At 41.6% G+C, this 72089-nt stretch overlaps 1 protein-coding gene across 1 annotated transcript; it reads right to left on the bottom strand.

The window, feature by feature from the left end:
* Nucleotides 1-38521: 38521 nt before the first annotated feature.
* On the bottom strand, nucleotides 38522-71451 carry MYLK4 (myosin light chain kinase family member 4; the record flags this gene model as incomplete). The annotated part of the gene is made up of 14 exons (XM_084221969.1): nucleotides 38522-43673; nucleotides 45957-46032; nucleotides 47513-47585; nucleotides 47918-48070; nucleotides 48603-48731; nucleotides 49470-49540; nucleotides 51822-51963; nucleotides 53066-53175; nucleotides 54205-54298; nucleotides 55150-55255; nucleotides 57991-58010; nucleotides 58883-59351; nucleotides 59798-59864; nucleotides 70807-71451. 13 exons carry the CDS (start codon nucleotides 71449-71451, stop codon nucleotides 45985-45987), a joined length of 2127 nt encoding a protein of 708 aa, XP_084078095.1. The 3' UTR covers nucleotides 38522-43673; nucleotides 45957-45984.
* Between the last annotated feature and the right edge of the window lie 638 nt (nucleotides 71452-72089).

Below are 72089 nucleotides of genomic sequence, written 5' to 3'. Positions count from 1 at the left end.
CTTTTATTTTCAAGAAATGTCTTTTTTCAGTCCCTGAATTTCCGTATTCTGGTGGCACAATAGATGCTCTTACAGTTTGCTACTGCACAATCAGAAAGGTTTTCAGCTATCCTTCAGCTTTGCACTGCAGAATATAAAGTCCATTTATGATCCTTGACTTTTCCATCACCTAACTCCTTGGCAAGCATTCCACATTTTCTTGAAAGCTATTTCCTTTCTTAAGTAGTCAACCTAAATTTAGTAAAAGCTGGGATGGTGATGACCTTTACTCCTATTTATCCACAATTAGGTAATGCCACTGCCACTCAGGGCTCCTTCACCAAGCTATTTGTCTTTGTGTCACTGTGTTACACTCTAGGAATGAACTGATGCCTGCCTGGCTAGCCAGATCTCATTTGGAAGGACAGACCTATCAGACCTTTTAACACCAACATTATTCAACCCTGAGTCACACAAGTTGGTTATCAGGAAGAAGTCTTACAACATTTTAACCTCATAACATATGAGCACAGTCTGATTTTGAGGTGATACAACCTTTTTCCCACCCAACTCATTCCTCAACTTATAAAACCAGATCCCAGAAATTGGCACTGCAGTGCTCAATCAAAAGGCAGAAAGATTTTTCTGTAACTATTGCTATAATTACATCATAACAGACACACCAAGTGCAGGGTAGGGGAAGAAAAGAAAACAAAAAAGAAAATAAAAATGAGACCAAAATATGAGCAAGTTCATTATCTTATAATGTATATGGATTTCTTATGTAATTCCTCTCCTTTCCTTAAGCAACGGGAATTTTTACCACAATCCTTTATTCTCCTGATTTGGGGGCTAATGGGAATAAGCATTTTTAAAGTAGACATCATCTTTCCTTCTCTCTGTCTGACAGACCTACCTACTGTTTTGTGTTGGTGGCAAAGCCCAACCATCTCCATAGGGCAGCTGGAGGCAGAGACACTTATTTTAAAGCCTCAGCCCTTTCCTGACCTGAATTCCTAAACCTCAGTGGCTTCACTTCAACCCACACATAGCCTGACACATAACTCATGCTAGTATTGTGTATCCATTGCTGTAGGACCCACACAAAGGAGTTTTTCTTCCTCAGACCTGAGACTCCTGTTTGGCATCTCCCCTAAGGCAGCCTCACCAGGATGGCAGCAGAAAAAGTCACTGATGAAGAACTAGCTGAAAAGAAGGGAAAACCACAAGGAAGCACATAGACACACACATGAAACACCCATCCCCAGGACAGGATGGGCAGAGACACTGCAGACTCAGCCCTTCCTGAAGAGAAAGGTCACCAGTGAAAGCTGAAAGGGGAAAGAGATGAAGAAGTATAAAGGGACCTTTCTTTCCTGAAATGGGCTCTTTTTTTCCCATAGGACTCCATCTTTCAGTATGTGCAGGCTTAAAACCTTTTGACTCTGATGCAGATTACCTCAAGAGGACTTCAGGACTCAACTCCTCAATCTGAGAGAAGTAATTTAAGGGAGAACTTGTAAGCTACACTCAGATAAAGTGTACACACACGATGAACATGCACATATTACCCCAACATTATGGATGGCAGCTGCCAAATTTACACCTTGTAGGACTGTTGTACTCTGCATCTGTGATTTTCAGTGCTTTAGTAATACAAGGTGGCTGAAATTCACCAATTATTTGACTGGCAATTCTCAGAAAGTATTTCTGCCGTCACTAAAGATGATAGTCTTTGTGAGTTCTCTAGAGCAAGAAATAAATATTTGAACATGATGGCATTTCTAGGATTTTTCACTCCAGTATCATCATATAGAGCATATCAAATGGCAGACAATAGATGTGGGGTTTATGTAAAAGGAGTCTGTAACCAGTTGATCTTGGTGCCTAGGAAGACCACAGAAACATTGCAGGAGCCTTTTCCTGTGAGGAACAGAGAAAAGAGCTCCCATTTAGATTTTATGGCTTAAAATACAGAACAGAGAAGTAGCGATATTTGTTGTAGCGATGTTTTAGGGGAGTTGCTATGTTTTCTCTTCAGCTGAGACATAGCTTTTAGTCCACCTACACACATGCACACAATCCTTCCCTTTTAGGAAGGAATGCAGGTTCTGAATTAATTCAAATGTAAGTTTCATTTATCCTTCAGGACATGAAAGCAGTAAAATAAGTTACACTTATGCTTCGTTCCCAAAGCCAAATAAAGCCAGGGAAGCCTTTAACTCCTATCAGCAGGCTTTGCTCTTCTTTTCCCTGATATTTCTGGCCAACAGGGGCTATACTCAGTAAGGCCTTCAGGGACCCTGGTCTTCCCCAGAGTCCCTGACACATAGAATCACAGCATCAGAATGTAGCAAGTAAAACAGGTGGAAAATTGGCTTAAAAAAAAAAAAAAAAAAGGTGGAGGAGGATTATTGCAACAGTGGAAGATGACTGGTTGATGAAAATGGAAAGTCTTAGGGAGAAGCCAAGGTGGGAAAACCCCCAAACACTGAGACTTTCTTCTGTGACAGTCATATTAACAAGCAACAGTTATGTGCCCACACTAACCACTCCGAGTGTCAAATATTTACAGCTGAGTAACTTTCACTTGGCTGGAGCAGAGGCACAAGCAAATCAACAGCAGCTGCTGCTGCCTGGTGCCCCATTGCATTTACCCCAGGAAAACTGTGACTGCCTCTCTCCCAAGAGCCCAGCAGCCAAAGCTGGACACAGAGCTGGGCAGGGGAACCACAGGCACCTCAAACCCACTTGTCCCAAACACTGCTTGGCTCCCCCTTCCCCTCAGCTGCTGTTTGAAGGGCTCCAGCTCCCCAGGAGGCCCTAAGACCCCTTATGTTAGGTCAGGACAAAAGCCAAAATAAAACAGCCTCTGAGAACAAGGCCTGACTGCAGGAGGAATGGAAATAATTCCTTGTAAAGTGGTGTCTCTAATAGGGGGGTTGCTGAGAAATAACATTTCTGGGTGTATTTTTATTTGATTCCTGGAGCTAGGCTCCCCCTGGGAACTACAGCTATTGCCCTCACACTTGGAGCATCCAACTTTGAATCTCTTACTAGTGTAAAGCTCACCATAAATTGTTTAAGCACAGCAGATTTCTTGAGAGCCTTATGCACTTGTTTGAACTGCATTTCCAAAAGCAGTCAATACCCAAGCCTTCATGCAATCCCACCTTACTAAAGTGCCTCGAACCTTATGGACCTAAAGAAGAGAAACATTCACACAATACTCCCACAGGCTATTGCGGAGTAGAATAGAGAAACACAGGGAGATGAGGACAAAATCCAGAGACAGGACAGTGGAGGCAAGTTTCACCACATAAGAGCATGAAATAGCAACATCACTCAGAAAGAAATGTTGATGGTGCCTACCTCAGGAGAAGGCTCCAAACTGAAGGGCCAAGAAAAGTTAAGGCACCTCCAGCACCCAGGAGAAAGGAGCAGGGCTGAAGGCTGATCCCATTCCATCCCAGATCCTGCTAGCCAGGGACAGGGGGCAGGAGGAAGAGGCAATGAACTTTGTTTGAAAGGGCCATGCTGTTCCCACACACTGGATTGGGAGCACTGGTTCTTAATATACTGTTCTGGACTTCATTTCTGCCAAAGCCTGGGCTTTTCCCAGGTGACTTTCGGGCACTTAGGTAGCCTTTTGGATCCATCATGACAAGGTTTGCCAAAGATTGCATAGGAAGGCTACAGCAGTCCAAGGTCTTGAACCTTGGGTCTCATGTAGTCCATATGGAGGTGATAATCACCATATCTTTCTTCCTCTCCAACAGGTTCTTTTTAAGAATTACCATCATTAAAAGAGAGAAGAGTTACGTCCCATTATAAAGTACATGACCAATCGTATAGCCCAAATTTAATGCATAGCAGCCACTCGCATCAGCCTGCCAGCAAGCTTGTGTGACAAAGAATTATTCACAAGATGGCAACGGGCCCGAGCTGGCAAATGCCTTTGAAATCAGAAGCTGTAATTACATATGCCTTGGTTTGGGATAATTAGCTAAATATGGGTCTCTTCTTGGAGAGAGGTACTTTCCAGCCAACAGTGTGTTTGACTTCAACAACAACTACGAAACACAGTGGAGCCCAGGAAAATTATGGTCCCTCCCTCTTCCCGGGTCGAGCTTTTCCAGCTTCGTCCCTCATCCTGAACGTCCCAGCAGGACAGCAGCGTGTCTGTCTGACTCCATACACACATTGCCATCCTGTGGCCAAGTCCTGCCAGCACAAGCCACTGTCAGCAGGAGGCAAGTGAAACTCCTGGGAGCCCAAGGCTGCTGCTTCTAGAAAAGGAAGGTGCCACATGGCATAAGAAGCATAGGCCTTTACAGGTCTTACATAGATTTAAGGCAGCAAAAGCAAATCCAGCCACTTTTTTTAACCTCGAAGTTCAAGGTGCAGTTGGATTTATGATTCAGGGGACTATTGAAAAACATCTGAATAACCACAGAAACTGAGAATCATTTAGGCTGGAAAAGACCTCCAAGATCATTGAGTCCAACAACAGAACACCACCCTGTGAATGAGACAGCACTAAGTGCCATGTCCAGGCATTTCTTGGACACCTCCAAGGATGGTGACTCCACCACCTCCTCGGATAGCCCATTCTGATGCTTAAGAAGCCTTTGCATGAAGGAATTCTTCCTGATGTCCAGCCTGAACCTCCCTTGCTACAGCTTGAATCTCTGTCCTCTCATCCTGTCACTAGCTGACTGGGAGAAGAGACCAGCCCCTCCATGCTACAACCTTCTTTCAGATAGCTGAAGACAATAAGAATAAGAATAAGAATAAGAATAAGAATAAGAATAAGAATAAGAATAAGAATAAGAATAAGAATAAGAATAAGAATGTTGAGATGCAGGTAATGAGAATAGGAGCTTGAGGGAGAGGGAGAGGGAACATCAGGCTCCCAAATCTTCAGCAAAACACAGAAGTAGACCATGCTGGATTGAGCCCACATGGAACATCAGGGAATAAAAACCAACAGGGAAATGTAAACACAAAGGAAAAGCCTCGGCATGACAGATGACCAAAAAACCTCTGGAAATGTGACCCCCCCACCACCCCCAAGAGGCAGTTGGAAGGAGGGCATGACTTGATTAGGGTGAGTGATAGGAGAAAGAAAGCAGAAGCTGGTTGGGAGCCTGAGGGTCGCTGGTCCTTTTCAGAAAGTTACCCTGGGTGTTGCATCCAGCCTGCCATGGCCAGGGCGGGGGAGACATCCAATTTTAGTAAGGCTTGTGTTTTGGTTGTCTAATTCTTTTGGCCTGCATGGAGGAGGCAATATTCCCCTTGCAACTGCTTAGGAAGGCAAAAGGAAAATGTTGATTAGCACTTAGCAGAGGAAGTGGCTTATTTGGCCTGATTATAATCATGGGAACTTTGTTGCCTCTGCGCCAGTGACCACATTGGTAGCGTTAACTGGAAAGCTAAGCAACTGGTAAGGAAACTGCTGAATCGAGCTTAGTCTGATACTGCTTGTGTAATTTGCCTTGAGAGGACATACAAGGAACATCAACTTACTTTATACATCGTGGCTTTCCCCTGAAAAAAAAGCCATTTTACAGCTTCTTATTGGGTCAAAATGTGCCTCTCTTTCCCCTGGGTGGCTGCTTGGACAGTGATAAGGTTTCAGCAGGATTGTATGAGAGCAAAATGTGGTCCTGGGATGTGCTATCACCACTAAATATCCTGAACTAGACAATTTTATCTAGAGACACATTTCTGGGCAAGGGATTGGGCTGTGTGTCTGTGTCCATCTGTGTGTGTTTAAAAAAAAAATTACAGTGCTATTGACATTCATTTCATGCAGGATCCCACAGACCAGGAGAAAATGATGAAATGGTATTTTCATAATTGACATATTTTATAGTTGTATTATTAAATGCTGGAATGCCAAAGTGAGAATATTCTGTTAAATTAACAGCTCCAGTCAATGTACTTATCCATTAATAGCATTCTCCTCAGCATGGGCTGGAAACCCTTCAGCATGGGCAGCTAGAGCTTCCCCAGGGTCTGCTTACATGCCGACGTAGAACAGCCCAAGGACTGGTTTAGGTCATGCTTTACACTTCTTTTCACTGGTGCATTTTAGTGGAGAATACCAAAGCTCATTAAAGCACCATGTGGGAAAATGATTTTGTTTGGAAGATGCAAATAGAAAAGAATAATTAAAAGGTAACAGAATACTGGTCCACTTAGTGCTGAAAGAGACACCCTGGGCTTAGGAGCACCAAATAAAATTACCCTGAAAAATATCCACATAATCCTCCCGTCTTCTCTTTCTTCTTAGATAAGAGTGGGGCAGAATATTACAGGGATTTAAGGCATCATTTGTTTACATGGCCATATTTTAATCATCCTCAAGAAGCTAAGGTTACACAACCCCAGCCTTCAAACGATCCCCTACCTTGCTGTTTATAGGAAGTAGGGCCTGACATTCATAATGTCCCCGGGCTGCTCCAAGGGGACAGGAGAAGAGGACTGGGGAGGGGGAGGAGGAGGAGGAGGGAGGAAGAGAGGAGGGGAAGGTCAGCTCTCTTTTTCAGCATTTCTGAGCTTGCTGGCAGCTTTCAGCGTGTGGGTGGTAGGTGTATCGGCTGACATGGGGAAGTGTAAGCGTGAAGCTGGCCACCCAAGACCTCAGGGTCACTGCTGACACTCCAGATCTCCGAGCTGGGGAAGGCACCTGCTCCCTTGCCAAAACAAACCATCTCCTGCTATGGGCATACTTGAAAAGACCTGCTTTTGTCAGCCCAGGGGGAAGAGGGAAAGGGAGGGGGAGAAGGGGGAGGAATTAGAGGGATGTGGGGGCTTTTGGTTTTACTTAAACAGTCTCAAATATCCAGTTTACAATGCAGCGATGTTCTTCAGAATTTATTAAAGGGTGGGGAGGTTGGGGGGGAGAAAGGAGCTGAGGAGACTTGACTCCAGATCTGGTGAGCATTAATATGCATCGTGCTAGAATTTCATGAGGCAAGCGAGTTTTGTAGCCCTTGCTCTGGTGGTCCTCTGCTGACAGGATTTCAAGCCGCTATTTGTTATCTTTAGGCCTGATAAGTACATCTGGTTTTGATTCAGGTGGCCGCGAGCTTGTCTCAGAGTTGAAAAGGGTGCTTTGCTCAAATTGAATTTTCTCACAAATTTCAAACTGGGATGAGAACCAGAAGAAGCTGGGCCCTGTCACACAAAACTCCCGTTTTGCTCGCTTGGCCCTTGGGCTCGTAAAAACCTGGCACAAATCAGTTTCACCTGTTTGGCTAAGTGAGTACATGCTAAAAGTAATAAAGCTATTAGTGCAATCAGATATTTCTCTGCATGTGTTCTGATGTGAAAAGGAAAAAAAAAAAAGAGAAAGAAAGTGGGGAGGTGAACTCTTCTCAACCCTGCTTGTCACATATCTCCTGTGTCCCTGTAAATTAGTTGCAGAGAGGCTGCTGCCTGTTCTCCACACCCTTCTGCCTGGGCATAGCACAGGCTGGCAAGAAGACCTGGCTGCAAAGAGCTGCTCCACTCCATCACCCTCCCTAGAAAAGCACTTGAAGTCACTGTCTGAGGGAAAGAGGAACCAGACTACTTTTGTTCTTTTCATACTTTCCAGCTCTCTTTGCAGCAATACCAGGCTTGCCCACTTCTAGGCAGCAAATCCCAGCCGGCTCTTCAGCACCTGGGGCATCTTGAGTCCTCCTGCCCCTCCTGTCACTTCCAGGAGGAAGACAGGACGTGGGTGATTAGCTCCTGGGATGTGTTTGAAACAACACACACTTCTGACACCGTTTCCCAGTGCAGTGTATCATCACGTCCTCACACAGTGTTTTTTGTGACTTATAGGAAAGACTCTGGTAAACCTAAAGAAGAAAAAATTTCAGAGGCTTCTGGCCCCTCACACAGACCAGTGACATCTTAAATTAACCACGCTCTGGCAACACACTTTATTACCCATAAATTTGTGGCATTCCAGTGCTGTCTGCTGCTCACCTGAGATGCTCTGTTAAACACTGTGTTAAACACTTCTGCTGAGCAGAAGACACCATAAAACCACACTCTGTGACTCTTCACCTTGCCTTTGTCTATGGTCCACACGAGGAACCTTTAGGACAAAGCATGGAACACTTTTTTTTGTTTCTACTATCTATTTTCCAGGTCCCCCTTTCCCATTTCCATTGTACTGTGCTTTGTCAATCATTTTTCCTTCCAGTGGCATCCCTTATATCTCATTTTATAAGAAGTTTCACCTGCCATGAAGATTAACAAATTACATTTTCACTCATATTTGTCATGCCATCTAAATGTAGATAGCCTTCCCTTAACAAAATTAATCAATCGTCTTTGAATAAAATAATAATCCTCACAGACATATCTTTAAATTTCATCAAAGCAACTCCCTAACCTAGGCCTGAAAAAATTAATAAAAGAATGATACTGTTGGCATTTCTCATAAGTATTTCTCCATATTTTCCAAAACTATAATGATATAAAAATATAAAACATCTGTATATTTTCTCGCAGAGAAGGGTGTCTTACTTGTGGAAAAAAAATTACTGAATTTCCCTTAGAATGTTTTATATGTTAGCATGCTGAAAAAGAAAGCTGAATGTTCCCTCTCCTAAACCTATAACACAAGAGAACTGTCTGCTTTCTGATATGAAGGGTCAAGAAAAAGCTCATGGCTATGACTCCCCATTTCCTCCAATATTTGATAGATAATTTTTAACGCACTAATTCATGTATTCTTTGGGGTTCCCAAAAGAGACACCCTGTTTGCAGGCTCCATCTGTGTACTGGGGTCTGAGAGGAATTCACTTTGGAAGTGCTGTGTAACGTGGATATCACACCTTGCCAGTCTGACTGCTCCTGGAGCGAGCATTTCCCACTGCTCCCAGCTGCATGAGTGACCTCCCAACAAAGGATGCTGGCATGAACACTGGCCATAAATCAGAGGAGCTAAATGCTAGAGCCAGAGTCTTTCTGTCCATCCAAACCAATTATTTTTGGGAGCTATTTCTGTGAGTGTCACATTCTCAGGCAAGCCAAGGGAGACAGAAAGCCATGGAGAATTTTTGCTTCTCTTTCAGTCACTTCTAGGCCCCTTGGGTGCTTCTGAAGAACCTTTTGTCATGGTCTGCATGGATTTATGGGGTTCCCTACACAGCTCTTGACAAATGGAGACTCTGACATCTTGTGGGATCCTCAGCCTCCTACAAGCAATTTCCTACGGATAGGAGTAAGGCCTGGGCTCCCATCTGTAGGATGGCAAGAATCATGACAGCATTCTTTGTGAGTGATAGTACAAAACTGACTGCTGATCTCCACACTCGCTGCTCTGAACACCTCCTCCCAGCTGTTCCTCAGACTTCCAGTCCAACTTTCCCAAAGTCTTTGCAAATGCAGCTTCTTATCTTTCACCCACTTCTGACATCCTGCCTTGCCTTTGCACCCGACCTATCGAGATTCTCCTCATTCTTGCAGTGTTTCTCTAGGCTGCGAATCACAGAAAAGAATGGGAGAAATCAAAAAAGAAAACAGTCCTAAGTTGTACTGGTGGGATGCTCCCCTCCACCCACCATGGGCCTGTTTAGGTGGCTGTGCACACTGCAAGGCTGTTTCTAAGCTGACCAAGTTCACACAGGGCAGCAAAGCCAGCTCCCCACAAGGTCACCGTCAAATTAGCATTGGCAGTGTTTCTTGGCCCCTCTGCATCATCTGTAGGGAATAGTCAGAGCAAAGGAAAAGTCATCCAGTTTGGTGATTTTTGCCTTGCAGGTCATGGGTACGAGTGTCCCTAGCTGAAGAGCAGCAGGGGGAAGAGCAGAGCATCGGTCACCGTGGGCAGGCTGAGGAGACAAGGAAAGGATGAAGCCCTGCAGGCAAGTCAGTGTCCGTGCACTGCGGGAGCCGGGGATCACGGCAGCAGAGTAACACGGGGTGGTTCATTCAGCCTTTGTGCCGCAGCTGACACAACTCCACCAGCCACAGTCTGTCACCTGCCTTCTCTCATTCTAACGCTCACATCCGTTCAGAACAATTTTTCCTAATTCCTTTCTGTTTTCTCAGCTAACTTATAAGAAGGCAGAATTCATTTAAAAACCAAAATCTCAGTACTTCGCTGTTTTTTCAGTAAGCTGTTTTACAGTGATGTATGCTTTTCCTCTTTACCTTTCTCATCTTTCTTTCCAGCAAATATTTTCCAACAGCCACAGTCTAAAAACAAAGGCAAAATAATTAAAGTACCAAGGAAAAATCCCCAGCTCAACTTATTTAAACTAGTTGAAATAGATCACATCCACAGATAGGACCTATAAGCAGTAAGAACATAAAAACTTCAGAAGAAACACATTTTAAAAACTAAAGAATTGAACAAAACAGGTTGGAATAAAGTCTTTTTTAGAGGTTCTGTTTTCTAGGTTTTCTCTCTACAAAATATTGTGCTGTTATCTTTTGCTCTTTATTTATCACACAAGTTTTGTTTGTGTAATTCTGTCCATTTTGAATATATATATTATTTTATATATATTACTTTTTATTTTGTACACATTTTTTGTTCAATAAAATCAAAACAGGAAAAGAAAAAGATCTGTTTTAATACATCAGAAAGATAATGGAAATGGCAGGATACATGATAAGTGCAGAAAGAGTGAAAAATATATTTGCTTATTCTATGGAGGAATCCATGTCAGTAGTATTACACAGATGTTTTTTGAATAGTTTTAATTCCACAAAGTGGAAAAAACTTCCTTTTTTTAGAAAAATTCCTTCTCTGCTCCCCCCCCCCCCGAAATCCACAGAATTTAAACCTCCACAGTGAGTTTACTCCATTTTTTTAATAGAACTTTAAGGGTAAACACAAACATAATTACTTTTTGAAACAGGATTGGTGTTCAAGTGATTTATAATATTTAAAATGTGTGAAGAAAATCAGAAGTGAGTTTTGGGAAGAAATTACCTATTTGTACAATACTAGATAGGTACAATGTCAGAATATGATTGTTTGTTTACCATACAACTCTTTCTGTAGAAAAATAGCAATGAATAGTTTTATATTTCTAAGTTAGACAACACTGCTACAACAAAAAGCACTTATTCAAAAGTCAGCAAATTTTAAGGTGTAACAGAGAAGAAAAAGGTGGAAGGAAATGAATTTTGGACTGCATATTGTTTGGTTTCTTCAAGAATGGTGCAATCTTGTGGTCTGAGAAATTTCACGATCTTTCAGCTGATTTAATTTCCTATTTCATTTTCTTAGACCTCAAATAACCACAGACTGTGATTCAGTATGTATTTTGTTTATGGATTATGGTAGAAAATATCATCCTGTCATTTCTAGGGACTTTTATTAGTATAGATCTCTTTTTCATCCAAACCAGCTGATCTTCACAAATGTTTGATTTTTGCCATTGACTTGGATAAGATGCACAGCCAATTAGCAGCCTTGGTCCCCTAGTTGTCTGCTCAGAAGCAGCTAACTTTGCTGGAGAGCTCTGTGAAAGAATTGTTCAGACTATCCAGGTATTTAACTGTTCCATAGGAATACAGTAAATCAGAAATGTTTGTGCGAGATACTGAGCTATTTATCACCAATACTCATAAAGGGGAGCAGCCTTATTAACCTGGGAAACATAGGTGAGAGTAAAACCAGAGTATCCCAATGTCTCCTATGTTCTTTGTGAAAGGCATGGAAAAGATGTGCTACAGGTACACAAATTTTATCCAGTTCCTAACACTGACCCCTGCTTTAGTCCATTCTTGCTGCTACTTTGACTTAAAATATATATATGTGTGCATTTTTCTCCCTACACAGTCTTTTGCACGCCCTCTATTCCAGCTGTGCTGAAGTATTCCATGAAAGCCCCAACCAAAACCAGGCTTCCTCTTTGAGGACTCCCAGCTTACCTGAAGTAAGCTCCTGGGTATTGGTGAGAGATTTTTTTCAACACTTGGGAATGTGCATCATTCAGAGAAACCATCAAGGAACACCTGCATATTTACCCTGTAAGCTACATCTGAAAGTTCCACTGGTCAGCCTTGGGATTCTAATTCATGTAGGGCTGGCATGCCTGTTGCAAATGAGAAGAGAATAACTTCAGAATGTTTTTGTCATCCTGTGTGCCGGGGGAGGGGCGGTTGTCTTTGCACAAGCAAACCTCTCCTTTGGTGCAACTTCTAGAGGGGCACTGAAAGGCAAAGTGGGGCTGGTGAGGGTTTACCTCCAAATACCATGCTGTAAAGGGTTCAGCAGCTGCTCAGCAGCTCCTCCATCTGCCAGGCAGAGGGTGAATGGAGAATTCAGCCTCCCCCAGTCTGAGAGCCCCATCTCTGCTTTGTGAATCAGGGCACAAGAAAATTTACAAATCCCAGATTTAAGCCAGCCAGAACACCGCTGCCGTTGTAGCCTGACCTTGTATGTCACAGGACAACCTGACTCAGCAGTGCTCCTACAATGAAACAACTTCTCTTTTTCATTATACCTAGGACACTCCTCCCTCCCCTCCAGAAGAAAGTTAAGCACATTGAAAAGGCTGTTGCTCTCACAAGACCTTACACTGAGGGCACAAAGTGCAGTACAGGCTGGAGAGAGTTATAGATGGAGAAGTTTCTTACCATTCATGTTTTCAAACAAAAAATATTTGCTGATGCTTTTTTTAATGGCACTCAGCTCTTTACACTGTCATTTTTGTAATGTCAAAATGCTACAAAAATCAAGCATAGAGAGACCAACAGTGAAAATAGTCTGTGACATATATACTTTGAAGCAACAAAGAGCCACTTGAAGTTAGTGGCCTGAGTATGCCCAGAGACAAAGCAACTGAGGGTTTAAAGTTGAAAATTTAGGTCCTAAGAAAGTTTGGTAAATTTTAAATTCAAACCAGTTCCAACCAGGTTCCAACTAACCAGTCTACAAAAACCTGACTGTCATCTGGGGGCAGCCAGAAGAGGAGTAGTGGAATGAGTATGAACTGTGCACTATAAACCTGTCTGGGTATTTCTGGCACTATTGTTAATTAAAGTTATATTAAAATGAAACACTTCACCATTTAGCTTTCTGTCTGCCTGGCAGGTTTTGCACAATAAACCCAGTTGGAGAAAATTGGCCCATTTAAATTGGTCATTGGATATGGCATTTCTGCACCATCAAGAAAATTGCTGCACATTTTTTTATTTGTTTCCCTTGCATATAATTTTTAAGCAGCCTTATAAAAATGTTTTCCTTGTTTCACTCTCCACTGAATTAAGAATGCAGATGAATAGCTGCCAGTTGGCCTGTGTGATAGTCATTCCAGCAGGCAGCAGTGAGAAAGTATGAAGTGGTTTTTGGAAGAACTACCTTTTTTTTTGCAAAATGCACTAGACTTTGCATAGCTTGAAAGAGATGCCTCTTATTCCCTGCAGACCACTTCCTCCAGCTTGGGAAGAAGAATTTCCTAACTGATGAGCATAAAGGATAAACAGAGTAACATCTTGCATGTACTGCTTGTGATCTGCTCTGCAAGTAAACAAAATTTTCCTATTTTGTTGAAATTTAAGTGACTTATGTTCTCCAAAAATCTTAGCTGTGCATTAAGACAGAAGTCTCTTGTTGCTGCAGGCATGTATGGTATTTCATTTTCTCCCCATCCCCTCCAAACTCTGCCTGCCTCACACTTGCATACACATATCCATTAAGAAAATTATGATTGCCATGTGGCTGCTTGGTTGTAGTACTTTCTTAGGGGACTTGGGGGAGTCACAGTTTCCTGGCTGGAAGACTTCGTCATGCTGACACACACAAAATAGTATGAGATGTATGGAAAGTAAGAATAACCAAAACACTTTGTGCTGCCAGTTTATCAGATAAAATCTGCACGAAAAGGTACCAGTGCTTCTGTTCTGTCACTGAAAGAGAAAGAAGGGAATTAAATTTCCACTGGAGCTGCACTCCCTGCTGATGTCTCTAGAGCTGTAGAAAGTGAACAGATAAGGAGACAGCTATTTTATCGTATTTTATTAAAACTAAATAGTTTTCAAAATGCAAAGTTAAAAAAAATAAAGTTTTGTCAGATGAAACAGAAAAATAAAAACACAAAAGGATGACCAGAAGTGACTGGAAGCAGGACAGTGACACAGTGTGACTGAAGGCACCGCCTTTAGAAGGGGGGTTCCAGGAGCCCCCTGCCCCACTCCACCCACCCCCTGCCTGTGGGGCACAGAAGCTCCCTGGGGCCCCAGGGCCACCAAACAATTGCTGGCTTGTTGCAGGGAATTGCTGCTCAGGCTGCCAGGCCCAGCTGGATCAACACTCCCCGCTCCCAGACTGGCCTGGGGAGCTCCTCCACTGGGTAACACCAGGCAAACCTACAGGAAACATGAATAAATGAAGGGTTTTAGGAAAAAAAAAAAAAAAAAAAAAAAAAAAAAGCCTCACAACTAGCTTTTCACTGTGGTGCTCACTCAATTCTTTCAGCTCTGAGACAGCCCAAATCTCAATCCTGACCCCAGCAGAAAAGCAGGGACCTCAAATTGATTTTTAGGAGACACCACCACCTAGGAATATCTCCCTGCTCTGCCCAGCTCCTTCCCCAGTGAGGTGGATGCATTGGTGGGCAGCATGCCAGGCTGGGCACAGTGCCCACAGAGGACACCTCTGTCCCTGGGCTCTGCTGCAGCACATCAGGGCTTTGCTCAGGAGCTCCTGGCCTGTGGAACGGGCACCATCTATTTGATCCACATTTCATGAACCTCCACATGGGAATTGCAAGAGGTTCCACAGAAATACCAGAGAAACCTGGAAAAAAACACCTTTTTATAACAATCTTCTCTTGCTTCTGCTTTTGAGGGTTAGGTTTCTTTCAGTGTGCTCTGGACTGTGTCATCTGGCAAAAGCTGGCTTTATCTAGATCTAATTGTTTTCTCAATTAAGCCCAGAGAGAGAGATTTTGCCTCTTGGATTACCAGGCTCATTTTAAGAAGATAATTTAGTGGCTTAATTTAGTGACATTAAAATTAAATTTTAACTTCAGTTTTTGCCCTCATGCTGAGTTGTGTAATGAATAAGTTGCCTCCTGGGAGGAGTAAATTTCTCTCCTGTTTTTCCTTAGTGGAAAAGACACTAGGGAGAAGGGAAGTAAGAGGTGAGTTGAAAAAAATTAATCTTTTCATCTTTGGACTCTAATTCACAGAATTAAGACTAGGCTAAGAAAAATACAGGGTAATCTTGACACCCCAGCATGTAATCAAGCGCAAGATCTTCCTGCTACCACCAGGCTCCTAGTGCCCAAAGAAAGCTGTGAGGAATGAAACAAACTCTTACCAGTTTGGGAAACACAGCAGCCTGGAGCCCTTCTAGTGTTAAATGAGGTAGGCTGAGGCATAGGCAGCACATTCCCCTTTCCTGGCTTCACCTTTGGAGCTGATGAGGCTGTGAAGGTCCAAGAGGAGAGGCAGATCTGATTGCTCCCTGTCACACCAATGGCCTCCAAACACAGGAGAATGACATCAGTTAGCTGCCTTGGGCTATTCAGCTTTACCTCTTTCTTCTTTAGGTCCTGTCACCTGCTCTCCTCCACACTCTCCTCCATCCCTTTCAGTGTTCTCAGAATTGCCAGCTTCCCAGCAAGCCTCCACACAGCAGCCAGCAGAGAAGTCCTGCCCCCAGTATCCCTACCACTGCAGAGAAATCCCATGGGCAACCGGGCAGCCTCGGACAAATTCTGCTCCTCCATTTGAAGTTAATGATTTCACTCTGCACAAAGTTTCCAGTCTCAAGATGCTGCTAAGCATCCAAATCTTATGTTAATCTCTGCTGTGGGGAATGAGTTTTAATGTTTCTGAAATTCAGGGTCCGGGTGAGGCAGGCAGAGATCTGGGGGAGCAAGCCAAGAGAGCAGGAGAGCCATCTGCTTTTCACAGAGAGTTTTAAGGGGACTTATCCTGTTATAAGTTACTTTTCTGGATCTAATTTAGAGCCCATTCCTTGTGCTTTTCACAGAAAAATCTGTTGACTGCAGCTGAAGTCAATATGAAATTTGTTTCACAAGAATGTTAGGAACATTGAATAGGGCCTTTTGTTTCCATATTAATTTTTATTTTTCAAGACATACAGTGATACTTTATAAGCAAATGACAATTCATCTTTAGAAAAAGCTGGTGAAGGATCGAAGTGCCAAAAAAATTTGTTGAAATCTCTTAAAGAATGGCAATTGCCTTAATAAAACTAACACCTGAAATTAAGTCATGTATTTCTATTAGCATTGCTACCAAAGGATTAGTAAACATGTGAGAGACAATTATTCTATGAAGCACACATTGTTCTCCAAGTTTGTAAATAGAAGATTGGAGCAATTATGATAGATTGGGCGATGATAATTTTTTAAAAGTAATTCAGAAAGTTTAGGTGATTGTCTTCTTTCCTTAGCTGAATATTTACATATATTTTAAAAATAATAAGACTACTCTCAATGCTTGCCTTACAGAACTACTTTTGTCTTCCTAAAAAACTTTGTCTTCCTAAAAACTTTGCCTTTAAAATATGTTCCTTATCACATACCCATTTATTCCTCACTCTCAGTCATACACAAATGTTCCTTTTCACACCTCATGTCTCCCACAAGCAACCCCTCACTTGTAACTCAGACATTGATATAGAGAACAACAGAGCAATGACAAAGCAGGTTTTTCTTGATGTCAAGAGCAAAAAGCACTTTAAAAATTCCATCTGAGGAATATAATAAATTCAGTCATTTATATGTTCTAATATTTTAGAAATAAAGACAATTACTATATTCCCATTTAAACATAATCCTTATTTCACATCTGAGTACTAACTGAGATTTTTAGTATTTTCTAGTTGAATAATTCAAAAATTAAATCTTTCAGGTCCAAATCTATTTTTTTTTTTACTCAGATGAAAAGGTAACTGCCTCAAGAATAATCTTTAAGACTTTCCCTCATATTTCTGCATCTCATCCTTGTCCGGTCCTAGTTAGGACCAACTGTACTTTTTCCCTAGGCATGCTTCTAGAAATGATACCCATAAACACAAAAGTTACACTTTAAAAATGAGAGTCTAATGATCTTTGCTAATTTAAGGCTTCACTGCTAGGCTGAGCCCTTTTCATGTTGAGTGCTGCGCAGAAAAAAAGCAGGCAAAAATTTCCTGTCCGGTGTGAGTCTTCAAAGGAGCCCCAAAATGATTCTGTCCCATAAGTGCGGCTGTCGAATCAGTAGTGGTGGGTTGAGAGGTGCAGTGAGGCCTCTGAAATGCTTTTCAAATATTTTTACAAGAAATGGAGAGATTATGTCCTTGAGAATTCCATGTGCCTTGCGGAGGGCTCATAAATAAACAGCTTTCAGGATAATGTTTCACACTTCAGCAAACTCGAGAAAGGAGAATATGTTACTCCAATGATTTCTAAGGAAAAGTGTTCCTCACAGAGTCCTTTAAAATGCAGCAGTGCTTTCTGTCAAGCTTTGCCTCCATATGACTGTGTTTCTTTTGCTGTGGATTAATTATGTGTATTTTTCAGTCTCTTCAGCCACTCTAGACACATATGTACCTATGGTTTTATTACTGAGTTTTCAGTGCTTGCTGGTTTCACCCTCAATCTTCTCCCAAAGTGTCTCTCAAAACTCTCAACACTCCTTTTCTGGTTTTTGCTTGGTTTGGGGATTTTTTGGCTTTTTGGCTTTGTGTTTTTTTAAAACATTTATGTTTCTCTTACGTTTGAATTTGCAGCTCCATCAGTGGCAAAATATGCACCATAGTCACAGATCACGTATACATCTGTTCCCACTGGGTATGAGCAAGAATATTCCAATGAAATAGGTGCCTTCTCATTAACTTACACTTTAAGCAGCATTTACAAGGAGCACCACAGAAAATCCCTACCACAGAATGCCTGCTTGGTTTTGTCCCAACTATCTGATTTATCCAGTAACAAGATAAAAAGAGTTTAAGTCTCACCTTACTCTATAATTTGAGAAACTTCTGTGCTGGGCATGATGCTCTCTTTCAGTGCAGTGGGGGCTCTTCTTAGGGCTCTCAGCTATGACTTCTGGGTGACTTCTATCAACTTTATCAGACTCTAAATCAGGTTGAAATTATGAGTCCCATTTTTCTTTGCTGCATACTGCTGCTCCTAAGTGGGATTTCCTGACAGCTTCTCAGCTCCTCGTTCAGGCTACCTGTGAAATACACAAAAGCATGCAGTAGGGATCAGCTGGCCTCTCTTTTCCCTTCAGATGAAAATTAGCAAAAAATATGAACATTTCTGACTTAAACCAAATGCTTCATCTATGAAGGAGAAAAGCCCATTACAAATAAATGTGACAACATGTGACCATACCCTGTTTTGTCTTAGTCTTTCTCTTTTGCTGCTTCCAGTTTTACTGCCTAGAATTTAAAATCTATTCAAACTGTGCTATACTATTCCTGTGCCTGTGTCATAGGGTGATAAATGCATATTACAAGCAGTTGCTTACTTCTTTACATTAAGGTATAAATTTTTGATTCATACTTATGTTCGTGCAGATATAGCAATCCTAATTAACATGGAATGATAAAGCTATTTCGTTTTTCAGATCATTGGTAAAAATACAATACTTCTTTCATCATTTTCACCTTAACCTGAAAATATTTTTTTTCACCCTATCAAGATAAAAAATTATTGTGAAACAAATATTTTATTCAAGGAATTTTTTTCCTGGATTGCCTTGTGCCAATTGAAATTTAATTTCAGTAAAATGTATCTTGAAATAGTTTTATTTTTGAAAAAAAAATGGAGCTGTTTTAGTTCGAGAGTGCCAATTCAGTGTTGTAAAGTTCATTTATATTCTATAGAGGGTTTTGGATTTTTCCCAGTCAAGATCCTTCACCAATATCAGGAAACAGACCAAACACCAAGGAACTTGAACACAGAAGTACTTTTAAGTTGTGATTAAACCATCCTGCAAGATTTTTTGCACAACTCCTGCCTCTATAACTTTTAGTGCTTGTGAGTTGGATGAGGAATATTAGAAGAAAGAAAAAATTCTTTGAAATGAAGAACAAAATTACAAAACCACTGGCATCTCAGAGGGACAAAGTGGGGCATTATAGGGATGATACCAATGGCAGTGAATTTTAAAAGAGAAATGGTGATTTTAGTAGCCTGTCAGCTTGCCTGGCTGTTTTCTAAATGACACCTATATCCATGAGTCATTTTGCAGAGCCGATAAGGTTGCTTGCAAGCACCAAGCCTGCAGCAAAATTTGGAAAACCTCCCTGAAGCTCCGTTTCTCCCTCAACCTGCGGGCGCGGCGCATGGGCAGCAGCGGGGCGCGGGGACTGCCGCGGTGGCAGATGTGGCCCTCGTTTGTCCCCAGGTACGGGGAAGGCCTGCCGGAGCTGCGGTGGCCTCGGCTGGCTGGCTGACCTCCCCCTGACTCGGGGCAGGCAGAAACAGAAAGATTTTGTGCTCTGGCGGAGCTGGGCCTTCCCGTGACCCAGGCGAAACCCTCCAGCCGCTTTCCCACAACGCCGCGCCGAAGCCTGGCTGCAGCTCTCCGTTTATTTTTTCAGGTGAGTAGAGGCTGTATCAAGTACTGGTTTCTCAGTTGCTTTTAATTAGGCTTCTGGAAGCTGCTCTTTCATCTCAGGCGAAGCCTGCGTCACTTCGCTCCAGCTATTTTCGGTCCTAAAGCCGCGGGTTTGCTTTCATGCGGCTAATTGAAGGCACACGGGAAAGCAGAAAAGGGCTAATCCCAATGATTTGAGATATTTTATGGTTAGGGTGAAACCACACGTGTTTTAGCTGCAGAGAACCACTCTCTAAATTTTAACCTCCCAACTGCTTCCCCGAGGGCAAGGAGGTGGCTCCCAGGAGACACCGGCTGTAATGACACAGGATCCCCAGCGGGTCCCACAGGCTGTAAGGGCAGGTTCACCAGGTGATGGAGACCTGATGGGCCATAAGAGACTGCCTTTGATTTTAGACTCCTGCCCCTCCGGTCATCTCCTCATCTCCCAGTCCAACAAATTGCCAACCAAACTTCCAAGGCACAGAGGAGTTCGAGGCATGTGACTGCCATTAACATTGGCTAGAGGCCTACAATGGGAGTGAGTTTGAAAATGAAGCAATAAATGACATTTCATGAGCTCACAGGGGAAATTCATAATTACTGTCTAGGATTGTTCACTACAATGACTGTGCCTGGGCATACATCACTCTGTCCTGCTCTAATCTGCTGGATGACTACATCACCTTAAGGTGGCAGAAGGACACCAGGACTCCATAGCTGCTCTGTGTTGTGGTGTGCTGCTGCGTGTGTTGCTGTTTGTGTTGTGTGCTGCTGGTGTTCCCCCACTCCTGCCTGCCTGTGCCCTCATCCCTACTGCAGCTGCCAGGGACTGCTCTGCTGCTGCAGTGCTGCATGTAGACCACCTTATGGACAGCTATCAGAGCAAGATGTCTTAAAATCTCTGTGTTTCTCAACACATGAAGAAATCACTGTAATGACAGCTTTGGAGCGGTGCTTATAGACACATACACTTTAGAGGCAACTGGGTGAGAGCTGGTGCAAATTGAGTGAAAATGCCTGTACTGGTAAGTGCTTTTATCTGCTGTGAACCCAGCCCACGGTGTGATATACCAGAAATACCTTCTCAGCCACTGTTTGCAACAAGGGTCTTTGACCCCATGATAAAGTCACTCGTTTTCTCAGTAGTGCCACTGAAGTGCATGAGGGATTTTGTCAGGTGTTTCTCCTCATGCAATATCAGTGTCTGACACATAACACCTTATTGAACTTTGAGGTAGATAACCAAGAGCAATCCTCTTGTATATATGTGTACATATATATACACACATATACACATTTGTACACACACCAGTTTGCAATCATCTCTTTTCCTGAATGTGTGTTTGTGCAGCAGTTGAATGAATAGCACAATCAGAGTTAGGAGCAGAAATCCTTTCACTCCAATACATGGCCGTGCAATTAATTACCAAACCCACAAAAGGTTGAAGAAGCAGCCCACTTCTACCCTGGCTGTTCCATAGGCCTTTGATAGCTTTTGTCTTTCATATTCTTGAATTTTCTTTGCCTGGCTCGTCCATTCAGCGCTCAATACATCAAGCAGTGAAGAAACATGATGAACCAGAGAGATCAAGAATACCACTGGTATCCTGGGCTGTTCAAAGGACTACAGGTCTGGCCACTTTTCTTCTTCTGGCAATTCAGAAACCTGAAAGGAATTAATTTAAAAAGAAAAAAAAAGTTTCTGTTTCTTGCCCCTTAAGTTATCCAGATGAATGTACAAAGCTTTGCTGCTTGTTTAATTTATCTGTGCACTCCCCACATATCATAGGACAGCTCTTCCTCTGGAGAACATGGGTGTCACCTCTTGACTGATGGTGCTGTGTGCCAGTATCTGGTGCAAATACAGTTGTCTGCTCAGACACTGGTGGTGGGAATGCCCGTGGAGTGATGGGTGTGCTCTGGGCTGATGTAACCACCACAACCCCAAAGGAGGCAAATGGGTGGATGGTGCAGGGTAGAAAGACAGCAAGGAGGCAGAGATCAGAGTAATAGATGGCAGCAAACACAGACCTCTATTTTTGGTCTTTTCTTTCTTCTTCTGGACTATAGTTTGGGTAAAAAAATGCATTTCTGGGGAAAAAAATATAATGTGCTTATGGAAAGATTTTGAATTCATGAAGAAGTTTGCTCTGGTAGTTTTATAAAGCAATAAGTTTGGGAAGGCAAACTTCTCTGTTTGAAGGCTGAAGTGACACCATGACTTTTCACTCTGAAATGACATTTTTCACTTCACAGGCAATCTACGGCTTCTAAAGCATTTTAAAGGGATTAAGTAATTTGAAACAGAAAATAAATAATTCCTGTCTTACATTTCAAGAAAATCTGAAAAATTCTGCTTTGGTTTTAACCAAATGTTTTTCCTCTGATAATTCTGTTCAGCGACCGAACTGAAAACCCACTATTCATTCAGTTGCTACACAGGTAATTGCAGTTTGAAAATGTGAAAGGTTACATAAATTATGCTCAGCAGTCCTTCTACTTAATTATTTGCTGGCTATTTTCTCATAGCTTCAAAGCACAAGTGGCTCTCTAAGCAAGATTTGAACGATGTGAAGGTAGAGAGCTAGCTTACAGTGGTTATGGCTTCATATTTTGCATATGGAGCCACTATTCCAACTAATAGATCACCACCGAGAGAAGCCATTTAAAATATCTTTATGGCCTATATCCTGACAGGGAAGGAGTTGTAAAAAGGTCATAAACTGTGCCAAGAACCATAAAATGAAGTTGGTGTTCTGCATTACAAGAAATGCAAGATAAGGTACTTGCACGTTCCAGGCATGGTGGGTGGGTGGGCAGGGGGCCTAACAATATCCAGATGGAGCAGGGACTGCAGCAAGGCTCTGCAGGGCCGACCCTTCTCATCTGCCATTCCTTACCCACGTCACTGCTTCCTCTCCCCTGAGTTTCAGCCTTTGCCCCTGCTGGGCTCGCTGCCTCGTGTCCCTCGACCTCCTCTCCGGTGCCCGTGCCTCTCCTCTGCCATGCCCAGCTAGCCAGAAGGGTGTGCCCTCCAGGGCCTCGCTCCTCTGGCTGTGCCCTGCTGCAAAAGACATCACAGTCTCAGTCAGCCTTGTCAGAGGAGGTTCCTGCTGTTCAGGGGGTCCTTCAGGGATGGGATATGGGCAGAGGAAGATAAATGGATCATCTTGTTCTGCAGCAGTTTCCAGTGTCCAGTCTTGTCCCCTGACAGCAGTGGGGTCGGGGATTCAGTAACTCTGTCTAAATCTTTTGCCCACATCCTCTCCCACTTTCCCCAAGGAGCCTTTTGTGAAGAGTGCGGTGGCTGGGGGCTGGATGGGGCTTGTCTGCTGTCCACAGATTTCCAGGCAGGACACACTTATGTCCCTGTAGGATTTAGCTCTTATGCATGCTGTCTTGTGAATTCCTGCTTTGAATCTTGCCCTCTCTCCTTCAAACTGAATCTCAGTTTTGAGTTTCTGAGCTGACTAATATTTGGATGTTTAGAGAAAGTTTCAGTGCCCTTAAAATTATTTTTTATTTCCCCGAAGGAATATTCTTTTTCCTGTCTTCTTAACTAAATCGATGAAAAAAAAAAACAACCTGCAAAGAAACAGATCCCTATTTATGCTATGCCTGTTTCATCTTATGCTTTTTTATATATATATTTATATATGTGTGTGTGTGTGTGAATGATATCCGTAGATCAACCATATGCAGAGTAAGTTGGGTTCCAGCTTCTTTTGAGGTATCACAACTATGGAAAAGACTATTATTGCAAATAAGAAATAACCAAATGCTTGGGTACTAATTCAGTCTTTGGCAAAAGCGTCCCATTGCCTTCACTGGGAATTTCCATACATGAGAACAGAGTGGATGCTATATTCCAGTTTTCATAACCTTTGTACATGCTCATGGTCACTCATGGAGCTGCTTAGTCACACTGGCATGAATGTGGTGGGGACTGCCCGCCTATCTTGCTGTAGGTGGCACAGTCCACAAAGACCTTTAACTCAGAAAGAACATTTCCATGACTGGGGACACTCAGGGCTTCCCTGAGAAATTTGGACTTCTATAGATAGCTACAGCAGAGCTCTGATCACAGCCGTGTTTGCATAACTCCTGCCACTAAAATTCACTGAATCCAAAGCTGTCAGCATTATGCAGGCGTAGCACATGTTAACCCTCTGCTGCAAACAGAGACTCACAGACCCACTGGTGCTAAATAATCACTCCCTTTCAGTCTCTTCCCTTGCACCACTCCTTGCCAGACTCCAGTAGAGATGCCTTAGCCAGCACTGAACTCGGCAGGAGAGCAGGAGCCTCAATACCAACATTTATTTCTGACAGACCTCAGCCAATGCACCTCTCTTTTTCCATCAGGAGGCAAAAACATACTTTACTGCTTCTGGTTCTGCTCCCTGCTATGCTGCCTTATGAGCTCTTTGTCTGGCCTGTATGTTATGTAGCTATCATCCTTAGGTAATGGCTCTAATGAAACCAGGGTCAGACTAAGCTAATCCAGGGATTTAGGTTCGTTATGCTACGGGAGCGCCTGGAGCCTCTCCTTTCACTTGCAGCAGAGATGGCCAGAAAATTCCCTCACTCCAGTAAAGGTGGGCATCGTAGCCAGAACAACAGACTTTCTCCAAATGCACACCAAGCATTGCCAACTTCACTTGTGAAGGGGATCTTGGCCAATCCAACTGGATTGGTGCCTACGGAAAACACAGGCAGGGAAGGTGATGCCCCTTCACCAACCTCCCCCAGGGGCTGGAAGGTTAAAGCGCTCACTGAGGAGACCTGGGAGACCCTGGTTCAGATCCTTCCTCTGTCTGCAGTAATTTGAACCTGCATAAATAGCCAGTGTGCCAGAAGGAGTGTGAGTGATAGTGTCACAGGCCACACACAAAGCCTCCCCTTGGGATGAATGATGCAGATCTCCGTATTCCCACAAAAATGCTCTGACCTCTAGACTTCACCTTCTCCAGTCTGGTGAAGAGTTATTACCAACAAAGCAAAACAACTTCGCTGGTGGGAAAGTCTGGGCCTGGGACACCGTGTACAGCCTGCTCATGACTCAAATACACCTTCACGGGAGGTACATTCAGATCCCCTCAAACAGAAGCAAGAATTAAGCTAAGATTTGACACACCCCAGAGTACTCCTCCTGATGACATCTATACCTCCAGACCACGGCTTGGGCACTCATCACAACTTCTTTTGTCAAGGATGCCCCTGGAAGCCGTGTAACAAATGCCCTGGTTTACCAGCCATTGACTCCCCAACAAGCAGGCAGGTACAGCCACCCTTACAGCTGTAAGAAAATCCTGGCTTAGGCAGCTGTGGTCACACCTGCAAATCTCAAACATGAGGAACATGCTTGTCTAGACTGCATGAAATGTAAATTTTACTGTCCTGAACACCATGGCAAGGAAATCTTTTGGAGGATCCTTTGGGTGTACCAAGACCACAAAAGGACACACAATTTCTGGAAGGTCCTCTTGTAGGAGAGGAAGAAGTAGAAAGGTGGAGCATGGTGGAGAATGACCTGTGGTCGTGACCTAAGGAACCTCTTCTGGTTCCTACATCACCAACAGAATTTCCACCTTCAGTCAAAGAGACCAAACTGCTCCTTCAGTTATCTTTGGAATTGGAGGATGTAACAGAAAACAGTGTGCAGAATTTGGTTTTCAGAATTGGTTCTATTAATAGTGTCTCTGAAAACAGCAAGAGCTTACTTTGATTTTTTTAGATCTAAAGGTGAAACTAAAACAAATTAACTTCCTATTTGTTCATCAATACACTTAATTCCACATTTATTTCAGCTTTCAGTGTACAGAGCCATATCTTACTTTTCAGAGTATAATTGTGTTGTCCAAATCATTAGAAATGTGCCTTTTCTTTTACTGTCACCCCAGTGCATTAAGTAACAGTTTTCAGGCAGAGAGCGTGCCATAAAATATAGCATTCTGTTCTGCTAAATATTTTGGTGATTATCTCAGATCTAAAAGCAGCTTTGGCTTCCAGCTTTGGTTATAGACTGCTCTCTGTTTCCTCTGTGTTGTAGAAACAACATTTGCCCTGTTCCCTTGATAAATATGAGTTTCTGTAGCTTTGTCCCACTGCATTTTAACCTTTTGCAGGTTACAGAGTTAGCAGAAATGACCAAGAAAGGAACATTTCTTAAGAGCTTCTTATGTGATAGACTTGGAAAATAACCCTTCACATGTTGCCAAGATTGGAAGGTAAAGAGAGAAAGGGCATGCTTTGGGCAAGCTCCTTCAGAAGGATGGGAATATATTGTGGTAAACTGTCATTTTAATCTGAGGTATTTTAGGCCAGACAGCTACAGCTGCTGTCAAAGAGAAAAGCTCCTCATTTCTGCTGGTCTTGCAACTTTGGAAAACATGTATTTTCTGCTGCCAGTAAAGCCAAGGGTTCTTCCAGAGGGCACTGTTGATCCAGAGGGCAAAGCTATATATAATATTTTTTGGTGTGTCGTGATATGTTGGTCCTAAGGGAACTCAAGCATCCAGGAAAGACTGAAGTTAGAAACGTGGGTGGAAGCTTTGCAGCCCACAGATATTTGTAAGTCCAAACGACATCCTGAGGAAGTGAGTCTGGAAAGGGGCTTTCTCATGCTGTTCTCTTTCCCAGCTATTAACAGCACTATGTACTTCGCAGTACCATTCATGCACCAGAAATGCAATCACTTATCAGAGATGAAGGCTATTTAATCTGTTAAGGAATGCAGCCTTTGGATTAATGCACAGCATGCTGCTGATACTCCCTCTCCAAACATAATGTATTGCTGCCATAAATGGTGAAATTGGACAAGACAGATTGAGACTTGCAGCGTAACTCCTGCCAGACCCCAGGGTTTGGGGTTTGTGTAGCCACCCACACTGAAAAGAGCATCCTTGGCCCCTCAGATGTTCTAGGTACAGCTGGAGCAGTCAAAACTGAAAAGAAATAGTCTGTTTGCAAGAGGTACTGATGAAATCTGGTGTTTAGAATGAGATATGCAAGTGTGTAAGGAATATGCTTTTGTGGTGTCCTGTGCGTGCCCCTTGTGCACTTATCATCACAGTTTTGGCACAAGCCTATGCTACTAGAAATTGGGCTGCCCAAAACACATGTTAATAAGCTGGCTGGAGGAGCAGTCATGTGGCTGTTTGGTAGAAGTTTCTTTGGGATTCTCTTTCTTTAGTCAACACCAGTCTGTCCAAATGGCAACATCTCTTTCATTGTTCCAGATATCCTAGAAGTGGGACCATTTACAGTTTTTGTATGTTAGTGTCTCATGTCTCTGCCCGCCAGGGAGATGAATGAATAATTGAAAGCAACAAAATGAAGGAAAAGGCAAAAATAGCATTGGCAGCAGAACGAGTGGTGAAACACACTCATACCCTTTTTAAAGTCACTGTGTTGAGAGGGGTCTGCAGATATGCAGTTCCAGTCTGCAGAGGAGTGGACCTGTGAGACTCTGAGACCATGAGAAAAACATGGCTAGCACACATTCTACCTGGAAGACTTGGAATTATCTCAGATTAAGAGATTCAGAGCCAGTAAACCTGGTGAACTGGGGGCAGGTTAGCATAAAAGTGTTGGGTGTGAGCACCTTACCAACAACTGTGGTTAGGTACTCAGACATCCACAAAGCTGAGTCTTTTTGGAGCCTAGATAACACCTGTCATAGTTCACTCCTGACAGCCTCATTAGAAAGGGAAACGACTTAAGAAAATTGGGAAATAAACTATCCCTCCTTCATTTTGGAGACCTCCAGAACAGAGATGAAACCTCTTGGAAGGGCAGATGCTTATAATGCTATGTGCATTTTATTAAGATTTTTTCAGTGCTTACATTTTTCATAACAGGATTGCATCTTCAAAGAAAGGATCATCAACTATCTGCAAATGACTTAGCAACCTGGAAAAAATTAGCACTTCAGAAACTCTTGCAGGAGTAGCACAGATTTTCTGACATCACAAAGAGGAACTCTGTATCAGAACAACATCTTGTCATTACAGATGCTGTGCGACAAGTGGCTCACTTGGCTGCTGCAGATTTCAAAATGTCCGGACCATTTATTGTGTGTTTTTTAAAGGTTATCCAGCTGGTGCATTAACCCTTTACATTCCTTTAGCTGCACTATTCTCCTTCCTATTGTGGTCACTCTCCGTCCTCCTGTTATGCTATGGTAGCATCTGCTGGTGGGAAAGTCTCTACTGCAGTAAATGATTCTCAAATACCAAGCAACCACTGAGCAACATCTAGAGTCAGTTTAGCAAGCTACTTTAAAAAATAGTTCTACTAAATGCTTTTAGGTAGTGTAGATTTCAAACAAAAAATTAGTTCAGATCATACAAATAAACAACTGGGTAGGAAGGTCAGTATGTTCCAGAAGAGGAACAAAATTTATTTCCCCAGCCTCAGAGTTACAATAATATTCAGGGTTCCAAAGATTTTTCTTATCAAATATTAAAACTCTCCTCTCTACAAAGCAGGATAGGCCTTTAGGCCTTTTTTTTTTTTCCCCTTTAAATAATAGAGACCTGGGAAGAAAAGACATTGGCATGTTAGTGCTGGAGTTGGGTGGTCAGGAAATTTTTATTGGGACTCGTGATTTTCTATTTCTTACAAATGTGCCTTTCTAGAAGGTGATGCTCACAGAAACCCCTTCGTGGGTATAAGTGTGTCAGTATGAAATCCAGATTTCTTACATCTAAAATTCAGAGATATGTATGACTAAAGACATGAAGGGCTGTGATCAGGTCAGATACCTTTGCAATCATGAATACACCAAACTGTGTAAAAATAGAGGGACCATGAATCTCCCTTCACCAGACCTCATGCCAAGGAGTACACTAAGGAACACACCTGTAAGAAGTGATTTCTGGTCATTATGCAAAACCTCTCCATCAGGCATGGTGTGGCTCAGCTGAGACCAATTTCTCCAACTTGTCTTTGCTCAGGCTTTTCTGGCAGCCAAACTGATGTGACATCAAAGGACCTTTTCACACACCAGCACCTGCAGCTCTGAATGCAATGGGGATTATTTCTTTTCTTCCCCCTTGGATCAGACCCTCAGTGCCTCTGGTGCATCCCAAAGTCCCCAGGGGATTATTTCCCACTGCCTCCTACAAGCTTTAAATGAGGGGGAAAAAGAAGGAAAGCATTTTTCTATGTTGCAGGAATAACAAAGGGAGCAGCTCTCACATGTGCCCAAGGGCTCCTATTGTAAAGAAGATTTGGTGCTATCTCCCAGCCACAGGTGTGGGTGGGTCTGTAGCAGAGAGGTGGGGCAGGGAGAACTCAACAAACTCATCTGACTTCCTTTAGTTCAAACATTTCTTGTCAGGACTTACTGAGGGAAAATAAGTATTAAAAGAGCAAAAGCAGGAAAGGGCCATTTGGCTTATCTTGTTCACTTCCTGAAATCCAAACAAACTTTCAGAAAAATCCATATCACACCCTATCCATTCACCCTGTTTCCCTGCACTGAGGATGGGAGAGTCTAGACAAATCTGGGCTTTGGAAAAACTTTGGAACTTTTTGGAAAATAGGCTCCAAATGTTTTGTTAAAGGCTGCGAACGTGTTGGAAAACACTTGCTGGGGGGTTGAGGGAGGTTTTTTTGGATTATTTGTTTGTTTTCACTCCGAGCACCATTGCCAAGAGCACAGGAGAGAGAGCCTGGGAGGTCTGAGCTGACAAGTGATTACTCACACGAGGCAGCCTCAGTGACTTCCCTGGGACACCGTTTGCCAGCAGTGACTCAGACAGTATCACCAAAAGTCAGGAGCCAGCCCCAGCTGTTCGTGGTGGCTCTGCTGGCTCCTCCATGCCAGGTGCTTTGCAAGAGCTCCTGAACTCTCACTCCAAGTTCAGGAGCGTGGTGTTCCAGTGTTTACCCACCTGGCTGTGCCCCGTGGCTCCTCCTTTACTGTCAAGTTCATCTGTGTGGCTTTGCTTTTTGGCAGGAGATGTCTGGTCCCTGGGTTGTGGAGCAGCAGCTCCTGTGTCTGGCTTGGACTGCCTGGAAGCCAGGTCTGCAGGCACACAGGTGCTTCATTTTAAATGAGATGCCTCAAAGCCTGTGTGAACCTGAGATTTTCTCTCCAGGGACCCAGGGTGCATTTTAATTAGAGGATGGCAGTTTCTAGACCAGTGAAAGTCCTTCTTTATAATCCAGACTTAAACAACCACAACATGAAAAAAAAAAGAAAATTTTAAAAAGGAGCCATGTCAGAGTTACCCACAGCAATACTGGAGAGGTGAATTTCCTCAGAGTGTATGCCAAGCTCCTCTCCCTGCTCACTCCTCTGGCCTTCTGCTGTGGTTGCCAGCTAATAAATATATTTTCCTGTTCTTGAATCCCTCCCTTCACAAATATTCTGTTCTTTCTCATGTCCTGAGGGAAGAAATGCTCCAGAATGAGCCAGTCTTGTTGGGTCTTCTGGAACACTTGTGGCTGCTAACTTTATGCCATGAAATAGAAGCAATCAGGGGAGTCCCTTTAGTGCATTGACAGCTCATGTAGGTAAGTGATGAAAGCTGGGAGCCTTCATCACAGATCTGACTTTTTAATGTCTTAAGTCTTTCTTGTAAGAACCAGGCAATGATGATGTTCAATCCTAGCTGGTTTAGGTGCTTGATCTAATCAGTCTCTTTGGTTGAACACAACAAAAATGAATAGGAGCATTTCAGAACGCTTTGTTTTATTTTTGTTTCATTTTAAACATTTGCAAATCCTGATGCTCTAGGACATTTTTGACCAGCACCATAAGGTAATTCACGACTTGAGAAAAACCGTCAGAAAAATCTCATGAGACAATATATCTGATTTAAGGATTTAAGGGGAAGCGTCACCAAAAGGCAAAATGAAGGAAGTTTTGAGCCCTTTCCAGTTAATATGAAAATCAACAATACACCACATTGTGAGACCCTGAAGTATCCCAACTCCTTCTTTTACATTATTTAGCCAAGCCTAGATGGCTTTGTGGAAAAGTTAGCTTACATGTTCCCCTGGAATACAGGCTGGGCTTTGGGAAAGTGTGGGAAACACATGTAAATGTTTTTCACACACCAGCATATTTTACATTTGGAAGTGGAAGAAGAGAGAGTGAAACCACGGTGGGTGAATAGGTTTTGCTGGATCTGTGCTTCTCAGATATCCAAAACCAAGACATCCTGGGGAACTTGCAAGGAATCTCCTTCTCCAATGAAACAAGGCCTAATATCTAGTTTGGCCATACAAAGTAACAAGTTTGGCTAATTGCCCAATAGTTTTGATTAAACTGTTAATAAATTAAGCCTAAAGAGCAGCCAAAAATCACATCTTGCTGCTGAAATTCATATTTGATTGAAAAATCCTGTGGTTTGAAAGAGAAAGGAATGTTGTGCCAATTCAATGTTGTTCTTTGGACTGACACTTAATTGTCTCTTCAGGTGAGAGTTTTCTGTCACCTGCCCCTCATTAGGGCAGAGTGGAAGGGGACACAGACCTCCCTGTCCTCCCCCCAGCCCCTCACCTGGCTCATGCCCTGCCACTCTTCTCATTAGCAAGCTACAACCCCGAGTGGACCATGCCTCTTTTCAGACAGAGGAAGACAAATCCAAGGCTCTCAGCCAGTTTCTAGGGATTAACAGGCATAAATAGCCCTGGAAATGCCTGAAGCTCGACTGACTCCTAAAAAGGAACGAAAAAATGCAATCAAAGTCCCAACCCACCCTGTAAATTGCAGCACTAGCACAGAACTTACTTAAAGTTTCAAATTTGTGGTCCTGATGTTTAGAAAGAGGTCTTCCACTGAGCAAAAAATATAGGAGATGTTTTTCACATCTTGTAATATATTCTTGACAGGAACAGAGATAGGATTATAGAACAGAGCAGTCCAATACAAACTGTGGTCTCCAAAAAATCGAATCCCCAAACCTTGCACTGTGGGCCTTTCCTCTTTCCCGGCCAAAAATCCCTTTAGATGGATTAGCTTCTGAACGCCCTTCATCTGGTAACAGAGATTTGGTCAGGTAGAGCTCACGGAATGCCACAGAGACAGAGGTGCCTTTTGACAGTTTAAATAAGAGAGGGCTGGGGGAAAAGGGGAAAACCCAGTTTATGCAAGTTGGCAGAGGCAGCCTGCCTGCTTCTGTAGACCACCACTTTTCACCTCTGAGCCAATCCTCTTGCACAACTATGAGCATCCAAAAAAGGTCAGGCTGGCAGAGCTTTAACTTTGGGACAAAGGGACACACTGGCGTTATGTTTTGCTGTTTTCTTTGGTTTCTTTGTTGAGAGGGTGGGTTATTTTCTTCCTCCTAGTCTGAGCTCCAGTGATTCATCCATCTCCAAATGTTGACATTTTAACCTGATACAAATCCCCCTGCCTAGCTTTCTGTCTTTTCCATTTTCAGTTCAGATTTCCCTTGTGGACTTGCAGTTCACTCTCAGATCATTAATATCCTTTGCTGGCAAATCCCTCTCTATGTACAGAGCAGGAGTTCTTGCTGCCAGCTGATCTTCCTTCACCTTTTACTTCCAATGAGGAATGTAACCTCAGCTGCCTTTCGACATTTCCGGCTTTTATTTTTCTACCTATCATTCCTAGTTGCATAATGGCCACTTTACCTCAGTTATCAAGGTTCTTTATTGCTGCTCACTCATTGCTGATGCTTGTCTGTAACCTCACTTTTCTAGAGGGTTTGCAGACAGGAGGCAAGACAGACTCAGGCCGCTGAGCACAGGCTTTTCTGAGGATCCAGGATGTGGCATAAGCCAAGAAAGCTCCCCCTCCTTCTGAAGAAATATGGACGGGGGGAAAAAGGAAAAAAAATGAAGCAGCAAGCAACTCTCAAGACCAATTTAAGCAGAATGAATAGGTCTTTGTTCTCTAGGGCAGGGTTTGCATTTATATTTGCTGTGTTAGCCACGGTTGTGATTTAATTGCACATCTTAATGACTTTTGGTGTTTCCCTTAAAGACCCAGAAGCTGGAATCAAGGGACTCCATAAGGCCCTTTGCATTCATTCAGAGCAGAAGGTAAACCTTACTTTTACAACAAAGAGGAAGAAAATTCTCCCCACAAGGCTCCAAAACCCAAAGGAAAATAAAAGGAAATTGACATTTGTTGTTTTTAAGAAGTCTCAGGATCTTTAAGCCACTCTCAGGATTTTGGAAGGCGTGAAGCTTTGATGCTCAAAATTGACAATGCTGCCTTTATATTGAGTGTGCCACCATGCACAAATTTGCTCAAGAAATTAGGAGTAAAGACTCTTTCCATATGCTACACCAGCCCTTTCAACTTGTTCCTTGTTCTCTTGATGCAAGTGGCAGCGAGGAGGAAAAACCACTGTCCATCCCACCTTTGCTGCCTTTGGCAACTTTGCCAGTCAGACTTGTATGACTTCTCACTGCCTACAAGAGAGCTGGTGTAAGCACACGCTGTGCAGTGTGAGCTGTTTCAGCATTCAAATGGGAAGACACAAACACAGGGTTGGGGTCCACAGAAGAATCAGGCCAATGGATGATTGTTCACTGCCCCTGGGTGAGATCCTTCCCTGCAAACCAGTGCAGACAAAGGCCTTGACCCTGTTGAGGCAAATCACCAGTAATTGCTGCTGTAATTTCAGTGGTGATCACTGTGGCAGGGAGCAGAGTGTAAGTGGATCACCTATGCCCCCCACCTTCTGCATCTAGTTTGGCACACTTGTAACTATCTCCATCCTTTTGCTGTCCTTTACCCATTAATCTTCGACCAGATTCACCCCTGACCCACGGGGTTGCTGGGGCTCACATTCACCTTTTTCAAGGAAGCTGGACTCATTCCCTGTCCATGCTACAGATTTGTGCTGGTCTCTGCCAGGATGAGCTGGGTTGGCAGCGACCTACTGCCCAAGATCAGGTTCTGCTCGGAAAAGGCTGGGAAATGCTCACGGCAGGGGTGAAGCGGCACACCTGGATGGCAGGGTTTGTGACAGTGCGGATGTGTTGTGGTCAGCATCAAGGAATGTGGCATGTTGAGACAGGCCACCAAGTGTGTGACCAAGTCTGCAAGAGGAGTGGACTCAGGTCAAGAACTTTGCACGTCTGCTCTTCAGCTGCCTTTGGCTTGTTTGTGTACTTGGATTGGAAACTGTATAGGCAAAGGATTCTGTCCTAGCTATGGCTTGGAAGACCAGAATGAATGACAACAGATGAATTTTGTCTCAGTTCTTTTATGATCTTACTTCTAAAAAATTCCACTAAATCCTCAGGGCAAATATGCTACTGGGGGTGGTTCTTTGCTCATACCCCCATCAGCATTATGTGCTAAAGTCAGATGACTTTAACTGGCACTGAGGTGACAGTTCCTGCTTGGCTATGCTGCATTACAGTGCCTACAGAATAAAAATGGGTTTGGAAAACCAGCACACACATAAAAAAGAGACTTGTGAGAACATATTTTATGTTCTGTCATGAAAGACATGAAGAGGTAACAGTACATTTTGTAAAGAGAAGGTGGAGTGAGGGCTTGGACAGTCAGTCTAGAAGTACAAAGGTGAGGAGGCATTTGCTAGCAGGGATTTGTTCAGTCTGCCACATGTAAAGCAAGAACCAATGGCTAGAAGGTGAAAGAAATCAGACAAGAAGTTTTTTTGGTGTTTTTTTTTAACGTGCCATAGTGCAAGAAGACATTGATTGGAGGAGGTTTTATGTCACTGAAGATCAGTTGAAGCCATCACAAAGGTCTCTGACCATGCAATTTGTGGTTCTAATTAATTAATAATCGTTCTGCTTCCATATGAATAAAGAAATGATAAAATTTTGGAACTTGGGACCTCCATTTTTGCTTTTTCAAGACAGAAATAAGATTTCTGTGTACAAGCCAATAAAGAAATGAGTATTTTAGTACACAAAGAACTAACCTAATAGTTGCCTAATTCTCTCACACCCTATTCAAGTCAGCAGAGAAGCACCCAGGGTCTCACTTGATGTGTTCAGCCCCTTTCTTACAGGATCTCTTTCTCAACACACCAACCATATCCTATGTAAATTTCTATTTATAGCAGAAGTGTGCAAGTTTCTTTATGTTTCTCTACTCCTGTCAGCTGATTTACAGGCAAATCCTGAACCACATCAATTTTCCATTTGTGTTCTGCAGGAGACCTGAAGCACTGCTATTGCCAAGGGGAGAATGATGTAAAATGGCAGTAAGGAAGGAGCACTCCCAGCTGCGCTGTGCGTTTGCCCGCAGTTGCCACGGCCAGCCTCACACGGTGCAAACTCTCCAGCCTTTTTCTGATACCCTACCTCAGGCACTTCCCTCATCCTTCTACTCAAGGGCAGGCTAAGGATGGGGAGAGGTTAAAAGCTGTGTTTCGTGCAGTTTTCCCCTGCAAATAAATAGCGGTTTATTAGTCAGAGGTGTTTTAAAGGTCACCCGCCTCCACAGGCATTGGCTGGCACGGCGGTCCCTCGGTGCGATTTGGGAGAACCCCTGTGCTGCATGAGGCAGCCGGCAGTTCAGCCTTCCCAAAGCATCCCTCCGCAGACGAGGCAGGGGCCGCTGTCGCAGCTCCCGCACAGCAATGCTGGCCTCTGGTGGCCGCGCCGGCCCTTGGCAGCGCCGTGTCACCAGCCCCGCTCCGCCACCGCCCTGCGCACGGCTGCGGGGGAACAGGCGCCGGAGCCGCGCAGCATCCCTCGAAATGCTCCCCGTGATGGGGACAGCGCCTTCCCACTGGTACCGGTTCCCCCCGGTGGTACTGGGGGACTGACTGACTGACTGACAGACAGCTTTGCTCCAGCTCAGGAAGGCGTCCACCATCAGGACACAACTTGCTGGTGTTGCAGCAGTCTCTACTTGTCGCCCTGATTTTTTAAGATGCTCCAAGCCTTCTGATGTTGACATTCTTGTAGAGAACTTTCTCACACACTTTCTGTAAATGACACATTGTTTTGCATTCCTTTATGGAGGAGGAGAAATTTGATGGACTGTTGGTTTGTCCAGCGTCATTTGAGAGGTGGCACTGTCACCCTCCAATCCACTGTCACTTGGGAAACTATAAATGTTGGAGTCAGAAAATAAACTTCCCTTTTTGCTCTTCACCTTGAGAGCAGCGTTGTGCACCTGTGCTCTTTCATGTTCCATAGCGACAGCTATTGCCTTTTGCTCTGACTGCAAATGCCTGTGAGACTAAGTCTAACATTTCAGGCCATCTGAATAGTTCTGGGACAGCATTTTCACTGGGGCAAAGATGAAAAAAAATCAACAAATTCCTACTATTAGAAAGCTTCTTCCAGTCCATGGAACCTGGGCATCAGCCGGGATTAAGAGCAGAGTAGATGAATGCTCCTTGCAATGGGTATTTCTTAAGTCTGCACAAGTGAACCATAACAAAAAAATAAAGCTAAAAGCAAAATGAAGAAACTTAGCAAATGTCAGTGCCAGTTAAATATCTCCTTTCAGCAATCTGGTGGTTTGGCTTCCCCAGTGTTATCCATGACATGAGCTTTGTCAATGAGGGATTAAAAACCCATTATGGACTGCCTGACAAAGCAGAGGGGTGCAAGCAGCAGGTGACACAGCAATGCAGCAGGAATGCTCAGTTGACATAATGGGGCCACCACATTTTTACGAGGCAAGACCCTGCCACCTGTCTCTAAATTATCCCCGACCTCTGAGACCACACAGATCGAAAAGAGGTGAAGACATTCAAAGTTCAGAGCAGGGGTGTCTCGGTACCCCCTCCATGAAATTATTCCTGTTATGGGAGGAGCGAGGTCACCCTGAAAGTTGTTTGCCCTGATCTGTTTACAGCAGTCAGATGTCACACCTACAAAACACACGGAGATAAACAAAGATCAGAGCTCATGGAACAGTGACTGGGCACCTAAAGCAAAGAGAGGACGTGCATGTGGATCAGCTGGTGAGGAGTGGACACACAAATATAACTTTCACCCTCCCTTCCTCATCTCTGCCACAGTCACAGCTCTGTGTCCCCCAGAGGGGACAGTATGTTGAGCCACAGAGACAGCCTGATGTCTGTGGTGGCAGGGCAGATGCTGACATCTGTACTGTGCAGCCACTGAAGATGGGCACAAGCTGGAAGCCTGGGGGTGGACACAGCCCACCCAGCACAGGAGAGGTGCTGCTGGGGGTGGTGGCCCTGCTGTTGCACCCAGAAGAGCCTGCACTCCAAGTACAAGATGGCTCTGCTCCTGGATGGATTCCTACTTGCATGCAAGAGATGTGAGTCACCAGATGAAGTGATTTCCCCCTGCCCACTTCTTTTTGGATGAGGAGGTTTCGAGAGAGGTATTTTGAAATATCCAGTCCCTTTTCCAAAAGGTTTCATTAAAACAGCCCATAAAGTTTCTCTGGAAAGTTTAGGAGGCCTTTAAAGAAAAAAAATTAAAATTAAAATTCAGTTTTATTGAATGAATGGGCAGCACTGAAAATATTCAGAAAATTAAAATTAATTTGAAAATAATTAAAAATAAGAGAAGCTTAGTGTATGTTTCCAAGTTCTGGGTAATATTAAAATAGCATTAAAAAACTGCAAAGGAAATTTACTGTGAGCAGGTGTTTGAAATAATTGGGGGAGAAAAAGAGTTGACTATTAATTAATGAAGAATTATGAATGTCCCTTGTTGGATTTTTTTCCTGTAGTCAACATATTTTTAACCACATGAACTTAGGGAACACATTTTTAAAGTGTGGAGCTGCTTTACAGACACATACAGGGAGCTGAGCTCCATTTATTTTATTTTTGCCAGCGGCATGCATTTAGCTGTTGAGAGGACCAAGGTACAACAGCAAAGTCTTCCCCAACAGTTTTAAGGCACAGATGTTAATATTTTCTGGACAAAAACGCCTACACCAGGGTCAAAAGCACTGAAAACTAAAACACAGCAACACGTTTCAAGAAAGGCCCATGAAGAGCAAAGGTGTAAGGCCTGCTCATGCACAGGAGCTCACCCTGGGTTGTCACCCCAGAAGACTTCCAGACACCTACTGAACTCCCCAGGGTCCTTTGTGGACCGATGCTGGAGCACAGGTTTTGCCTGGGCTCCTGTTGAAATGGCTTGTGGTCTTGGGGCTGCCTTGGGTAGCTGTAAAGGGGCAGCAGCTGCACGTCCTGTGCTGGGCTGCTGTAAAATTGTTCTCTTGTTGAGTCCTTCAGCCCCCAGGTGCTGCCAGCCGGATTGCGATGCTTTGTTCCACACCAGCCAGGAGCATCCCTGGGGAATGAATGCAACCCTTTGGTTGATTTAACTTGCAGCTTCATCAGGAGGGTGTACACTTAAATCTTGTACCCAGAAACCTCAGGCTTATCAAATACAGGCTGGTGGTAAATGACAACCTTCCAGTGCAAGAAGCCAAAGTTATTTCTCAAGCACGGCGCATGTCTCAAGTGCTGCAACCAGAGCTGTGGGTAAACCGGCCAGAAAAATTTCTACTTACTGAATACAGGCCAGTGTCCATCAGAAGTTGCTTCCTGATTTCTTACCCTGTAACCTTTTTCTCAATTTTTACTCTCACTCTTTATTTTTTCACTAGCTAGCCCACTTGAAGTTTGATTCAACTCTGCAGGAAACAATAATTCTGATTCCAGACTGTTTTGGTAGTCGATGAACTCCTAGATGGAGTAAGGTTAAAGTGCAGCTCCCAGACGGCAACACTGAAGAGGCCAGTGGTGCAAGTGTGACAAATTAGGGAGAAAAGTATACCAGGTCTCTTGAGTGACCAAACACCAGAAATTTCAGTAATTTCTAATTTCCTCCTCAGTAACCTGGTCTTAAGGACTTCCAGCAAGACTGCAGTCAAAAGCACCTCAAGTCCCAGTTACTTGCAGAGAGCTGAGGTTTTCTTACAAGGAGTGAGTACAAACTGTGAGCCTGAGTCAACCTTTGACATTTGTTTCTATGGAAATTACTTTTCATGTATCTAGAGAAAGCAGTTGGGGAAAAGGCCACACTTCTTTCTGTCACTATTATAAATGACAGGCACATTAAATACAGCAAACAAAAACCCTGGAGTAAACAAAATCAGCATTTATTCCTTATTCATCATCTTTTTACAAGATTGCTTCATGGTTTTCACAAAAGAACACATACCAGAGATACATGAGTTAATCTACAAAACCAGATATGCAAACCAAAGTGATAAGGTACATGAAAATCCACATGCTTCATGATTTAGTTGCCACATGCCTGTCCTCTAAATTCAAGGGAAGTTGCCGTGGGGTACACAAACATTAGTTCTGCCACACCAAAATAAGATCACCAACTCTACAGACACAGCTAAACACGTATTTACAAAGCACCATCTCTACCAGTCTTCATCTAAGTTTGAAACAGGTAGTTAGTTGTTCAGCTACCAAGCCTTCATGGAAGGTGAAACAGTCTAGCATTCCTAAACAGATTCATGCAGTGTTTACTTTTATTCACAGGAGACACAAGAACAAATACGTTTCAGTGATAAAAGTAGTATGTGAAGACGCATCATCCTCCTGGAAGGAGTTTGGAGCATTGGTGCTCATTCATCCATTCATCACTACTCTGGGTGCAAAACTGCATCTGTTACCACGTATCAGAAGTCCAAAAGCTAAGAACTGCCCTGCTCACTGGATCCAGAGGAATGGAATCCAATGTTTCCAGGTTTGCATCAGTGGAGAAGAGCGGACAAACACCTTAGTTTCTCACAGCTCCTGGTGGGGGCCATTTTGCTGAAAGAGGCTGTCAGTGATTTATAGTGTCAGCATTAAACTGAAAATGCTAAAATAACTTGACTTTTACTGCAGCAATTTAACCACTGCAGAAAATCTGTTTCTTGATTGAGATTCCTTCGCTGCTAAAATGATTAAGATTCCTTTCATTTTTACTGATCAGGACTGGTGCAAAGTAGATATTTTTGGTAGGAAGGCGGGGTGGTTAAACTGGGCTCTTCTACTACTCACACCACAAAAGGTGAATCTAGCACTTCCCTTATTTATTTCTGTGAGCTACCCTGTTATTCCTGGTTAGAATCAAGAACTTAGTTTGGCTTGAACTTTATTCAGCTTCTGACATTAGAGGTAATATAAAAACAAAATTAAAAAGCAGCTGCTCTTGTAATGTCCAGAATGGATCGTCCAGGTTGCCAACTACTTATGCTGTGAGTGTACCCAGAGGAGTGACTGGCTGCAGGTGTTCACAAACATGGACATGATAGCATGGAGATCTTTCTGCAGAAGAGGTTTTTACCCATTTCATAATCTTCAGGATGTACAACACATAAAAGCAGTTGAAAAACCATTGGTGTCCTATCTTGTGCCAAGTATATTTGCTTCTAATCTTGATGTCAGTCTTAGACTTCACCAGTATATTGGGCATACAGTATACCTGCTGCATCTATAGGAGTGGGAATGACAGTTTCCTGATTCTTATGAGTGCCAGGTGATACTTGTCATGTTCCCAGGATTTTATTTTTTAATTTTTACATGTCAGGAAGAATGCACAAGACAAGCACTGCCTCTGGGCACTTCATCCCTCCCACTGCAACTGATGTTTGTATACGACTCTTGAGGTACCTGCAGTCATCCCTGTCTGACCATGAATATACAGCAAAATGGAATAAAAGCAGCTAGAACAGTGCCTTTCACACCCAAACCTACTCACAAGCACAGCAATTCACAGTTTCTAAATGCAATCACATAAGCCAATATGTAGCAATAATTATAAGCAAACTCACACAGTGTAGGTAACTTATTACACCTTAGTAGCCTTAGCATTATTTTGACCTAGAAAAAAATAAATTATGATGTGTTAAAACAATTATTTAACACAGCAGGACTTAGCTATTAGTCATTACAGAGCATACTTAAATCATAAAATCATAGAATCATAGAATAGTTTGAGTTGGACTGGACCTTTAAAGGCCATCTAGTCCAACCTTCCTGCAATGAGAAATGAGGTCTCCCACTTGATCCAGTTGCTTACAAGTCTCCCCAGAATGTTTCCAGAGGTAGGGCAAAGTAAAACAGAATGCAAATCAAACTTGCATATGTGAGCACACACACAAAACAGCATGCTGCTCAACGTGAAATGAGACACAATTAGGAAGCCACTAAAATAATCTGTCTCAAGCTATTATTTACTAAAATTACAACAGCCAGGAAAGATCCCAGAATCAAAGAATTACATAATTTTTAGGGTTGAAAGGGACCTCTGGAGATCATCCAGTCCAACCCCCCTTGCCAACAGATGACACAGGAACACATCAAGGGGGGTTTGGAGCACCTCCAGAGAGGGAGACTCCATGATGTCCCTGGGCAGCCTGTTCCAGAGCTCTGCCACCCTCAATGTAAAGAAGGTCTTTCTCATGTTGAGGCGGATACAAGACACAGATGCACATCTCCAGAGACATTTTTCTCAGGCACTTTGCTATACACATCAGTGATAATTACACAGCAGCATAATTTTTTACCCTTGGTGACAGTAAGGCCATAAGTAAGGCACCTCCCTTTTGACTCGGTGCTGCAGTACCAGCACCTGTGGAGCAAAAAGTTTAAGTGCACTTGGGATTCTTTTTTCCTCCACTGGACACCTGCAGGCCCACTTGGGGTTAACCCTGGGCACCTTCAGTCACTGCAGAGACGTGCTCAGTCCAACCTCCTCTGACTGGCCCTCCCTCAAATTCAGCCCCTGCTGCAGGAGCTGTTCTAAGAATGAAACAGTGGGACAATTTACAGACGAGACTCCAGAGTGGGACCACCATTATCCTTGTTCTGAAGAATGGAAGTTAAATGCCTTAATTGTGTTAGCACACTGCCCAGTAGCACAAGCCAGAGGCTGCTGAGGGGTCCCCTCCTCAACTCATTCCTAAATTCTCAAGGTGGAGGAAATATGTCCACCTCTTCTATCCGCCCATGCATTTCTATTTCTGACAGAGCATTGTACAGATGAACTTTGGAGATGTGCTCAACAGAGGCCACATTTTCCTACAGCTCCTGAAGGATTTGTGGTTGATTCAGTGCAGCACACTCTAACACTGGGCTGATCTTCATGGCACTAAGCTCTTAATTACTACTCAGATGTTTATATCAACAAATAATAAATCCTCTTAATTCAACTGAGCAACAAAGTAGAAAAGACTGTAGTCACACTATTATTTTAGTGTAGTTAATAAGATTCAAAATTACGTGCAATTTATCCATGTAAAATCTACCAAAGGCAAAACAAAACCCTGATCCAATTCTACAATGGCACTAAAGTGCATAATGAGATCCTGTAATTCCAAAATGGTTTGTTGCATTTCAGTCTGATCATTGAATTGTGAACTGTACGAGAAGCTACTCAGATACTCTGAAGCTACCTTGAAGATACTCAGAACAGGAGTGGGAACTCCAGCCCGAACAGAAAGGCAACTTTTCTATTCATTTTGACCAGGCAAATATAAATGGTGACTAAAAACAAGTAGCCCAGCTTCTACCTAGAAGCCATATGTTCATTTTCCTGCTTTGAGACCGCTCAGTCTTTTCCCAAAGAAACTTCCATTTCTGCTTGGCAGAGCTTACTCTACTAAAGACTACAGATGAGGATTTGAAGGCGGCAGTGCTCTATATCATATAAAATCTACATGGTGTGTCAGTGTGTGATAGCAGTATTTGCAACCTCTGGTGCAGCATATCAGTATTACTAAGATGTCACAGTTGTAAGAAGCCCAGTTCATTTACAGGAGCAGTCTTAAGGGATGTCCTACAATGATTTCAAAACATTGAATCAAACTGGCTGTAGAGAGTGTGATGGCCACGATGTCCCATTAATGGGCCCCTTTCCATTTCAAAATTAATGCTATCCATAAAGGACAAAGGTGTGAGAAGCAATTCATTGTGTGGTGATTAATACTGTTTTGTCTTTATGTTGATCCCTTTTTTTAAAAGACAGAACTTAAATATATAAACATATGAAATGCATAGATAAATATATATAGATAGCTATGATAATATGTGGTTTGATCAGAACTGCATTAAGCAAAGACAATGTAAAGACACCACAGCAGCATGATTAAATAAAATATTACAATTTGCATTTATCTGGTTCTGAAACCAAGCAGTAAGACAGCCATATACAGCAGAAAGTCTCATTATTTTAACTTCAGAGCCTTGGCAACTTAGATTCACTTAATGATGAACCATAATCAAAACATTTCATGTGAAGAATTCAACTGTTCTGACTCCTATTTTTTTTTTACCTAGTTAAGAATCAGAAAGGCTTGGGAGCAAGATAAGAAAACTAGAAATATAGAGGATTTTTACTTAAGCCTGTACTCAGAGGTTATAATGAGCAAAGCACTGACTCCCCTCTTTGCCAGTGGTCCTAATCAGTTAAAATAGCACTAAACAGATTAGGTGATATAAAACCACTCTCTGTTAAAGTAACTGAATTATATTTATATTTTGGAGAACAGGGTCTGCACAGGTACAAGTGGATAGTGCCTTGTTCTCTTCCTTGTTTAATTAACCCAAGTGCATTAACAGCGAGCAGTAATTCATCAGGCCGAAAAATCCTGAAATGTACTGTACCACAGTTACAACAAATTAACCTGCACACAAAGAAAGCCTCATTTCTCCCTTCCACTGGTGTTACATTAACATGGCTTTAACTCTGGTTGAGCTAATCCTTAACTCATTTTAGTGTGACAGGAAAAACAAACTTCAAATCTGCCAAAGGCAGCTTTCAATTTGCTGCAATTTTTTTTTGATTTTGGGGTTTTTTTCTAATTATTAGACTCTAGTGTCAAATGAACCTTGGCTACAGATATAACATTGTGACAGATTGCCTTCTGGGCTCAGATGAGAAACAGTTAATTTTACATGAAAACTTAAACTTTAAGGAGCCTTTGATAAGTAAATGAGGACATAAGACTAGATAGAGAAAAGTTCATTATGAAACCAAGCTAATGTAGCACTTGCAGGCATGCAGAACATGCTGCTTCAGAAGAAACAGGTTCCTGCAACCTGGAGAAACACTTTTCTTCTTTTAACAGCTGAATAGAGAAGAAGCAGCTCCACAATGCTGGGACTTGTCCTGCAACTAAAGTGCTGTTGGTCCATTTAGTAGAAGTCTCAGTCATGGCAGGGGGTTAAAGCACCGAGACCGCTGATATTTTCAAATCTCTTAGCAGCAGTAACCACACAGCAGCTTCTCTGCAAAATAAACAAAACAAGAATCCAGTTAATTCAGCAGTAAATTTTTTTCATTTGGTTAAGTGTTCTGGGATGATGACATGGTGATTTCTTTGTGCAAAAAGAAAAGGAAGTAGCACTGAAGCCTCTTGCTCACAAAGGATTCTCACAGCCACTTTTTCTGTGAAATGTTTTATACAATATTAAAATGACAAGATTTCTTTGTTAAGTGGAGAATTGACCCTAGAGGTATCTCTTTAAATGCAGCTACTCTGCTTTTTTTACCTCTCTTGTCATACAGATCACGGTATGCAAAGGCATGCTGCAAACCTCTCCATTTATTTGGGTTACCACTGCAAGCATTTACAATGCCAGGTTTAAATCAACTGGCACTTGAGTGCATTATTTTGGGTTAAATGTGGTAACCATACTACTTGCCTGATAAAAATAGCTAAAGGGATTCTTTAAAAATAAAGCACAGCTATGACTTTAGATCCACTCATTAAGTAAACTCAAATAAACTCCAAAAAGAAAAACACACACAGAGGAAATAACACTGCAAAAGCCAAAACCAGATTTTCCTGCAAGTTAGATCATGGGTAGGTTACTATGTTACAAAGCTATTAAAAGTTTATTTTGAAATAATTTTGACTGCTGTTGGACAGTCAATTTATCTTAAAGTTGACTTTGGTTGTAACAGAAAATTGTGTAATACAGTGCTTCCTGCATTACAGAGGGCGAATTTTCACCATTTTGTTGTTGTGTTTGTTCCCACAAGTTAGTGGCTTGAAATAGGAAACCCAGATACAAACAACAATCTTGCAACAGGGCTGGAAAACCTGTTTAGAAATCTACTGTGTAGAAGCACACAGGTGAGTGGACCAAAGCTTCATGGAATCTGTCTCAGCACCAGTGAAGTGAGGGTGAATACTGAGGATCACAAAGAGGTATAAATTCCCACTGGATTTCTACTCCAGAAGCCGATGTTCAGATATTACCATATCAGGAACTTGCATGGCTTCAGAGAGCAGGTGCGATGTAACAATGGTACCTTAGTCCTTACTGGCTTCCACGGTATGCACTGAAAGGCATCTTCATGTCTCTGAAACAGCTCACGTAAACATCATCACCTTCTGGTTATTCCACTACACTGTATAAAATCTGCTATAATTTTACAAAAATTTCAACCTCTCACAATACTCTGTTTTCCACATGTTCTTGGAAAAAACTTGTTGTAAAAAAAGCCAGTATATCACTTGTCCTACCAAGCAGATGATGGATGATGGCATCATTAAAAACTTGCCTTTTGGCACGAGGTGAAATGTGGACTACTTTTATTTTGGCATCCTGTTGTTACTCATGACACACTACTAAAAGGAAGTGGTTTTACAGTGTATGTGTGTGTTCTCAGCCTAATTCACATCTTGAACCTCCACTGAGTTTTGCCCAGAGATGGCCTCCAGAACCTTTGAGCAGTTCCCCTGGTCCCTGGACAGAGCCACCAATTTTTGTGGTAATTGGTGAAAGTGGCGGTGGGAATTGGAGTATTGGTTTATGGAGACACTGCACTGCCTAAGGCAGCGTGATTTCAGAGTGGCCGAGTGAGTCAAAGACCAGGGACAGAAAAAGAGAGCAGACTTGAGTCTGCCTGATCCCCAGGGGAGGCAACCAAGCCAGCCTGAGAACCACTAATGAACTGTTTGTTAATGAAAGGGCAAAGACAAGGAGCCAGGGAGAAAGGACAGAGAGATGTGCTGTCAAACTCGTTTGGGTTGCTGAAAGGGGAGGTAAGTGCCCCGGCAGAACTGGGACCTCAGACGTGTGGAGCAGCTTCTTTTAGGGGTCACCTTGCTTTGATTTCGCTGCTGTTAGCCAAGCTGCCCTGAGGGTCTGGCCTGTGCCTCTGCTAAAAAGTTATTATTTTTCATATTTCTACCCTTTTTTAAATTGTACTTATAACCACAGCATGAAAACCCGAAAGCTTTCAGCACTGAAAAATTATTGGGTGAAATCCCTGCCCCATGAGAGCCAGTGGGAGCATAACCATTCCCTCTAAAATGGCCAGGGTTTGCAGCACATATGGCTCCATACCCATTAATTATTTTGCACATTGCTGTTACTTGGTATAAGTAATAGAGCCAGTTTACATTTTGAATGCTTTCCAGACAGCAGCAGGGATGGCGGTGGTGAATACAGCTTGGATCGTGCGCTTTGGACTACCCAAGGTTTTCAGCTGTCCACTGATCCCTTCCACAGGGGCTACAGCTTTTACATCTAAAGGAACATTTGGGACCTGAAACAAACCTTCTGTTTGGCAGCTCTTTCAGAGAGGTTATTTAGCCAGGGGTGCTTGAGACACACGGTCACCTTTAGCCTTTCTCTAAGGGAAAAAAAAAAAAAAGACACCGTTATTGGAACAATAATTGAAGATCAATCACATTTTACTTCTACTTAAGGTCATGGCAGAAGAACACTGCAACATCAGCATATTTAGTGAAGCACTTTTGCAAAGCACAAGTATGAATAAAAAATATTGGGAGAGAAGATGCAAAGGACAACATCAGCTGTAAGGTTTGCATTAGGGTAGGGTTTCCTGAGAAAAAAAATGGTGATAGGAAGGACAGCAGCTTGTGTTCCTGCAGCATTTGGAAAAGACTGTCTGCTCCCCAGATTGCAGAAATCAGAGCCTCACTGGAGCCCAACTAAAGGAGTCAAATTATATCCTACACAAACCTCTGAAGATAACCATGACAAGCTATCCTATTTTTACTGTGCACACTAACTTCACTAACTAAATTTAAGTGAAAATTAGAGTAATTTATTTGATTTTTTATATCCTATTTTATAGCAATTCTGGTTATTCTTAGTCTATAACGGGAACATCTTGCAAGGACAGAGCTGACAAGATGCTGTTCAGTCCATCCCACTGCTTTACCAGTAGAGCTACTTCTGTTTGATTGTCATCATAATTTTTTTTATTTTAATATCATTATTTTGTTAATTAATAGTGTAATCTATTAATTCTTAATGATGGCTGTATATGAAAATGCACCTTGACATATATATTCTAGGCAATACAGCAGTCATTTTATTTAACACAGAAGTGCTTTGCCTGCAAAGGAAGAAGTGAATACTGCACTTTAAATGCTGAAAAATTCTGAAACCTGCTTAAAATTATCCCCTCGTGAACTACTGAACCATGGAGTGGACTCACTTAGAAACAGCCAACAGAGGTGTGACCAACAGCATGGACCTCCAAAAATTACTGACAGGAATAACCAAAGTAATTTAAATTCTTGTTGCTCCTCCAACTCAGCCCAACTGAATTGTTTGCTTGAGCAAACAACTTCTTCTGTTGGCCACTAAACTGGCTACCACTGAAGGGCAAGAAGGTGTTTAAGTACCAAGGCATGCACCAGGTGAAGTTCCAAGCTCTGTTGGAAAAGGTGTATCTTCGGAAGAGGTAGAATGAAACAGCACTCGGGGGATCTTCAGGGGAGCCTGAAAGGGTTTTCAAAGTAGGAACAAGAATCATCCCTAGCTGGAAAATTCTTTTCATATGGTAATTCAATGCTCATTTCGTAAATAATTTTATTTTTATAGGAAATTGATCCACTCAGCAGCACACAGCATTGCAGGATCTTTTATTTCCTCCCAGACATGCAAGAACTGATGAGGAAATGTAAGCATGCAAATCCTAACAGCTAAAAAAAAAAGCAAAGGGACAAACGTGGCTCACAGTGGCAAGAAATGAATCAGCAACAAAGACTCAAATGAAGTTAAGAAACATGTCAAAGCAAAGTAATGTGGCAGCACAAGAGGGCAACAGTAGATGCACAAGGATATTTAAATGTAGGGACCTGGAGTCTGCAGTGGAGCCTGTGGTCTGTTAACCATGGGTGTTTTAACGCAGCAGTTGCACTTAATCTCCAGCTAGAGGAAAACCAGAATGCTATTAGAGTTTTTCCCAGAATCTTACAATTCAGCAATTATCTGCTACAGGTAATATCTTCTGCCATCTTGCAACGCTGTCATTTCAGAATATGACAGATGGCAGATTAATTAAGTTTTGTTTCACAGCAAAAATGTATTCAGATAATTTCAGAGCATTTGATGGATACAATGAACAACATCAATGAAGTGTCATTATAACACTGTATGTGAGCATAAAAAATTACAAGTCATATTAGTTCTGCAGTGGAGCAGGACAAGTGACACAAATGTGTCATGATGGCACGAAATACACATTTCAAAGGATTATATACCATTTTTCCTTGATGAGAAGCTTCGATATGAAATCTTTGGCTTCATCAGAAACATCTCGAAATTCCTCATCTTCAAAATCCCAGTTACAGGCCAGGATATTGTTGAGGGTCTCATTGTCATCATCACCCAAAAAAGGAGACAATCCAGTGAGGCTGAAGTAAAAAGGAATATGTTCAGTCCTCCTGTCTTTCCCTCTTCCTGTACGTGGTCTCCAATATGCCAGCTAAGATTGGCCTGTCACCCTGGCCTAACTTAAAAAATACTACTCTACTACTCTCTAAGAAGGTCTCCAGACCATTCCCATCTTCTCATCTATTTAGATGTTTAATCACCCCTCTTCTCTATCACACCAAGCATTACTGTCGTTTATGGCATTACTGTCTTTCATATTTTCTAGACATCTGACCAGTCTTGTACTAACCACCGGGAATTTACTAAGCACCTTACATTATTCTGGAAGTGTGATGCCCAAACACTCCTGAGATATGTGCAAAAAAACAAAGACAAAAAGTTCATGGCAATTGGAAAAGAGGAGAAATTTCTCAATATGGAACTTGGAAAGAAGTCTAAATTTTCTATTTGGGGTACACAGTTCTTCACTCTTCCAGTATAACAGCAAACTTGGATGACTGACACAGTTCAACCCAGAAAGAGCTTACAAAGCAGATACTGAATCCTACTTACAGCATATAAGCAATGACTCCCAAACTCCACATGTCTGTAGGAAAAGAGACAAACTCATAATTCACAACTTCAGGAGCAAGAAATTCTGGAGTCCCAAAGTTAACTCGAAGTTTTTCCCTGGGTTTATATCTAGGAAATGGAAACATTAACAAAGGACATCAAGTACAGCTCTTATTAAAGTTGCATCATCAATTGTCTAGCACTTAGAGGAATTCCAGAAGCATACAGAAAATTCAGTAGGGAAACAAGGACAGACAGAGGCACAAACTAAAAAGAAATATACCCACATATAGAATGAAAGGTATTTTCAAGCTTTGTATCATACTTGGACAAAATGCAATTGCTACAAAAAGGAAGAAATTCATAATTTGAGGACTTCTCAGAGCAGGTCTTACCATCCTTTTGGGATTTCTCTATATCATAGGCATGAAATTTTTAACCAGTAAATCCTTCACTAAGGTTATAGCACCTAATTAAACTAGAAAGGGATATAGCATGGGATATATTGTAAGAGCCCTCAGTGGTATCTTACACTCTCTTTTAAAAAATCTCTTAATACTGGAGACAAGAGACTAGGAAAGGTGTACCACTGGTTTTGTCCATTTTAGCTGTTCCAAGATACTTATATGCATTCTTAGTAAAAATCAGCCCTCTTTCGACCATCTACCTGAAAAGAAGGTTTCAGGACAAATCTTTTTCACTCAGCTCCAAACATTCCATTTTAAAAGATATCCCTGGTTAAAAGAAACAAATTTGTCCTAAGGACAGTAGAAGACAATTACGTATCCAATACATAATTGAGGGGATGCAATACTCTTTTCATTGTTTCCTCATTCATTAATGATTAGTGAGAACACATGCATGTACCTTCTTGCCAATCCAAAATCAATAATTTTTATTTGATTTGCCTCTCGGTTCACACACAGGATATTCTCAGGCTGCCAAGAGAAACAAACAAAGAAAAAAATTTGAATGAGAAACAAATATGGAAAACAGGGGTTTTAGTAAACTGTAGGGAGAAAACCACTAATAACAGTGCAAGTATCTCATAAGGACCTTTTGCTTTCCTTCTTATTCAGATCTCTCTGCATGGAAACCCCCCTTGCTGTCACACAGCAATCAGAGCCATGCATTTTGCGCCTTCCAACTGCTTTTTCTACTCCACAGCTTTTCAACCTGACATAAGGCAGCAGTTCAGATAAAGAACTCATTAGGGGGAGGGGGACAGGGAACACAGACTTCCAAGAAGGAGTTCCAGGATGATTTCACTGTGACTTTACAGACATTAATAAGCTCAGGCTGATTCTTTTTTTTAATTAAATTTTTTGGGCTTCAAAATTTATCTTACAGCTTTACATTTCTGAGTGGTCAAATGTTCTGTCAGATTGAACATTAATATATTAAGCCAGTCACATCAACTTTATGTTTTTTTCAGGTGTTTTAGCAAAAAATAGGAGTCACAGGTTAAATCACTCTGGATTTTCATAGGGCCAAATGTTGCTCTTCACTTTCCTGGCAGGAATCCATTAACTTCCAAGAATTACTCCAAATTCTTACAGAAGGAACTGAGAGAAGGATTTGGCCGATTGTCTTTGAAATGTAAATACCTAAAGCACAGTCCCATATTCACTGCCAGCACTTTTATAGCTACTCTGTCTTGTTGCTCAGTGAGTCCTCTTTGAAACAAAACAGCCCTCAACACTTAAAACATTAGTTAACCTTTGTCACCATTACTAATTCATTTTACATGTAGGACTTTTAAACACCATATGTCCATAGTTTCTGAGGTCCTAGATGATTATGGTCAAGATGATTTTCTTTCAATTTCAAGCTTTCTTTCCCAAACTCATTTGTTACTGACAGCAATCTATGAACAAGCAAAACAGAAGACAGAAGCTGTGGCTGGCGAGCACATGAAAAGAGGTCTCTGGGATTAATTTGTTGGATTGTATATGTATCTTTTTGTCAGCAGTTTGACCTCATGTTAAAACTGTGCCATCTCAAGATCATAATTAATGTGTCCCAAAGAACTGTGCGAACTTCTGTTTGACAGGTTTCTAGGTAACTGGATGTTTATAGAGAAAGAGAAAAGTAAGTCTGGTCATCGATCGGCTACAGAAGCAGGTCCCAACAAGCATCTGCTCATTTCCTTAACCACTGCAATAATATGTATGCTAACAACATTAAAGATGTACTATATTAACTCAGGTATTACAAGCCAAAACCAGCAGCTGTTATAAAAATCTCACCGAAGAGAAAACCATCTTGTGCACTCCTCGTCTCTTTTTATTGTATTGTAAAGCTCAGGGATCACTAGGAAGCTTTCTAGCCAGTCATAAAACTAAAGACATCATCCCATTTTATTCCTGCGCTAAATAGAGGTAAGAAACAAGTTCATTATTTAATAAAAAAATTGGGCTGAGGGAAAAAGAGCCAGCTCGAGTGTACAGTTTAATGAAAAATAATAACGAGCATTTTCTAAGGGGGGGCAGTTGACCATTTGCAGTTGACCAGAGTGAGAATGTGCAAGTACATGGTAGAGTACTTGTACAAGTGTAAGTTCGTGGTAGAGAATCTGCCACTTTTCTCTGGGCTTTCAGCTACACTAGCCATATTTGTTACATTAACCACTGACTATTTTTATTCCTTTCATTTCAGAAAGAACTCCTTAATGTATTTTTCCTTAATCTGGCTATCTATTGATGCCTTTTCATGACAACAGCAGTTGAGTGTAGTCCTCACAATACTGTGTGGGCTTACATTGATCCTGAATGACCCTTGAATTTAGTTCTACTCACTCATGCCCTTCTGCATAGTAAAAAACAGGGACAATTGCCACCCCACAGCTGATGTGTAAAACATGCATCTTGTGAAGTTGAATTAAATCATATTTGCACAATATCTTGGGATCTAAGTACTGAAATTAAAAATAGCAACATATTTGTAGAAAACTGCTGGCTTTCTTTGAAATCATTCTGTGGAAAATTTAAGCACTATGAAGTTTGATGACATATGACCACAATTTTCATCTAATTTACTTAGTCCTGCAGTAATTTAACTGATCTCAATGTGGTTAAAGTAAATATGCATTGAAATAAGGAAAGCAGAATAAGGCTCTTTGTTGTTTCTGCCACAGGAATCTGCTAAGCTTTATGGCCTGCCATTAAGAATGGAATTTCCACATCTGTCATTCACAAAACATATATCTCAAAACTCTACCTTGAGATCCAAATGAAGAATGTACATTTGGTGCATGTACTGAATTCCCTTGCAGATCTGTTTTATGAATGAGATTGTATCCATCTCTGTCAAATTGTAGTTTTCATCAATAATTCGGTCAAATAACTCTCCTCCTTCCACACTGAGGAGAAAAAGACAATAAAGCAGTGACCAAGTTCATCCCATACAGCAAGACTAACGCAGAAAATACGCTACTGACTATTTTTATCATTCACAGTCAAGTTCAGTAAGATGAGCCTGTACTCTAATCTGAACTTTCTGAAATGTGAGTTCCGATGCATACTGGCCTCTTCAAGGCCTAAGAGTCTAGTCTCTCATCCATTGAAAACCATGAACATCTTGAAATTTAATATTATGCAGTCTTGAGTTCTCATTTTGGACCAGTGAAATTAATGATGTTCCATGGAAAACCAAGACAACATGATGGAGAATCTGCATTTAAATTTGTGGTCCCTTCCCTCTGAGTTTAAGAGGGACAGGATCCAAAAGGTCAATCTCAAACTATCTAAAGTCAACAAAATTTACTTAATTTCTTTTCACATTTCAGTATGCCTCTAGCTTTTCTGTTCATAGGTGCACAGATACTTTTCTTTTGTCATATGTTAATCATATAGACCAAATTCAGAGGACTATCTGAGAATGTCCAAAATAGTCAAATTCACCTAACTTTGAATCCTTCTGCCACACATTTCAATGTTTTAGTTTTGGCCTTTTTGGCCTCCTTAAGACAGTATCTGCTTAACCTGAGCTTAAGGCAGGTATTTTGTGCCTAATTAGCCTGATAACCCAGCATACAAAGCAGGTTTATCCTTTCAGGCGCTCAATATAAGGATTAGGGACAACACCCACATCTGGCTTCTCTTTGGTGTAAGATGTCTTCTTGTTTGCCTCACAGAATAGGAGATATTCTGAGGTTTGTTTCTTGGCCGACACCAATTAAAGTATTAAACTAAAGATAAGATATGTAACACAGCTCTATCTTCAATGGGAGCAGTTGCTTTACAGCATCAGGAGTGTGGAAGACTACTGGAAAAAATGCAAAAATGGCTGCATGGGAAAACTTTTCTCTTAAATTCCCTTTTTTTCCTGTTGTTCATGAGAACACCTATGTATTTTCTACCTGTAAGAAGTTCTAGTTCTCATTTCAGGAGAAAGCAAGAAGGAAATTGACAATTCTAGCAAAAGTATTAAACACAGAAAGGAAAAGAAAAGAACATGCTTACTATTCCATGACGAGTACAATATCATTTTTAGATTCAAAGGCATCATATAGCTGGATGAGGTTGACATGATTCAGCTGGTTCATGACATTGATTTCATTTTTTACTTCATCCTGTAAAGAGCCATGAATATTGCTTCAGATATTTTTTCCTGGGAAAGCTACATTTGAAGCAAATCTACATTATCTTCATGTTTTCTCTTGTGGTGACCAAACTCAGGGCTCCTGCAGCAGTAGATGTCAAAGCTATAGGAAGTAACAGACTGAACTCAGAGCTTGAGGGGGGTTGTTTCAGTGGTAAGGGATTTACTGGAAAAGGAAGAGGAGAGCCCACGTGGACAAGAGGCAGGCTCCCACGGATGTAAAGGAAAAAGAGAAGCAGAGGAAGAATTTGTTCTAACAGCTGTAGGTGTACAAAATCAAGCTGAGAGAAGTCCAGGACAGTCTTCAAAACCTAATTTTGCAGTTAGAGGACAGAGTACCTCCATTCAGCCCAAGTATTTTAGACGAGATGAGTGATGATGTCAGTCTCTGTCCATTCACCATAAAGGGATTCTTGGAGATCAGCTTGGCCCCAGCTATACCTTAGCAACCCCAGTTACCTGAGACAAATCCCACTCTTAATGAATGCCCTCAATGACACCCATGTCACACAAAGGATGTCATGCATGTCTTTCCAGTGAAATCCAGTCCCAGATGGCCAAAAGGTTTGCAAAACAGCCCAGACTAATTCCTCTCATCTGTTTTTGTGCTGATGTCAGGTGCCCAGACCATGTCTGTTACCAGCATCACCCCACTGACATCAAATCATTGCAGCAAAGGCTACAGTGTGCTCGGGAGGGAATACACTATGTCACAGGCCTGACAAACATTTTTACCATTAAAGAAAACTATTAGAATTAGATACAGAAAGGAAAAAAAAAATATAATATTTAAAAGAAACAGAAAATACCCCAAAAATAGTACTTTGATGAGCTATTGGAAGTTTTGGAGGAGAAGGGAAATAGAACTGGAATGAATGGTATTCCAGCAGGTCCTATGAGTGTGATGGCTTGTGAGATACTTGGTCATGGCCTGTTGTGTAGTTGAAGAACAGTGTGTGATCCATTGGGGAGCAAAAGACTAATATCATTCTCCACCAACCTTCTGTTTTGGACCTTGTGCTTTTATAATTTTGGCTGCCAGCTTGAGACCTGTTGCTTTCTCTTCACATTTGTGCACTTGCCCAAAACGCCCTCTAGAAAAAAGGAGAAACAAATATCATCCAGTGGTACAGGTGTCAACTCTGAGTGTAAGCTACACTATAAACAACTATAAATTATCCTCTCCCTACTGGCTTTCATGTCAATTGCTCTATTGTTGCTATTTTGTTGTCTAGATTGTACTTGCTGCTACTCATTTAGGCACATCAGCATCACACAGTGTTCTATCTGGTACTACCCCACTTGTATGATTCACTATATTCACCTCATAACCTGCAATGACTAACCCCAGGAAAGTCAAGGATATACTATAAGGATAATGGCTCACTTCTGTGCACCATCTGACTCCATTGCATCGATCTCCTCCATGGGAGGGCTGTGTTTTCTTGATGATACAAAGCCTTATCCAAGAATATGCTGCCATGAAAATTACAATATCCCACTCTCCTAAATAATGACAGCACAAGAGATAAGTAACTCCATGGCCTGTCAGACCAGCCTGCTAATCTATCTGAAAATCAGTGTTTTCAGGGGTGAAACTCACTGAGAGGAAGAAGAGTGCAATATGTGTCTATATTCTGCTGGCTGTAATTTGAGGTAAAGTATTTCAGCATCCTAGGAGCCCTGTCATAAAGCCTGAGGGCATCTGGCTGGCCTAGAACAATGCCAAATATTAGGCCAAGTCTGCTGGTGCCAAATAGCAAGCCAAAATTCACTCTCACCATAAAACCAGCCTCCTCTTTTCGTCCCCCTATAAAGCACTTTAAGAGCTTAGACTTTCATGACTTCAGCTCTAGTGGGGCATGTTGCCTCCATTCACCTCCCAGGGTGCTTGGCTGTAAATTCATGCCTTGCTTTCCAAGTTGATTTACTACACCTGACTTACCCTCCCAGAATTTCATCCTCGTTGACATTATAATAATTGCTGATCCCCACCCTTTTGGCTGAGACAATCCGGTGATCAAATGGTGCTGGTGGAGTAGGAATATCATCTAAAAAAGATAAAACCAACGGAGAACATATGAGCGGTCACATGCAGTGCTTGTCTATCCCATATTTAGTTCCTCTTTTCCCCCAGATAAGTTCATTCAAGAACTGAATACACTTACTGTAAGCTTTATAGACAGGTCTTTCTCTGTTATTGAACAAGGGTTTTATTCCAGAAGCTCTGGCTCAGAAAAAGAGGTTGTTTTTGGGGAGCTACACTACTGAGACAAGGACTCCTTTTTTAAGTTATCATCTTTCATACAACAGTTGGGAGAGGCAAAGTGAAGACCAATAGACTACACCAACGTAGCTTCATACTCACAGGGGCCTCTGCAATTCAGCCTAATCTCTGATTTTTTAAAATATTATTTCCTCCTCAGGGGCTGTTAATAGATGAGTATGCACTGTAACTCTCTGGTAGGGTAGGAAGACAAACAACTCTCCTGCAGGTCCAGCTAAGAGAGGCTATTTCCTAGCTTTTGGTGTCGACAGAGAATCCCCTTCTCAACTGACTGACAAAACTTGTCCTTGTCCAAAGTACGGTCATCACCTTTAAAGATCACATTTAGAGCTTGTGCACGAGGGAGTTTCACCCTGGCAGACAGCACTTAAGGTTTCCAGTATGGCTCAGGACACAAGGAAACTCTCATATGCTGCTCTGAAGAATTTCTGTCCTTAAAAAAAGATGGCAGATAGAAGGTAAAGAGGGGCATGGAGGAGGGATGGTTCCCAACATTGCACTGCGGCAGCTATGGAGTTTTGGCAGGTCTCAGGTGTTACTTTCTGGACCTCCACATGCTGGACCTTTCTGCCATCCTGATGTCAAAATCCCTGCTGGAGACCAGCCCTCCATGCCTAATTTGGACTTTTTGCAGGCGGTTGCGACTTCAATTTCATACCCACGTTATTTTTCATTTGATTGATACTCCCGAGAGTGACCTTTGGCTGACCAAGGTGACAAATACTTCTTCAACCATTTGGGAGGGCTACAGCCCCAGTGTTTCAATATGAGCTCTCTGGTTTGGAATGCCAGCTCCTTTCTGTGTGAGGCTTGTTGAGCAATTTTAAAACCATTCATTACTCCAGTGAAAATGATCAAAAACACAAACAAGAAACCCCATGACAGCATGTAGCTGGCAGAAACATTTTGGTCATTAATGTGGCAGTAGATTGTCCTTATTCACAGTGAATGTCCATTTTTCCAGGACACCAGCTGTGTACCTAGATTTTTTCTTGACAGTGTTAATAACTTACATGGTCAGGAAGTTAGTTCATGGTCAAGGAATTGTGAAAAGCTGGGGCTTCTGGAAGTCTGCCACCTACTTGGGATTTTGCAGAGTTTGAATTGCACTACTGTAAGTATGGGTCTTTGCATGTTACCGAAACCCAAAAATGCCAAGAAAACCTCTAACCTAAGGCAAACTCCATCAGCACCAGCATGTAAGTGACAGAAGAAAATGTATTTCTGAAGGCTCAGCTAAAAACATTACCAAACTTTGGACAAGGAAATATTCTTTTAAAGACGCCAGACTGCTTTTCAAAACTACGTTTAAGTTTTTTAAGTTTTTGCTTTCAAGATGTTCCCCATGACAGACCCTCTATTTTTCTTTTCCTGCAAACCAGAGATGTTTCCCTGTTCAAGAACAATTTCCTATTGCAGATCAAAGATGCTCCAACAGAGACACTATAGCCTTAACATCATCCATAAAAATCTCCCGGAGCTCAAAACAGTTTATGGATTTTAAAGTTTTAGCGTGTTATCTCCTGTTTTCTGCTACAAAAACCTAGCACAAATAAATGTTTCTTTCCCACAGTCTCCCCCCTTTCCCAAAGCAGATAAATTCATCTCAAGTCTTGTGTATGCACATGCACACTCATCTCTTTCCAAGCCTTTCAGGCCACCTCCTCATATGCCATAATTTCATTTACAGGAATAGCCACTGAAATTCTCAAGATGGAGGTCTAATATTAGAAATCTCTGCCTCACCGTGGTGAGCACTGCTTCAAAGTTTGGTGCCTGAGCACCTTTTATCTGACTGCTCAACAGCAATTCAGGCTTACAAACAAAAGTCAGTATTTCTTTACTTTGTAGCCTGCAGTTGTTCTCCCTTCAGATTACAATGGTATGAATATGAGCAAGCTGGTTTTTCAGGCTACGTCTACAGTATTGCAGATTCCCCGTTAACATACATTCTCAACACTTCCTCAGGCTGACCAAGTTTGCCACACCTGATATAATTTCTCCCTCCACTCTACACTTAGGGATTTTGGCTCTTTTGTTAAAAGAAGAGGGAGAGACAATAGTGTTAGTGGAGTAGTTGTGGCAGAAGCAAATTAATTTTGAATAATTTCTGACAGAGCAGAAGCCTCTAATATGAAAGCAAGCAGAATCGTGTTACTTCTCATCAGCTTAAGGTGCAGCCCATGAAAAACTGTTTCCCATCAGAGCTACCATGCACATCTTTTTCCCCTACTAATTAGAATCACAAAATCCTTCCCTTCTACAGCTCTCTGTCTCTATTCATCACTGTAATACCAGGGGAATCAAACGCTTTGCCTTTAGGATACTTCCTTTAAGAGCTTTTTATAGTTTTACGTATGCCATCAGCGCTTTCTGCAACTACTCTGCTCTTTTTGTCGTCATCTTTGACTAGACCTTCATCATGCACTTGATGCTCACTTCTACTACTATGCTCAAACTGGCAGGTCTGCCCAGGGATTGAACTAGAATTTCCTGTACCTTTTTCGCAGCTTTTACACCTGCAAGGACAAAACATGGTATTAGTGCAAAGTACACTTAAAGCAGAGCAACTTCAGAAACATAGGTGAAAAAGGCCTACACAGATATTGCATTCAAATAACATTAAGCTATTTTGTTTAATGGTGTAAAATTAACTGGTTTAATATTCATGTTGAGAAATAAAAATGGCCTTTAAATTAATCATGACAGCAAAATGTTTCTCAGTTACTGAAAACCTCACCTGAGGTCTTCTAAACTTGACATTAGGCTATCAATCTAGCCTTTAAAGGAAAGGGAGAGCACTGAATTTCCCCTTTGTTCATACAGGCTCCCTAACCCTAACCTCTTTTTCCCTGAAAGGCTATATATTAAACCCAGCAAAGATAGAATTGCAGTGCACAATTTTATTAGGTCAATTGCCTGGGCAAATTTTAATTTTTATTATTATTATTTTTATTAATTTTTATTTTATGTAAACAATTTAATGTTGTCTTTTAAATTACTACATTTGCAGTAAGTTAATTGCCAGTTGGCAGATGGCCTAATCTATTTTGCTGATGTTATATGACATTGCAGTATATAAACATAACCATGGAAGAATTCTCCTCAGAGATAAAGAATAGCATAATATAATTCCTGTGTTCATAACATATTTCCCAAGCAAAAAACCACAGCACACTGCTAATACCATGTGTGGTGGATTGTTTGCCTCTCTTTTTTAAGAGTATAATTTCACTTAGATCAGAGGTATAAACATATTTTTCACTTTTTTATTGGGCTAAATTTTCACCAATATTTGTATTAATCAGCCACTTTGACTTGAAACTTGAACTACACATTTTTCTGAAGCAAGGGTCTCTTCAGAATGTGTAGTTTCAGTTTCAGACCTTACCTTCCCTCTGATACCTCTTCATCATAACTTTGTTCTGCCTCATCTTCCTTTTGGGAAAGAGCTGGTGATTCCTCAGCACCTTTTTCACTCTTATCAGCATTTTCCTTCTCTTCGCTCTCTTTCTCCTCTTGTTGTTCCTTAAGTGCATCTTCAGGCACCTGATGTTCCTTCTTCTCCTCAGCTGCTGGGGACTCACTCTCTGTCTCCTGCACAGTTAGTTTTTGACAAGCATCATCAACAGCATCTTCTTCCTGCTGCTTTTCTGTGAAGGATTCCTGAAAAGAGTTTCTCCTATATTCGTAATGGCTTTCTAAAGACAAACTTTCTTGTTTCTCCTCTGACTCTTCAGTATGAAACTTGGGAGGATCCACTTCAAGCAGAAGGGAACTTTCCCTCTTGGCATTTTCCTTGTTGAGCTTATCAACTTCTTCTTCCTGAGAGCAGGACTGACTCTGCTGGATGTCCCCATCTATAAGAGATTACAAAGTAATCTGTCAGTGGTTTTCTGATAGTCAGTAACAGTATTAAAGTAGGGCTGTGCACTTAGCATAACTTCTGTTGAATTTTGAGCTAGGTATTTGTTTTCCTCTCCCACTTTCAAGGTCAGTACAAGTGTCTCCTAAGCAAGAGAAGACTACTTATTTAAAACTGGGATTTCATGGGTCCCAAATGCTTTCTTTGAGATACAGCACTAAAAAATGTTTCTCTCACTCAAAGTTATTGTCAGCCAAGTCAAGTTTAATAAACTCCTCATGCAAAGCACCTCATTGAGCAGTTGGATACCTGGTGCTCACTCATGCTGATGAGCACACACATAACCCAAGCAACTTCACCGGAGTTGCTCAGGAAAGCCATGGCTATTTCTGTGTTATTTCTTAGGAACTGGAAGTTGATCAAAGAAAAAAATAGTCTAACCTGTTGAATCTGGTGGCTTCTTTTCTTTTGTTTCTGTTTCATTGAAATGTGACTTTTCTTTGATGACCTGTGAAGAAGGCAATTGACACATTAGTGAATTTATACAGTGTACTTTTCTATTGGTACTCATCAAATCGCAGCCTGATTTTATTTTTTTGATCAAATGCAAATACTCTGTGTTCTAACTCACACATTTCCTATAAATGATAGTCCTTACTTTAATCACTACAAACCGACTGAATTGATACCAGTGCAAAGCAAGAGAAATTGTCTTGGTTGTAATCAGCATCAATGTTGCCATACAAACAGCCTAGAAAAGGTTAGAACTGAACCTCAGAGACTAAACCAAAGAAGCATCCAGGAATCACCTGCTGCCCTGCCCTAGCTTTTGCTGTTAAAAAAACAGATTAAACCAAATCTTGGAAATTTAATATACTAGGAAAATGTTCAGTAACAATCTTACTGGCACTTATCAAAAAGTTCCTTGCTTTTCAATATTTGGTAATGCTTGCTAATCAATATTTGGTAATGACTTCTTTAATGGTGCAATGATTTATTGAGGGCTGACTGAGACAGTAACCAGGAATTGGAGCGTACAAGCCGTAACTTCAGCTTTGTGTCCTTCTTTTACTTACATTTTACAATGTTGCAGTGACATCTAGAGGTGCTTCACACCAATCCAGGTCCTCATAAAACCTCTGCAATTCCTGTTACCTTTATGGATATTACCTCCTATTTCTATGCCATGTGCTCCAAGTGTTTTTTCCTGGCCACTCCTAGACTTGCCAGAAGGTGACCACAGTTTACATGGTATCTGCTGTTGCTCTGTGCTCCTTTTTTCACCTTCTTCCTCTCACACTGCTATGAAACTGGCACTGGTATTACTAATATTAGATCCACATGGTGTGAAAAATGCTTTCTCCTCAAGATATTTTCCAGAGGGGCTACCAGCTAAAGCAGTGTTGTACATATCCCAACAAAACATACAAGTTCAGGCCCTCAATTTTGAGTGTCTTAATTTTGAATGTCATGTGATCAGTCCCACGGCCCTGGGCACCAGCCAGTCCTATTATTAAACATTTGTTCTGGTAGGTCCTCCACATTTTTTTATGCTTTATTTTTTTATTTTAATTTCATCAGGCTATATAGAAAATAGGCATGAAATCAAAGCAATGTATATCTGCTATAAACAGAGTTCAAGGGAGAGGAAATTCCACAAGAAGCCAAAAGAGTTGAGACAAACTGGATGTAACTGCATGGAGGGATTTCAAGAGGACTTGTTCAGAAAATCTTGATCCACAAAGGACAAGGAAAATGTAATATGAGCATAAGACCTGAGACTGACAATTCTTTTGGATGCAGTTTGTCCCAAGAAGTTGCAGGCCATAAAATGAGAAAGGCCACAATACAACAAGGTAAATACCTTTGAAATATAAATCGGAGCCTTGTTCTCACAGAACTTAAATATATGTAATGTTGCCAGATGGAGCACAGGGAATCAACCAGTGCTCTAAAAAGCACTAAAAAAAAAAAAAAAAATATATATATATATAGGGAAAAGCCACAGACTTATTTATTCTGTACTGTGTTGGCAATTAGTAATGGACTCGCATTCCTGTAAGTATGTCAGCCTCTCCGTACCGCTGAAAACATCAGCTCTGATCAAACACAGTCAGCTGAGCAAATAACCAGAGAAATGGCCTCCAAGCTCTTTGATGCATGAGGCCAGATTTCACTTCTGCATTCAGAATTAATTGCAGACACACAGCACTTCCAACTAAATATTGCTGTAGTTTGCAGGTGTGAAATACAGAAGCCAGCTTTTGAAAATCCATCTAGTGGAAGGAACACTGGACAGTGCTGAATACCTGAGACTGCCAGGGCATTACAGAAATTTCTACGGTGTTTATTCAAGCACCATTTCTGATCTCTGACATTTCAATAGCAGAAGGGGACTTCATACTAATTTAAATGAAAAAAATAATAACACAAATGAAATATTTACTGATATCTGTCAGAATCAATTTGCAATAAATATAGGGGCAAGAGTGCTCTAGAGTAAGAAATACAGTTATAAGGACTAGATATTGAAATAACTGTAAATACATGAGCAGTCTATACATGAACAACCCAGTTTTCTCCACATTTTGCTGTTTGTAGAAACACGTGACTTCAACTTGTCAAATCTTGACCTGGCAATAAAAACAAGACCTTTTGCCCGTTATTTCTTCCCTCTAAAGGGTGGGGGCTCACCAAGTTCTCAGGACTGCCAGAAGTCAAAGTACCCTTCCTGTCTCAGCCACAGGCAGTACAAAAACCTCCTTGTAGTTTGTCAGGGGCGTGCGTGACGTCCAGCCCCAGGCAGCTGAGCAGCTGCTCTGAGAGCCCACAATTCCCAAAAGCCATCACACTCTTTGAAAATCTCATCTGAAAGGTGTGGTGGCTTGTTAAAGACATCTATCCCACCTAATTACTCTTCATACCACCCCTCTTCCCTCAGTCTGTTAGAACTTTCTTAAGGATCTTTATAACTTAATTCCTAATAAGATTGTATTTATTTATGCATTATTCTTCACAAACTTATGCAACATGACTTTTTTCCAGTCTGTAATTTCTAAAATCACAGTAATCAATATTTCTTAGTAGAAAATGTTTTTCCTTTTCTCTAATGACTTGAATATGTAAAATCAGGTAAATGACACTACAGTAATTTTTCCAAGTCATACAAGCCAAAAGCTTCAAGACAAATTTGTGAAGTAAGCATTTTTTATGGGGGGGTGGGGAAATAAGCTTTTATTCCACAAAAGCTTAAACACCAAAGTTTGTGTTGTGACCCTGTAAAGTATACCACAGCAAAAATGTGTCTGTGTCTACAAAATTTTGTATTGTGTCTTCAAAAATATGTTTTCTAGACTGAAACATATTCTTTTATGGAGTATTGCCAGACCCTAAGTTAGAGAGACAGAATAAAAGCCCAGGTGATGATACAGAATAATGTGAGATAATCCAAAGGCTGAAATTTCAGTATAGACCAATAGGAAAAAAAAGGCATTTGGAAATTATTTAAATTGACTTTAGAAACCTGCAGAAATCAAGAAAAAGCAATAATATATATAAATATAATATATTCTAATTGAAATTTCAAATGCAGCAAGAAATTAATGTCTTTTATAGACATCTGACTCCTTTTTAATGAGCCCTACATGGTAAAATTCCTTCTTTATACTGCAGTAGTCCTACCTATGGAATGTTTTTTTAGCTAACTTTCAGATTTTTTTATTCACCTCATAAAACTCTTTGATTCTTTTTTTCCTACTGCAAAAATTCTTGTAATGAATGGCCCCATGAAGCAACCCCAACCATTCAGTTAGAGGTCCTCTATCACCCCACCACATTTCATTTTATACCAAGACATTATCCTTAGCTTCCATCTCCCAATATCAAGGCACAAACCTTTGCATGAGCCTAAACCACATTTTAACTGCATCACTTTCTCATATTCTTGCTAGTTTGCAGAGCTGTATTAAGGCAAGAAAACCTGGCTTGGTGTAAGACCTGATCACCATTCATTTATGAAAATTATTAAGTTTCTTGAGGTTTGCAATTAATGAGTTTCCCTAACAGCCAGAACTCAGCCATGGGTTTTGCCTCTGAGGGTGCTCCCAGTATCTCCTCACCAGCTCCCAGGAGAGTGCAGAACACAACACAGAGGCCTTGGGACAACCACATGTGTGGTGATGCCTCCTGTGCCATCCATCAAAGCTGGAATCCATCCCCACCTGCCCTTTCTTGTTCCTCTTCAATACCTTCCTCCCCCCAGCAGTGTAAAATATTCAGTGAGACTATTTTTGAAACAAACTTATAAATGCTAAAAACCACACACATGGGAATTCTGCTTTTATTGGCAGGTGGTGCATCTGCTTCCATGTCATTATTTTCTTGGGACACTATAACAACTGCTGGCACCTTCAGGCAAAGATTTTGAATGCATGATTTTTATAGAGCTCCTTGAACTAGATACAGAAATCATTCTTCTGTAAAATCCAAACTCAATCTACCAGCATCTTTAATCACACACAAAAAATAAGCTCTGAACCATGAGAATCATGATTCCCTCAATATGAAATACAAGAGAAGTTCTATGTGACCTGCTGCTTTGAAAATACACAGGTAATGAGGTAACAACCTCTGCATGAAAAAATCCCTCAGAACAACATCGTCCTAGGGAGGGAAGAAGCTGAAAATCAGTGAAGCCAAAGCATTGTCCATTCCCCACTAAAGTTTGCTGACTTCCCACCCACTGTGCTGGAGAAGCTGTGGCTATGCTGTTTCAAATGGATGTTTACTCCTGCCAGGCCATTCTTCCCAAAACAGGGGATCTTACACTGGGGAGTAGCAAAAGCTTTCATGCAAGCAGGCTCCCAACAGAGCCCATGGCCTCGGTGAAGATGCACCAGGTTGCACTAACAGTGACACATTGATTCTAAACATCTTCACTTTTGTCTTGAGGTCCAGTCACGGTCACTCAACAGGCCTAAGAAGGCCTTTGGAGGTAGATTGTTTAACTCCAGTTGACTGGTTTACTTTTAATGTCTCTGGAATGCATGGAGGCCTGTAACAATCACTGACCAATCTGAGGCTACCAAGGCACCCACTAGGACCAGAGCACTCAGCGTTACCAGGCTTTGACACACGTCCTTTCACTGCATTTCACTGCATTTGGGAAATCAAATCAACCAGTCACTGCTGGTTTTGAGTTTTTCATCTGAACAAATAAGGGGCAACATCAGGCAAGCACAAGCGCTGGAGAATTCAGCTGCTTTTCTTACCAACACATTGGACAGCCTCACATCTATCCCTTCTGTATACTGCTCAATTTCTCACCTGTGTGATGACTGAGAGGGTACATGTTGCCTCTTATGCACCTGTGCCATAACCCTAAAAGTTTTCCATGTGCTACTCTTCACATTTTTACCCGTACTATTAAATAGGACACCCTCCTAAGTGGGTTCCACTATTGTCACAGTGTGACACAGGAGGAAGAAAAATCCATCTTGAAAGCCAAATCACTGGCAGATCTTTTTAACTGTGGGGATAAACTACCCACTTGTCAAACTACTCAGACAATTTTTTTTTTATTACAGTAAGTAGCCTCACTGTAAAGAGTGCATTTCTCAATTTAATTAACCCAGCTGATCTAAGCAGGCAATGGTATGGATGGCAATCACCTTCAGATTTCATGAACTGCCCATCCTAAGCTTTTCTCCAAAATCACACAGTGGGGAGAGTTCCACCAAAAGGGTTATAAACTTAAGAAATCATCTCCTCCAGCTTTGATGACTCACTTTGAATTGGACTCCAGAAATGTAGGTTTCCTAAAAATTCATTTAAGAAGGGAGTTTGTGTTGTGGGGAAAGATCTGCTTGGGGCTTTTTTCATTTTCCCTTTATAGACAGACCATGGTTCTGTGGCACCTCACCATGCAGAACCCCACTATTGGATGTGGCGGGGCTCATTCCAGGCTCTGTTGGGCTGCTGCCCAGCCACTCGTCTCCACTCCTTCTCACTGCTGCATGTGTGTGCAAAACCCAGAGTGCTGCCAGGATGGCACCAAATTAGTTGTGTTTCAGAGCAGTCACCCTTGTAATTAAAACTCAGTGCGGTGCAGACCCCACATTTAGTTGCAATGGCACTCTCCTACCAGAGGAAATAGTAAAGCATGGTACCTCTACACCTTCTGATAGGGGCTGAGAGGAGTCATTACCAGAAAACTACTTAAATGTCTAGGATATCTGATAACAAAAGGTGAATTTTAGATGGTGCAGTGAATAAACAATGCCTCCCTGAGCAACCCCTCCTACCACTGTCTCACCTCTTTGGGGAACTTCGTGCTTTTCCAGGACTGCTCTCTGGTGAGCTGCCTTGCTTTGCTTCCCTGCACTTAGCAGTTATCTCTTTATCTTCATCATGTGGTCTCTCTAGTTTTGCAAAGGAATTGTAACGGATTCCCACAATGGTCACTCTAACACATAGACATCCATGTACTGCCCCAAAAGCTATCCAATGTGGCATGTGGTTATTTAGAAATTAGCTGTGTCTACTTTGATTTCACACATTTTCAGGGTTTAGAGACAACAAAATCCCAACAGTGTTCAGGAAGGGATCCTAAGCAGGGAACATTGTACAGCAGCAGCAAGTTCTGAGGGTAAATGGAAACAAAGTTAAACAGCATTATGAATTGAAAAGGCATGAAACAGCTCCTGTGGCTGTCAGCAAAGGAGAAAACAGGGCAAAACGAGATGAAAACATTGTCCTAAGAAAACATACCAGTTTTCTGACTGGTGCACAGTCAGAGAGAGAATTTTAACTCTGATATACTACAGCTCACTCAAAAGCTGAAATTCTTCTACCAAGAACATATTTAAGTAAAGGCATCAGTCCTGAGGGAAAGAAGAGCATTCCCAAGTATAATGGCACCTCTGGGCGCTGACCAGCTGCTTTGCCCAAGCAACAGACAACCCATCTGTTGAGATTCTGCAGAAATCTCTACCCTTGAAACCACCAGCCCAGCAGAAACTCTTTCAAAGAGAGGTAAAAAAAAAAAAAAAAAAGAAGAAAAAAAAGAAAAAAAAAGAAAAAGAAACATTTCCCACCTATTTGGCTGAAAGATGAAAAATACACAGAACATGACCATTTTAGAGAGAATTTAAATAATACATAAGGGACCTGTTAGCATTTGTAGGCAAAATGAAGGAATCAGAACAGTTATAGACTGAGGCTGAATGGATCTTAAAACACATGTGGCAAACAGCAGTTTCATTGTGGGCTCCTACTAAAGCAGCCAGTGACCTGCAATTGCAGTGTGATACCTTCACAGGAGGTACAGAAGGTTCAAGCAGAAAACACATCTCCCACCACTGGCATGTTTTTAATGTGGGAAACACCCCCAAACTGCTAAAAGTTGTTATTCCTACAGCAAAGCCTGTAGAAATGTCAGGAAATCAAAGCTACAGTCACCTGCAAGCAACTGCAGGAAGTTCAACACTACTTTACGATGGCAACAAAATGGACTTCCTGACTCTCCAGATGAGTATTTGCAGGTTAATAGTATAGAATCTCTAAAGTCTTTAATTTGGAGGAAATAAGTGAAGTATTATTTTACCCTCTTTCTTTATAATTTGAAGAAGTAGGACTGAAAATTGAGTTATAGACAGGAACATTTTGCAACAGGATTATCACAGACTACTTAAAAAGGTGAATTTGAGGAAAACCTCAAGGCTTTTAAAGACGCTTACTGTAGAACTGCTGATTTCCCTGAGCAGCAATAGTGACAAAATAACCTGTAACTACTTGTGACAAGTAATACACGCTACTCCTCTCAGCCATGTGGTGATAAGGTCATGCTGCCCTCAGTGGAAAATGGCTGGGAGACATTTGGCAGCATCGACAAAGCATGAAGTGTCTCCAAGCTACACCATATTACGGCTTCAACCCAAACCAGAAATAAACTAAGCTCCTGTATGAGGCAGTGGAGGTATTTCAGGATGGCAGTAAAAGGCAGGAAAGCAGAAATTTGCTTCAGAAGAGAGAAATCCCTACATTTTGCAAGAGCACAAAAAATATGCCTGTGGAGCCTGTGATTAGCAAACTGTTACAGCTGCTGCTGATGCTGGGAGAGAAATTACACACCCCAGCTGCTTATACCCCTTCTTTATCTCTCTCTCATTCCCCCTCTTCCTTCTCTGTTCTGCCTCTTTCACAGGTTTCTATATAACATGGTTCTGTAAAAAGAAGCAGTTAGGAAAAATTTGAATAACAGTAGTACATTAAGCAAAGTGCAGCACCTCTCCAGAGAAGCAAGGATAGAATGGCAGGTGAGCAGCATGTCAACACCACTCACGGCCTTATCCAGTTGTACCCATGGCCACCTACTGCACCACCTCCTAGTAATTCATTCATAAGTTATGGTTGGATTATTTTGCAGAACCAGGCTGGGGACAGACAAACATTTTGCAGACAGCTCAGCTGTTAGAACCAAGAGATGGCATCTACTCATAGCTGCAGTAGGGTGGATGACAAATAGGAACATCATCCAAAATATCTGACCATCTCCAGTAGTGCATAGAAGTGGGTTCTGTCCTTCTGAGCTAACTGCAGGGAATGGATTGCATTGTTCGTGGCTGTACAGAAACAGAATAGGGCCATGCATATCTAACGGGATTGAAGGGTTTGCTCAGTGTTGCCACAAAAATTACACCTATGATACAAGAGATGTTGCTCTTGCTGCCTGGCAGCTTGCACTTCTAGGGGGCCAGGACTGTTTAAAGCTATCATCATGAGGGACTAGAGATGGGAACAAGGATTCTGTTAAGAGAAGCAAGGACCAGTATCTGCACATTTGGGTAAAAGTGTTCATTTGCTATGTCACCAGATATTAGTGGTGCATTTCAGGTGTAAAACTCTGCAAGGGTGAAATACCCTATTTTTTTATTACTTTGCTTTTCTTTTAACTTTAATCACAACTATATAAAACATATAGATAAATATGTAGATCTAATTCAAATATGGAGGCATGAGCAACCAACTTTCCAGCGTCTAATGGACCAGTATTTTGACGAACTTGCTCAGAGATCCTGTTCCTTCCCTCTCACCCAGAGGAGAGTCTGTTTGGCCTAAATGCTGGTACATGTTGTCTCCTACTAAGCTGACAGCCAAGCTCAGCAGTCTCTGCTGAAGGGTATCATTCCATGTTCTGTTACTCCTAGTGCAGGGCTGACTTCAAGGCTGTTTTTACTTAAACCTAAGATGACTAAGTGTTTACCAAAGCCAGCTGTTGTTCACAGGATAGCTTGGTAATTTTATGATGGCCCTTTTCTAATAAATCAAACACAGAGAGAGGAGGTAATGACAAGCTAACATATGTATGCTATGTAATAAAACAAACAAAATATAAACAACATAATAATATCATCAGCATGATTCCAGACATGCTCATGCTGCCTTTCCTAAGCCCACATGCTAGGCAAGTTCCTACCAAGTCCACTCAACATCGCCAAGAGTCTGCCTAAACGAAAATGAATCAGTGAGGGAATTACAAATATAGCTGCTGTTGGGAAAAAGACAGAGACTCCACTTGCTCCTCTCTTTATTGGGTCCTTGTCAGTAGGCTACCTGTGTTTCCATCATGTTCAAGGCCCCTTGCCTCTACTTCCAGGTATTTTCTAGCCATAAACTCTTCATGGGGGGCATCTGCATCTCTGTCATCCTGTCTCCCCTCTGACCTGTCAGGAGCACAAGCTCCTCCTGTTCTGCTACACCCGTTGGTTACCACAAACTCACTAGCAAAGCCTGCAAGGTTCTCTCCTTTCTCCAATCCTGTGTTTCTACTGCAGAGAGCCTTGCGCCTGCTCTGGTCTCCAGGAGGTGCCAGTTCATTCACATGCCAGGGCTGATTCAGTTTACATTTATAAATAGTTTAGATGAGTATGTACTTTCACTGATACAAGTAGGTCTCTACCACAAACTGCAGTGACAGCAGGATTACAGAGATGACCTGTGGGTCTCACTCCAATGGGGCTTTTACAACAGATGTTCTCATTGATGTTTTGAAAAGTAAAATAAGCCCTTAACTCAGGTGCTCAAAATAAATAATCTTTTCTTATCAAAGTTACTGTATAAAACAAGAAAACTTCTCTCCTGTTGAAACTCCTTTTTTTAAACCAGTCCAGCTTGGTGTTCAAGAAGGGCCTTTAATGATGATTTTTGTTATCAGTCTTCTCTGGCAAGGAAGCTGTTTTTCTCTTCAGTTAACGATGCTCTGGAAACAAGGCTGTGCAATTTATATCCTTACATAGCGACAGATTGGTCAGTTCAGCTGACAGAGCTTTACAAGATGCTCCTGTGCTGCTACTCAGCACTCACTGATATTTTTATAGTTTCCTTTGAAGGCTCAAATGCTTCTTGTCTATCTATGAAGTGGGGTTGCCTTAGGGTAACCAAGCTGAAAAGCACATGGTTTGCTGACCAGGCCATTCTGAGTAATATTGCCTGCAGTGCTTCTTTTCTTCAAGGAATGCTGTTTCCAGTAACATCTTCACATGATGTTTTTCCTGCTCAAAAACTTTAGAAAAACAAACTCAAGAGCTAGTCTTTAAATGAATCAAAGAGTAAAGCCTGCATGTGACTTTTTGGGAGAAAAAAAATCAGGCAAAATAGAACAAAATATGAAAAGCAACCTTTTTTGTTCACTGTGGGTTGATTAAATACTTTGTCAGAAGAAATTTCTTAATTTTCTTCACCAAAAAAGAATTTTCAAACTACCTTACAAAAACTTATTAGAGTCAAGAGAGTCCTTCAAGAGATTTTTGGTATTTTTTAATCTGAACTTTAAAGAACATGATGAAACTCTCATTATGGTAACAGAGGCATTTTTTACCCAGGGAAGTTTACACAAGCCACAGCTCCAGTTACAGTAACCCTACCTCAGATCCCAGTTTAGAAGTCCCCTAGTCCTCACCAATGGAGAGAAATACCAGATAGGAAGAGCACACTTAAGATGTTCTTTGAAATAAAGGACAAACATATGTACATGCCCTGACCCAAGGAGGCTTTTTACCAGTTCCACTAATCTCTAGACCCTGGTGCTCATATCACGACTGCTGCAACTTGATTCCCCCAGATAATTATAAATTCAGAAAAGATCATTGTAAAATTCATGGCCAGGACCCAAGACTCCTGAAGTCTGTCAATCTTTTTTATGTTCTTAGTTGTTATGTTTTACAGCTGCAAAGGAAAAACTAGGAAAAAAAAATGAATGTCTGTATAACAAGTAGATTTTTCTATATTTTTTTCCACATAATTTGCTCAGCTTGTTCTTATACTTTTTGCTTTTAGAGCAGATGGGTTGTTCTTTCTTAAATGTCAACAAAACGAAAACGCTGAGCATGTAGCAGAACATATCCATGGTTTGCAATGATTTCTGCCAAGATGAAACACAAACCTGGGCTCACCTTTTCATTTTTCTTCTTGAGCAGATCACCAGCTGTTGTCTCCGAGAAAATGTGCATCCTAAAGGGATGTCCAGCTCCTGCCTTACAAACTTTACGTTTTTTAACATGATGCTTTACACTTGAGTTATGAATTATTAATGTTTTCACCTTTTCTACCAGAGGTCCTACAAGTTTCTGTAGTCCAGAAACACTTTGTTCAAGTCCATCTAGCCTTTTAACCTGCTGCTCAGCTTTCCTGTTTATATCAGAAAGAGATTTTTTCATTTTCAGGCAAAGTCTCCTCATTTCATTATTTCTCATTTTTTTGGTTCTTTCCATCCTTGATCCAGGTTCAGATGTTTCCGCCTTTACCGTCTCCATATCTTTTTCAATGCAACAGATTTCTTGGGAAAAACTGTTAAGCTTCTTGAGGACATTGTCTTGCAGAGTCAATAGTTTATCAATTTTCTCTTCAAGGGAGGCAAACTTCACATCCATGATGCTGAAACTTTCAGATGTGCTGACATCATTTCTCTCAACATGAAGAATTTGAGGAGGTTCCATTCCATTACCTGGCCCTTGGTTTTGCAAAGTGTTTGGATCGAATATTTTGGCCAAGTTGTTGACCATAGACGTAGAAGAGCTCTGCCTGCTGGATGTGGTCATTTTGCTGGCTTGGGTATGGGAAGGAAATGCTCTGATGATCAGCTGCTTGAGGACAATATCAGTTGCAAAGGCTTTCCATCCAGGCTGCTCAGATATACAGCCAAGTTTGGCAACTCCAACTCAACTAATTTATAAACTACTCTCATATATTTGACTAAAACAGAGAGAAGAGACACCCAAATTATTTAGCAGAAAAAAGTCTTTCATCCATTCTTTTCTTTACATATTTATCCATCTATTTCCAAATGAAGTGAATATAGAGATGCGTATCCTAAATGCACTCGGTTCAGTGACATCAGCCCTAGCAAGGACCAAACTATTTGCACTCCAATGGCATTTGACAGCAAAAAGGCTATGCGATACATGAGAAGTCATTAAGGGTAGTGAGACTTTGGCAGTGGAGTTGTTGCTTTTCAAAAGCCTAGTATGTAATGTGATCCCTGCTCTGAAGAGAATAAGGGTCCTTACAAGGAATTTAAATGTGGCTGCTTGAAATTGCTGTTTTAAGGTAAACTTTTCCAATGAAAATTTCTATTCCTTGAAAAGCCTGTTACGCCAGGCAGGAAGTCAATATAGTGGTTAAAAACCAAATACAATAAAGAAAATAAAACAAGAAGGAGATGCTGGAATTCAAATAT

Source organism: Fringilla coelebs (assembly GCF_963513975.1).
Source record: "Fringilla coelebs genome assembly, chromosome: 1".
In the NCBI taxonomy this organism is placed as follows: Eukaryota; Metazoa; Chordata; class Aves; order Passeriformes; family Fringillidae; genus Fringilla; species Fringilla coelebs.
The sequence above is the reverse complement of the archived record's forward strand: the minus strand, read 5'-3'. Positions and strand labels throughout refer to the sequence as shown.